Source organism: Oncorhynchus masou, chromosome 19 (assembly GCF_036934945.1).
Source record: "Oncorhynchus masou masou isolate Uvic2021 chromosome 19, UVic_Omas_1.1, whole genome shotgun sequence".
Lineage (NCBI taxonomy): Eukaryota > Metazoa > Chordata > Actinopteri > Salmoniformes > Salmonidae > Oncorhynchus > Oncorhynchus masou.
The window spans coordinates 28,319,721-28,382,869 of NC_088230.1; the positions used below are offsets into that span (position 1 = coordinate 28,319,721).

General features: G+C 42.0%; 3 protein-coding genes and 1 long non-coding RNA gene across 5 annotated transcripts in view; all 4 read right to left on the reverse strand.

Annotated features, from left to right (window-relative positions):
* Window positions 1–3,994, reverse strand: part of LOC135506108 (ribonucleoside-diphosphate reductase subunit M2) — an 8,635-nt gene extending 4,641 nt beyond the window's left edge. Inside the window, exons 1-2 of one of the 2 annotated variants that reach the window (XM_064925547.1) lie at window positions 3,735–3,994; window positions 3,451–3,522 (exon numbers count right to left, since the gene is read on the reverse strand). In XM_064925547.1, the coding sequence (XP_064781619.1) occupies window positions 3,451–3,522; window positions 3,735–3,827 (165 nt within the window). In that variant the 5' untranslated portion in view covers window positions 3,828–3,994. Of the gene's footprint in view, window positions 1–3,022; window positions 3,116–3,450; window positions 3,523–3,734 lie in introns of those variants that run through there. The other variant, XM_064925548.1, reaches the window with a different exon arrangement.
* A 1,872-nt stretch (window positions 3,995–5,866) lies between these two features.
* Window positions 5,867–10,665, reverse strand: LOC135506109 (Krueppel-like factor 11). Its single transcript, XM_064925549.1, has 4 exons — window positions 10,483–10,665; window positions 8,637–8,909; window positions 7,050–8,001; window positions 5,867–6,917 (listed from the first exon to the last, which is right to left on the reverse strand). The coding sequence occupies exons 1-4, from the start codon at window positions 10,525–10,527 to the stop codon at window positions 6,622–6,624; spliced, it is 1,566 nt and encodes a 521-aa protein (XP_064781621.1). The 5' UTR covers window positions 10,528–10,665; the 3' UTR covers window positions 5,867–6,621.
* A 10,489-nt stretch (window positions 10,666–21,154) lies between these two features.
* On the reverse strand, window positions 21,155–38,256 carry LOC135506110 (grainyhead-like protein 1 homolog). Its single transcript, XM_064925550.1, has 15 exons — window positions 38,059–38,256; window positions 36,997–37,183; window positions 35,314–35,387; window positions 34,805–35,165; window positions 33,740–33,822; window positions 32,599–32,755; window positions 32,097–32,208; window positions 31,899–31,993; window positions 30,849–31,086; window positions 29,665–29,789; window positions 27,228–27,256; window positions 26,933–27,018; window positions 22,614–22,699; window positions 22,197–22,261; window positions 21,155–22,007 (listed from the first exon to the last, which is right to left on the reverse strand). Exons 1-15 carry the CDS (start codon window positions 38,076–38,078, stop codon window positions 21,893–21,895), a joined length of 1,833 nt encoding a protein of 610 aa, XP_064781622.1. The 5' UTR covers window positions 38,079–38,256; the 3' UTR covers window positions 21,155–21,892.
* A 15,757-nt stretch (window positions 38,257–54,013) lies between these two features.
* LOC135505588 (uncharacterized) lies at window positions 54,014–60,056 on the reverse strand. The gene is made up of 4 exons (XR_010450293.1): window positions 59,806–60,056; window positions 56,661–56,935; window positions 54,231–54,307; window positions 54,014–54,092 (listed from the first exon to the last, which is right to left on the reverse strand). It is a non-coding gene; the product is annotated as an uncharacterized LOC135505588 (long non-coding RNA).
* Window positions 60,057–63,149: the final 3,093 nt, after the last annotated feature.

A 63,149-nucleotide genomic window follows, 5' to 3' on the forward strand; every position in this document is an offset into this window, starting at 1 on the left:
ATTTGGACATAAAGATGAACTTTATCAAACAAATCAAACATTTGTGGAACTGGGATTCCTGGGAATGCATTCTGATGAAGATCAAAGGTAAGTGAATATTTATAATGCCATTTCTGACTTCTGTTGACTCCAACATGGCGGATATCTATTGCTTGATTTGTCTGAGCGCTGTACTCAAATTGCATGGTTTGCTTTTTCTGTAACATTTTTTTTTTTTTTTTTTTATAAATATATAAATCTGACAGTGGTTGTATTAAGGATATGTATATTTTTAATCCCGGAATAACAGTTGAATCTTTAATGAGTATTTCTGTAAATTGATGTGGCTCTCTGCAAAAATCACCGGATGTTTTGGAAGCAAAACATTACTGAACGTAACGCACCAATGTTAACTGAGATTTTTGGATATAAATATGCACTTTATCGAACAAAACATTAGTATTGTGTAGCATGACGTCCTGTGAGTGTCATCTGATGAAGATCAAAGGTTAGTGATTAATTTAATCTATATTTCTGCTTTGTGACGCCTGCTGGAACGTGTGCTACGGGTGGGTGTTGTTATCGTGACCAAGGAACTGAGATAAGGCGGAGCTTTACCTAGCATAGACTTAGATGACCTGGAGCCATTTGATTTTACTAGCGTTTAAGGGCAGTTGGAGACCACGGAAGGAGCGTTGTATGGCATTGAAGTTTGTTTGGAGGTTATTTAGCACAGTGTCCAAGGAAGGGCCATGAGATACACTGCAGTACTTAATGCAGCTGGTGGGCACACCAGATACTTACTGACTTCTGATTTTGACCCTCTTTGTTCAGGGACACACTATTCCATTTGTTAGTCACATGTCTGGAACATGTTCAGTTTATGTCTGTTAAATCTTATGTTCACACAAATATTTACACATTACGTTTGCCGAAAATAAAACGCAGGTGACAGTGAGAGGACGTTTCTTTTTTGCTGAGTTTATATGGTTACTCCTTCCTTTAACGAAGGCCAATTGAGTTTCACTGATTACATCAAGGCCTTTTTTCAGCATAGACATGGGCTAGTAACTTAGTCAGTGCCCAACATGATTGGTCTTCAATTATCCATGTAAAGAGTCCTTTGGTTTGAGTATAGGAACTATTAGTCCGTCTCAAAGCAAGAGGCAAGATAGCATTGGCAATAACTTCTTTGTAGACCAAAAACAAGTAATATCAGGCCAAATGTCAATAGAATTCTGGAGTCAGGTCATCTGGTCCAGGAGATTTACTTATAGGCATTTGTTTAATGGCTTGGTCCAACTCCATTATATCTATATCAGAATCAGTTTCTTAAACCTCACTTCTATAGGCTTACCTGAAACAAAAGTAATCAGTCACCTTCTGAAAGATGAGATTGACAGTGAACTGTAGAAAGGGTGTATTTTCTTAATTTCAAGTTAACAGCATTTCAATGTAATAACACTATTCCTCAAATTAGGTGCTATTCCCACCCTGTTCAATCTAATGGGCTTTTGAACAGATGAAAGCACCCTGTTCCTTATCGTTGCATGTGTCGTCCAGTTCACATTGGCATTTAGCAAGCTCTGCTTTTCCACCATCATTTAAAATTAAGTTTATTGCTCAGCCTGTTAATATCAATAGTAATATTCTTCTGCTTGGAGAATCTCTTCCAAACCAGCATATTACCAGTAGTGATGGCAAGACATTGAATTCTGAATTTAATACATTTCCCATCAGAAGAGCAGAATTGAGACAAGTCTCTGTTAAGAGCTTTAGACTAAACAAAACTAATTCTTTAAAAAGGAGAGAGTTAAATTCCCAGTATGCTTTAGAAAATAGTTACTATCAAAAACAAAAAAAGTAACAATAGTCTGTCAGAGGAGCTGAGGAAATACTACATTCACTGACAAGATTATAAGATTGTAAGCATCCTTAGATGTGTTTATTGGGTAGCTGTGGAATTGTTAGATTGCTGCCCCAATCAATTCTAGATTTTAATTGTCTGTTACTAGTTTTAGAGTTACACCAAGGTTGTTTTGAAGTTAGATTCTGAGAACGCCAAATATCAGAACGTCAGAGCAGAAATGTCTTAAGTTAAAACCTTGTGTGGAATGCCTGGTGGGATACTAATTCAGTCAGTCATCAGGAGCAAGTCACCTCCAACCATAATGTTATCTGTAGAATATTTGTTTTTCAACTCAAGACTTTCACCCCATTGCGAAGGCCAACATTTTAAGTCAGCATCTGAGGAATGTGTCCCTTAAAAAAAACTAAGAAACTGGACTTTAAAATGTTGCATAATACAGTATCCGAGAAAGAGTTGTCTAGAATAAACAGGGACGACCATAAAGGGAAATAAATGGTTAAGTCGTGTAATAACATGAATAGTTTAGATCTTCAAATGGGCTCAAACTTAAAATAAATCTCTTAAAATAAAGGGTTTCGCATACATATCGATCTTGAAACAAAATGAAAGAACTGATCTTAGTATGCCATCAAATGAGAAACAAAAACACATTTAGTGCTTACCTTGATTAATGTTCACATCCAAAACTCGCCAATACAAACAGTATGGCCCAATGCAATATCACCTACATGCGGTGTTTAGATAAACGATTACGCGAATAAACTCACTAGTTGAAACGATATTAAGATGCATTAACCTACTGTATAAGCAGGCCAACTCAAAGAATTAACCAGTCAATCACGTAGCCCCACCCGGTGGCCGTTAACAGCAAACCACCCGCGTCTCTTGTCAGGACACCAACTTTCTCTTTCAACAGGTTCACATCCGTGATCCTTTAATGCATGCTGCATTCAACTCTGTAGTTTTGGAAACGTTTGCAATCGAGGATAATTTTTTTAGGAATCCTCTCAAAGGCATTCAGTCGAACAGCTTGTTCGTTAAATTTCCACCTCGGCTAATGTTACTAGCTAGTCTTGGCTGAACTTGCTTGAAGTATAACGTAAGTGGAAAAGTGATGCTCGGTAAACCACCAGACTAATTAAAAAAGTTTAAGACTACAAATAAGTACTTAACTGTTCGTCGTCACTCAAATTAGAGCTTGAATTCAATTTAAAATTTCAGGATCTCGGTTTAATGCGACCACTCACTCCGCCATCTTGTCACACCCCGCCAAGACAAAGGCTGTCGTAACATGGATTGGGGTGGAAGGCTACTAGCTAGCCTTGTGAACAGCGAGCAGCCAACTTGTGTAACTAGTCATGCAAAAGCGAGCTATTTAAAACATTGCTTGCATACTTACGTTTAGATAGCTAGGCGCATACTGTAATCATGACTTGATGGCTCACCAGCTTAACGTCAACTAGCTAGAATTAGAAACACTTGGCGCCAAATGAGCACCTCAAGATCAACTTCTAGCGAATTACCAGGCTAATTACAACTCGTGAAACTGTAAAATTGTCACTTTTCGTAAACTTTTTTGAACAAAAGTCTTGTTCACTCACCTCAGAATCATCAGCAAAGATTTTGCGCGCGGTTCTTGAAGCCAGAATCCGGGTAGTGTTCAGGCTAGGAGGCTGCATGAGGAAACATTTAAAAAAGGAGATTCCGTGACACATTAACTTAACTAGTTAACTAGAACCTTGCTTCCTTTAGATTCAATTAAATAATGTGCTAGAGACAGACGTGACCATTAGACTTCACAGAACGTTAACTAACCAGTTGAGGTCACACTGACTGACAAACTGCTTAAAATAAAGTTAACGTTATGTCCGTAGTTCAAACGTACCGTGTTTTCTTTGTCAACCATCGAAATGTTGTCCATTTGAGTGGTGATTGCATTGGTGTTCTTCTTAGAGAGTGGTGAGCGAGTTGTAAGCATTTTGAATGACAGATAGGTGATACAACAGGATAAATTAAATTTCTGTAAAATTGCAGGGGGAAAATAAAATGTAATGTTTCCCTATGTATTCACAAACATATGCAGTACAACAAGCATATAGAGTTCTCCTGACAAATCAATGCCGCAATTGAATTATAACGTTTGGAGTTCCCTATTTATTGAAATTCTGGCGGTGGAATCCGAGCAGCCAATAGAAACAAAGTTAATAGTCGGTATTTTCATTTCCGGTGTAGCGGAGCCAATCAGATTGCAATTCTCTCACGTGTCACTTCAACGATTGCGGGAAAAGTCTAAGTTTTTTTTGATGGTTATAAAACCGTGAAAGGAAGGAGTTACACAACGTCAAAAAAAAGGCGCGCGAATGTGAGACAAAAGAGCTAGCACACTTTGTAACTACGGGTTAAAACGTTGGAAATACCAAATATAATGTCATATATAAAGTTCGAAATTAGTAGAAAAATGCAACGGGGTTAAGCAAGTTTAACTACTATAACAAGCTGGATGAATAGCTAATGTCAACAAGATTCGACGGATTTATTTGACGAACAAGCAGTATAAAATGTAACTGCAGTCAAAGGGATTTTATAACTTGCTTGAAACTGGTTAAGTTTCCATTATAGAAAAGGTCTGCAAACAAATTGTGTTTATCTGCTATTACGGATGCAATCCATTCTGTTGATGTGGCCAGCTGGCTTGTTTAGCTAATCCTACTCAACAAATACAATGTAGTTTAACGTTTAAATGGCTCACGATATCTATATTTGTTTACATTATACACAGACAAAGGCCAACTTTCATACCCAAGTTACTATTTTCCTGATATTTAAGCAGAAAGACCAATTTAGCCAACCTGGTCTCAGAGCATTTCGTATGGTATGTATTAATTTGTGGATGTCTCACACATTTCGTATGGATTGGCTTGACCGTAATCTTACTTTCATTTTAGCTAAAGCTGTTCAATGTAGTTGCAGAGGGGCATGATACCATTTTGAAATAAATAATGCTACCTGGATGAAACAGTAGTTTTACATTATTCTGGTGTGATTCAAGTCATGTTGGTATTTTTTTATTTTGGCCAATCAAATTTGTGATGACAATCCACTGTTTTGTTTCGTGCTGCTGGGCATAAAGTCAAAAGGAGACAAAATACGGTCAAAACAATGAAGTTGGCCCATGAAGATCCTGTTGAAATGAAACTGAGCTCCATCGGAGGTAAGATTGCACTGAAAAGTAGGACAAAGAGTAGTTATGCTACCTTGTCCTCTCACAGACGCATCTGGTCAGCGTGGGTGATGTTGTATTTACAATGGTTATTTTGCAAGTTATCTAACCTGTCTAATTCATTCAAAATATCATTAATACGGTTACAAATTATTTGTTATTTTATTAATCAAACATACTCAACGTCGGCAAATATGATTAAGCTTTTTGGTCATTATGTCACTTTGCCAATAGGAAAAAATGATTAAGTACAGGATGAAATAGTAATATATTTAGAATTATATTGCAAAAGCTTGACAAAAAGTGCTAAGTTTAGGTGTGATATGATGGTGTGTGTGTATAATCTTACGAACTGGAAAGCTGAAAAAAAAAAATCTTTACTCACAGAAATTGTACTTTATTTTATTTTCACTGAGTGGCGTTGTTGTCCTATATTTTAGTGGAGCGCTTACGTGGACTGTCGGTCTGTAAAACAAATGGGCGGGTACCGTGTTAGCCAGTTAAAATCCTCTGATCATTTCAGCTGAACGGTCGTCTCCAATTGGTCGCGCCCCTCTTGGCGCTGTAAAATACTGCAATTTAATTAGTGGAACGTTGTTACTGGGTGGAGTGGAGAGACGGGTATTCGAAATCAAAGGAGATCGAGGGCGATTGTGAAACAACACGTAATATTGTTGTCAACACTGCTGAGATCTTAGAATTAGGAATTACAATAATTTAATAGGATCTCTATGGGTGAGATTGAGAAATAGCGTTTGGTCATATGTTATTGAGAAAATATAGACCATACAACCAAGTTTAGTCATGTATTTTATTATGGAAAAAAAACAATGGGACTCATAATGACCATTGCCTACATTGAAAGCTAGTAAAACTACACATAGGGACAGCACTTTTCTCAGCGTGACCATATCTATAGAATTCATTCAATCATTGATTACTCATATTATTAGTATGGTGAAGCTCTATAAAGTATTTAGTATTTACTAAGAAATAATGTGAGGTATTTATACTGGTTATACTGTATCTGTAATAAAACAAAAGCAAAACGATCAAGCTATCAAAAACATAACTTTTTAAAACAAATGTTTATTAAATAATATGCAAAGCAAGAAAGTAGGTAGTATCACAGTGAGGAATACTGTCCACTGACATGTTTAAAAATATCAATAACATATATTGACGTATTGTCAATACATGCAGATTGGAATACACATAACAATCATATATAGATATTCATATATACATATTTACAATCACAGAGACCAATAGTAACAGATACTGTAAGCACAACGCAAAGGCTTTGGCAAAAAGAGTGCATACATTTTGCTAAACATTACATACTGTATACATATTACATGAGTAAACATAATTACATATAGAGATCAAGGAAGTACAAAACAAGCATAATTAAAAAATCCAGTGCAAGGTCAGTTTGTTTCTGTCCATGAATGTGTAGCAGCCTATGGTTTTGTTTCATTTTCTCCTTGGTCTTGTGTGGTCGGTGGTGGGATATTGTCCTGAGATGACCGTACGGCCTGGGAGCCCCCAGCTAATTGGGGGAAGGGACCAGCACACCGAGAGGAAGTTTGGAGCCACTCGACAGGCCCTTAGATACCGTCATCTTGTGGAGGTCGCGGACTTCAGCCGGCCAAGTGGAGGTCCTCTTGGAGGTCATGTGTCGGCGAGCATGCTTGGTCAAGTGGTCGCTGCGCATGAAGCGCCGATCGCACACGTTACACACAAACTTCTTCTCACCGGTGTGTGTTCGCCTGTGGCGGGAGAGCTCGTCAGAGCGGGCAAACTTCTTGTCGCAGCCCTCCCAGTGGCAGCTGAATGGTTTCTCACCTGGTCAGGAGGGTAGAAATGGAAAGCATAAGTACATCAGTGGAAGATAACACAATACATATTCAACATGATCATTCATCTAATTGCCATTGGGTAGAATACCCATGAGTGTCGTATTGAGTGGGTATCTACCAGTGTGAGTTCTGAGATGAGCCTTGAGGTGGGAACTTTTGAAGTAGGTCTTCTTACAGCCGGGGAAGTTGCAGACGTAGTTCCGTCTGCGGGAGAAGTCTGCTTGTGTGGCATTGCTGCTCTGCCCTGAGGGCATGTAAACTGGAGCTGGGGCCAGGGGCAGAAGCTTTGTGTTACCCAGGGTCATTACAGTCTGTGCGCACGATGGAGCCTGGGACACGGGGGGCTGGGGAACCACAAACATCACCGTCCCCTGAGTCACCGAGGAGCCCACCAGCTGCAGCGACTGGGGGAAGGAGGGTGACTGGGGTAGTATGGGCTTGCCCCCACCCTGGGTCATCTGGACTGGGCCTGCCTGGACGAATGCAGAGATCATCCCTGTCCGCCCATTGACTGGAAATACCTGGCAGAGGACCTGGGAGCTGGGAATGGGTGGTGAGGACTGGGAGGTGGCGGTGGGCTGGGATGGGGACCTTTGGGTGGGAGTAGTAGAGGGGCCTGTGCTGCTGTCAGGTAAGGATGGACTGCCTTGATCCTTCTCTACCTTAACACACAGACCAGTGCTGCAGCTCTGTGGTTCAGTCTGCATAGGAAGGGCCTCAGCCAGAAGGGTTGCAGTAGGGTTTCTGTTGGAGTTGGTGTCTGTGTGCTGCCCTATGAGGGACTGAGGTGGAATGTTGTTGCTGTGCTGTGTGAGGGCCCTGTCAGCAGTGTGCCGGATGACGCTGGTCACCATGGCTCTGCTGGGCAGCTCTGGAGCTCCAGAGCTCTTGAAGATGGGGACCGTACCTGGTCGTTGGTCCAGGAGAAGGGCATTTTCGCAGGGAAGACCTGCACAGAGTCTAGGCCGGGTTAAGACTGGTCTGGGGCCTGAGCTGGCCAATGAGGTGGTGAGGACAGCTGTTGTGGTAGCAGTCTCGGTAAAGCTGGGGCTGTGAGGGGGGGTCATGCACTGGGAAAAAGAAAGAGAAACAGGAATTAAACATTTGAACAGTCAAATGAGAAACAAACCAATATAATTCTCAATAAAAAAAGCTTATTGTAGTTTTGATTGATTAAAATTAGTTTTGGGGGCCTCCCAAGTGGCGCAGCAGTCTATGGCTGCGTTACTACAGATCCTGGTTCGATACCGGGCTGTGTCGCAGCCGGCCGTGACCTGGAGACCCATGAGGCGATGAACAATTGGCCCAGCGTTGTCCGGGTTAGGGGAGGGTTTGACCAGCCGGGATGACCTTGTCCCATCTCGCTCTAGCGACTCCTGTGGCGGGTCAGGTGCATGCACGCTGACATGGTCGCCAGGTGTACAGTGTTTTCTCCGACACAATGGTGCGGCTGGCTTTAAGGTTAAGCGTGCATTGTGTCAAGAAGCACTGCGGCTTGGTGGGGTTGTGTTTCCTTCGCCTCTCCCGAGTCCGTATGGGAGTTGCAGCAATGGGACAAGACTGTAACTACCAATTGGATATGACAACAAAAAAAGGGGGTAAACGTTTTTTCCTGAATTCAGGCCACTAGGCTACGTTAGCATAAAACATGAACTTCCAGTATACATTTTAACCACAGTAGCCTACATAATGAGATTCCACATACCAGCGATGAGAGTGCAACCGGGTCCTTGGGGGACTCGATGATCTCAGGGTGGAGGAGGAGAGAGTCGCAGGAGTCCGAGGTAGGGGTCAGGGGACGTGGCTTGTCGTTTGCTGACCTTTGTCCCCAGGAACTCATGCTGACAAGTGCCTCAGCGGCCTCCAAGTCATGGTACTGGAAGGTGCTACAGCTGGACTGCTCACTGTCGTGCCTGTTCCTCGCCATCATCATCACCCTGATGTCCATTACATCAGCCTGAGGGAGGGAGGGAGGCCACTGGGAAGATGCAAAGTCGATCACTATTACATCACATTATATGTCCCAAATGGAACCCTATTCCCTATGTAGTGCACTACTTTTGACCAAAGCCCTATGGGCCAGTAGATCGGACCAGGGACAGATTGGAACCAGAAATCCGCCTGGGCATTTTTGACATGGACCATCCCTTTTTTTTCTTCTAGGGGCCCCCATTATTAGCCAAATAAATCATTTTTATTTAGACTGTCTCATTAGGCTAAAGATGGACCAGCCCATCTGGCATTTTTCCGAACTGCCCAATGGCCAGTCCGTTTCTTATCACCATAACAGCTCAATAACCTCTGATGGTTGCAGACTTTTCCAACACTGACATCTACAGTATCTCACTAAATATCTCTAGTCCTACTACTGCAATGGTTCCCTCAAAGATCATATAAGCATCTCATTACCAAGGTTCATTGAACAATAATGGATCAAGGGAGAAACATCAGACTGTTTTGAGTCCCAAGTCATGAACCATAGAAGCCTCAAAATGGTGGAAACGCCACATAGACAGTAGTCAATGAACAGGGGTTGACTATTCTCCTAGATGTGCGTGTAGCTATGTAGTGCAGTGGGCTGGCATCTGCTGAACGCTAAGTTGCACATCTAGAAGAATACTCAGTAGCTGAATGCACAGTGCGGCTGCTAGCTGCCTCAGAGGCTTGGAGAGACAGAAAAGGAGAGAGGGGCCCCACTGCAGCGCGGGCAGCCATTTGAGCAGGTGGGTGCACCCAACCCTACCAGCTCCCAGTAGCTCACATAACATTGGATTTGGGAGCCAGGAGGAACCTCCCATCACCAAAAATAGACATGTGAGTGACATACACCACTGTAGACTGTGGTGCACGAGGGGGTGGGGGGCTGCATCAGGAAGTCTTGGGTTAAGTTGAGGACCCCCCCCCCCATTTAACTGCTCTTGAGGACTGAGGACACTCCCCAGCATTAACAGCCAGTCACTTTGTTTTGTTGACACCAATGGAAGCACTTTATAATCTAAATCCAACCTTCATCCAACATAGATTATAAAATCAGATACAATCAATTAGTCAATCAATCAGTTGTCTACTTATGACCAATACGTTCAACCAAGCTCACAGGAACAAAAGCCCCATAGCAATACGCCAAAACAGTCACATTAGCCTAATAAAACACAATAAAATGCAGAAATAGGTGTACATTTGGCTACTAGGGGCAACGGTAACGTAATACCATCACATAACAACGAACATTCTAATTACAAAGTAATACAATGTAACAATGTAGTGATATAGAGCAGATACAATGTAGCAATATGTGATCACACCGTTGATACAGTAGCCGTTGGGCAGGGTTACATTAGTTTCAATCTGACCTCAAATAAACCAGGCTCCCTGTGAGAAAAAACTCCACGGTCAACTTGGGCTGCATGCTTCCATCATCAGTTATAATACTGTAATACGTATGGCAGTCATCGGTATTTTATCGGTGGGCTTTGTTATAAATACCTGAAGATAACAAGTTAATGCCGTTAGTTAATTAGCCAATTTAAAGTAAAAATCCATCAACTTACCCGACAAGGTTGCTCTGAAATCAGGGGTGGTGTAAAAGTCAGCATAGGAAAGTACGTGTAAAAATAACAATAGAGATACTAGCAATGCGAACACTCAATGAGACCTGAGCACACAAGTATTGCCGCTGCCAACAGCGGACTGGCCTCAGCTGAGTGAATCAAAAGCAGATACAAAAAAAAAACAGAAACAAAATTCAGAATAGATTGGCTGGTGGTAACATGTTACCAATCAAAAACAAAGGTGTAGCGGACGCCGTCCAATCAGAGCGCAGGCAGCGCGTGATCAGTACGTGATTGTGGGCCTATTGGCGGAAAGAGGGTGCGTGGCTGTTGGAGGGCGTGACGGTGGAGTCAGCGGTGTCAGAGTAAACCCAGTGAACTCCGTGCTCGAGAACTAGAGGAAAGGTTGAAACAGCGAACAGGCGAAATCGTGAGATACTTGCACGCGTCTGGCTTGCTTTGCCAGGGGAGCGCGCGCCAAGCGGGTTTGCGCAAAATGGGGTACACAAAGAAATGAATAGAGAAACTGTCGAATATAGGCTACGTGAGCTTCGAAAATAAAGAATTTAGCACTGTTTTTATGTGAAACAATTTATTGCGCCTTTGTTTTTATTATAGATGAGTGTAATTACTGTGTAATAACTGTTGGAATAAATAGTTGTTACTCAGTGAATAAGTGTACAAATCTTAATCAGTCAGGATTCTCAAATTTATTTGAGATTTATTTGAGAGAAACAGTAATAAGATAGTGTAATTATGGTATATGATAATATGTGTAATTTCCTGAACTATGAGAAAACGAGAGGGGGGTCAAAATATAGATGGAGCTTCATTGTTTGGAAATGCATCTATAGACTATGAGGAATTTTGAACAATTGCACCAGTATCCATAGTAATCAAAATCAATCCCACAATGTTTTAAATTCATAAAATTATGTGCCTGATCAAACAGGATCACAAAACAGTGTATGGAATATTTCAGGATCACAGAATAGTCGAAGAATAGGAAATAACAACAAAGGGCGTTTGATGGCCGAAACACTATGAGAGATGTGCAAATTACTCAAGTCATAATATACGTTATATGTATATTTCAGCTTTGTTTATACATTCAATGCTTCATTGTTTTGCTGTGCCGTTTTCCTTTACTCTGGTTGCTAAATTTGCACCCCACTCTACCTCCTCCTTTCCCCTCCCCCAACGGGCGAACCCAAGGAACCCAATGACTCCAATGCGTTAAGGTTGTAAACAGGCTCCCGATAAAGAATTTCAGGGCGGGGCCTCTGAAGTAGGGAGCTTCACCCCCTTTGTTGTTGATGTATATTAACTCTAAAAAGGGCCTTTGTATTTCACTCCGTGCTGTCCAGGCTTGAGCACATGCCACATCCAGGTCCAAAGGGCTTTGTTCCATCTGATAGTGAAGTGAACAACAGAAAATGAGCACCACTTCTATAACTAAGAAAACTCAGAAATAATTATTCACAGAAACGATGTTGTAGGGATCTTGGAGGGTTGAGAGAGAGTATGTCAGTCAGTCAGTCTGAGATGGAGGCAACAGACAAAGCTTCTTCTCACTCCCTGCTGGCTCCCTGGAGATTGTATTAAGCGAACAGAAAGAAACATTGTCTCAATCTATGTGGCAACCGAAGAGAATGAAGTTGTTGTTTATTGGACATGCATTCAGGTGTCCGACAGCTTTCTTTGTCTACACATTTTAAGACAAATCACTGCAGAAAATATTAGACCACCCATTTCTATAAGATTCTAAGGTTCCTTCCTGATTTGTGATTTCCTTACAATGATAATGACAATCAAAGTATTAAAGCAATGAACGTGTTTCCCTGCCTTGTATGAAATTGTATTGGTGTGAATTATATGCTTTCACATTAATTTGACAATTCACAAAGAAGACTTTGTTCACACAGACACACGTATTCACAGGAAAACATCAAAGATATCCATTCCAAAATAACTAGACAAGTCTTGTCGTGGGGAAAACAATGATGTAATCTGAAAGGGTGTAGCTTGGGTTGAGATTAGTTCAATTTGGGATAGAACATAAAACAATCTCCAAGCAGTCGCTTTCAGTTTTATACACCGTTGTCAACATCTGTTTCTGCAGAGGTTGGACTATGTAATGTTAACTCTCTCTCACACACACACACCTCTTCAACTCACTGTGCACCTTTCTTTTCACTGTTACAGATGAGGCCAGAACAATCCAGTTGCATCTTGTACACACAGCGAGTTCTCTTCATTCTGTAGAATGTGTTGTTCTAAGGCAACGCATAGCAGTAGAGGCTGCTGAGGGGAGGACAGCTCAGACTAATGGGTGTAACGGTGTTAATGGAATGGCAATAAACACATGGAAACCATGTGTTTGGTGTATTGGATACCATTGCACTAATTCCGTTATGCTATTACCACGGGCTAGTCCTCCCCAATTAAGGTGCCACAAACTTCCTGTGACGCATAGCACCTGTTGAGGCGGTGGGTGTAGAAGGCATTATAATGTGTGTGTGTGTGTGTGTGTGTGTGTGTGTGTGTGTGTAGTAGTAGAAGACTGTTTGGCTGGGAGTTTTAGGGTGACACCACACTGCGAGCCAAGGGTGGCGCTGGCCTGCTATGGAGACAGCTGAGAGAGAGCCAAGAGACTGGTGGAAGGGGAGAGAGAGGGAGGTGCTGGGAGGAGAGTGAGGCTGAGGTAAACTGAATGAACTTCGATACACACACACACTCACACACACACACCACGCCTCCAGACTCCAGTAGAGGGGTGGTAGTGCACATATATAACCTCTTCAGCTGACAGCCACTCCCTGCTAATATACACTGAGGGAAAACAGTTCTGGCTCCAAACTACCCTGCTGACCCGACATATACACTTCTGACATTTTCTAGCCATAGAATGTTTAAAGCATTGCCTTGCTTTAAAACAAACTCATTTGGATCTTTTATTTTCCTGGATCTTTTGTTGGATCTAGACATCAATATAGCAACTGTATAACCAACTGGTTGAATGATGCTAAAATGTCACACTTACATAAACCTGACCTCAATAGGATCACACATCAAATCTAGCGTTTTCCAAAACATCCTTTGGGGTGCCCGGGGATGAAAGTCATGTAATTTCTTACGAACAAGGAAGTCATTGTTCAACATAGCTAAATGTCAACCCCAGTTTCTGAGTGATCTACATTCAGGGTTGGATTGGCCATCTGGCGTTTAGTGCAAATGCCAGACTGGCTGGTCCATTTTTAGCCCAGTGGGCCTGTCTGACTTGTTTGTTTTTTTTGTGTTAAATGATCATTATCTGGCTAATAATAGGGGCATCACGGAAAGAAATTGTCCAGTGTGTTAGAAATGCCAGGGCCGATTTCTGGTTCCAGTCTGCCCCTGCTTGCCAACGCTTGCTAGACTCTGCCTGGCATGTGATAGGATGGTTATTATGGTGAGAGAAAAAAACAGAACGGAAGGAGGCAAGGATGGGATTGTAAATTGCTGCCAAAAAGAAAGCAAAAGTTCATTTGACCCAGGCTGAAAAGACTTGGCTTATTCACAAAACTTCTAGGCAAGGGTGTATATAATATATACTGAACAAAAATATAAATGCAACATGTAAAGTGTTGATCCCAGAAATGTTCCATATGCACAAAAAGCTTATTTCTCTAAAATATTGTGCATAAATGTTTTAATATCCCTGTGAGCATTTCTCCTTTGCCAATATAATCCATCCACCTGACAGATGTGGCATAAAATGAAGCAGATTAAACGGCTTGATCATTACACAGGTGCACCTTGTGCTGGGGACAATAAAAGGTCACTCTAAAATGTGCAGTTGTCACACAATGCAATGCAACAAATGTCTCAAGTTTTGAGAGAGCGTGCAATTGGCATACTGACTGAAGGAATGTCCATCAGAGCTGTTGCCAGAGAATGAAATGTTAATTTCTCTACCATAAGCCACCTCCAACCTTGTTTTAGAGAATTTGGCAGTACATCAAACCGGCTTCATAACCGTAGACCACGTGTATGGCGGCGTGTTCATGAGCAGTTTGCTGATGTCAACCTTGTGAACAGAGTGCCGCATGGTGGTGGTGAGGTTATGGTATAGGCAGGCTTAAGCTATAAACAATGAACACAATTGCATTTTATCAATGGAAATTTGAATGCACAGAGATACCATGACGAGATCCTGAGGCTCAACCATCTCTGCAGCACTACACCAATTAGGACTTTATGGTAGAGTGGCCAGACAGAAGCCCCTCCTCAGTAAAAGGCACATGACAGCTCGCTTGGAGTTTGCCAAAACGCACCTAAAGACTCTCAGACCATGAAAAACAAGATTCAAGATTCTCTGGTCTGATGAAACCAAGATTGAACTCTTTGGCCTGAATGACAAGCATCACGTCTGGAGAAAACCTGACACCATCCCAACGGTGAAGCATGGTGGTGGCAGCATCATGCTGTGGGGATGTTTTTCAGTGGCAGGGACTGGGAAACTAGTCAGGATCGAGGCAAAGATGAACGGAGCAAAGTACAGAGAGATCCTTGATGAAAACCTGCTCCATAGCACTCAGGTCCTCAGACTGGGGCGAAGATTCACCTTCCAACAGGACAACAATCCTAAGCACACAGCCAAGACAAAGCATGAGTGGCTTCATGACAAGTCTCTGAATGTCCTTGAGTGGCCCAGCCTGGACTTGAACCCGATCGAACATCTCCGGAGAGACCTGAAAATAGCTGTTCAGCAACACTCCCCATCCAACCTGACAGAGCTTGAGAGGATCTGCAGAGACGAATGGGAGAAACTCCCCAAATACAGGTGTGCCAAGTTTGTAGTGTCATGCCCAAGAAGACTCAATGCTGTAATCGCTGCCAAAGGTGCTTCAACAAAGTACTGAGTAAAGGGTCTGAATACTTATGTAAATATAATATTTCAGATTTTTAATAAATTAGCAAACATTTCTAAATAACAGTTTTTGCCTTGTCATTATGGGGTATTGTGTGTAGATTGAGGGGAAAAACAATTTAATCAATTTTAGAATAAGGCTGTAACGTAACAAAATGTGGAAAAAGTCAAGGGGTCTGAATACTTTCCGAAGTCATTGTGTGTGTGTGTGTGTGTGTTCGTGTGTGTGTGTGTGTATACAGAATATCTCCCTATATAGTCCCTATGGGCCTTGGTCAAAAGTAGTACACAATATAGGGAATAGGGTTCCATTCAGGACAGAACATATCTTTTTTTACATGTGTGATGCAGCCTACTGATACCCAAATGATTATGAGACTCCAGAAAATAAATGTTTTAGGTTGTCAATAAATTGGATAGCAGTAAGCACAGGGGCCATGCAGCGTGGGTGGGTGTGAGACGAGAGAGGATGCTGGGAGCTCTGGGCAACAGATGTGATGTCCCCCATGGACACTGAACAAACAGTGGTGGGCTCACCGACCCAGGCAGAACTCTCTCTCTCACACACACACACACACACACACACACACACACACACACACACACACACACACACACACACACACACACACACACACACACACACACACACACACACACACACACAGGGAAATGAGCGCCACTTCAGTGCACCTCACAAACAGAGCGGAGTGTGTTGAGGTGGGTGGGATTCTGGAATGTTGGGAGGGCTTGACTCAAGCACTGAGATGTAACATGCTTGCTGTATTGCGTACTGTCCACACTCCCTCTCAACCTACACTCCCTTAGTAGAAGTGTATGTGAGAGAGGAAGATGCTTCCAGTATCATCTTTGTTGAGTCCTGAGGTGAAATATCTCTGGTTAAAAATATAACCACGGTAAACAATTACTCAGCACTCTGAGAATGTATCTGACACCCTCACATTTTTTCTTTGTCTGAACCCTGTAGGCAGGCAGCATTCTGACTGCCAGATAGACCATTCAGCTAACAATCGACACCGTCAGGAGAGTTGGGCCCGAGCTAAGACCTACAAGGACTTGCTAAATCTCACCAGGGTGAATGTGGCCCACGCCCCTGGGGTGAAGAGAGGGTAAAGATAGGCTCAGACTGCAAAGGACAATTGATGCACCCAAAATGGCACCTTATTCTCTATGGGACCTGGTATAAAGTAGTGCAATAAATAGGGATTAGGATACCATTTGAGACTGCACATGGACAAGTATTTAGTATTTTATTAGGATCCAGTAAAGGCTGCCTCAATCTGCTGTACCACACCACTCTCAGCACATAGGCTAGGCCTACAGTACATCCTGTTTGTCAGACTTGTTTAACACAGAACAACTACAGTTGAAGTCGGAAGTTTACATACACCTTAGCCAAATACATTTAAACTCAGTTTTTCACAATTCCTGACATTTAATCCTAGTAACAATTCCCTGTCTTAGGTCAGTTAGGATCACCACTTTATTTTAAGAATGTGAAATGTCAGAATAATAGTAGAGATTTATTTCAGATTTTATTTTATTTCTTTCATCACATTCCCAGTGGGTCAGAAGTTTACATACACTCAATTAGTATTTGGTAGCATTGCCTTTAAATTGTTTAACTTGGGTCAAATGTTTCGGGTAGCCTTCCACAAGTTTCCCACAATAAGTTGGCTGAATTTTGTCCCATTCCTCCTGACAAAGCTGGTGTAACTGAGTCAGGTTTGTAGGCCTCCTTGCTCGCACACACTTTCTCAGTTCTGCCCACTCATTTTCTAGGGGATTGAGGTCAGGGCTTTGAGATGGCCACTCCAATATCTTGACTTTGTTGTCCTTAAACAGTTCAGCAAAACATTTTACTTACAGAGTGCATCAAACATGATTTAGACCTTGTTTATGGAAAAGAGTTTATTTCTGTATTTCAATGTTGGAACTTGCTGAAAATTGTCCACAGTGTTCCTATCATCTAGTTTAAGCCATTTTGCCACAAATTTGGAAGTATGCTTGGGGTCATTGTCCATTTGGAAGACCCATTTGCGACCAAGCTTTAACTTCCTGATTGATGTCTTGAGATGTTGCTTCAATATATCCACATAATTTTCCTTGCTCATGATAAAAAAATTCCCTGTCTTAGTTCAATTAGGATCACAGCTTTATTTTAAGAATGTGAAATGCCAGAATAATAGTAGAGAGAGATTTATTTCACATAATTTTTCTCCCTCATGATGCCATCTATTTTGTGAAGTGCACCAGTTCCTCCTGCAGCAAAGCACCCCCACAACATGATGCTGCCACCCCCGTGCTTCACGGTTGGGATGGTGTTCTTTGGGTTGCAAGCATCCCCCTTTCCTCCAAACATAACAATGGTCATTAGGGCTAAACGGTTCTATTTTTGTTTCATCAGATGAGAGGACATTTCTCCAAAAAGTATGATCTTTGTCCCCATGTGCAGTTGCAAACCATAATCTGGCTTTTTTTTATGGCGGTTTTGAAGCAGCGGCTTCTTCCTTGCTGAGTGGCCTTTTAGGTTATGTCGATATAGGACTAATTTTACTGTGGATATAGATACTTGATCTGATTTCCTCGGGCATCTTCACAAGGTCCTTTGCTGTTGTTCTGGGATTGATTTGCACTTTTCGCACCAAAGTACGTTCATCTCTAGGAGACAGAATGCGTCTCCTTCCTGAGTGGTATGACGGCTGCGTGGTCCCATGGTGTTTATACTTGCCTACCATTGTTTGTACAGATGAACGTGGTACTTTCAGGCGTTTGGAAATTTCTCCCAAGGATGACTCAGACTTGGGAAGGTCTACAATTTTTTTCTGAGGTCTTAGCTGATTTCTTTTGATTTTCCAATGACATCAAGCAAAGAGGCACTGAGTTTGAAGGTAGGCCTTGAAATACATCCACCGGTACACCTCCAATTGTCTCAAAGGATGTCAATTAGCCTATCAGAAGCTTCTAAAGCCATGACATTATTTTCTGGAGTTTTCCAAGCTGTTTAAAGGCACAATCAACTTAGTGTATGTAAACTTCTGGCCCACTGGAATTGTAATACAGTGAATAAGTGAAAAAATCTGTCTGTAAACAACAGTTGTAAAAATGACCTGTGTCATGCACAAAGTAGATGTCCTAACCAACTTGCCAAAACTATAGTTTGTTAACAAGAAATTTGTGGAGTGGTTGAAAACGTGTTTTAATGACTCCAACCTAAGTGTATGTAAACTTCCTACGTCAACTGTAGCTGTACAACATATTTCACAATGGTTGTGAATGTGATATAATTTAACGGATATTTTTGTGACACAATAGTTTGTAATCACAAAAATTATCACACAACCACTTTACCGTCTCCAAAGCACTTATCATATTTTTTTTAAATCTCTGTTGTATCACAAACGTTGTGCCAAAAATTGTACATCAGTTGTACAACTTGTGTGTACGTGCCTAAGTGTCTTTAAAAACCGGACTGTATGATGAGAAAGATAGAGAAGGTCAAATAAAATCTGCCTGAGAACTATCTAGAGGGCTATAAAACACTCTCTGATGTGGTTCTGTTCCTTTTATAGTGTACTACTTTTGACCAGAGCCCTATTCACCAAATCTGCACAATCTGTGCTTCATGCCTCGTTGATGCAACTCGGTTCTCCTACAAAACACACAATGTCCAAATAAATGCTTAGTTTGAAGAATGACTTTTAACAAATTTAATAACCACTGTGGGTAAGCATCTGCTGACAGGACTGACTCCAAATCAAGTCAGTCCAAATTGAAACATTAACACACACTTTGACCCCAACCCTCATTTCCTGTTGCAAAGAAATATTCACATTCGGTCATCTCAAAACATTGTGTTGCCACCTATAAATTTACGTTCAGACACACACAAAATAGCACAAAATGTTCAAGATGGAAATATAAATACATAGCTATAATTTAAATTCATATCCCTTTTTTCATGATTTAAACTTACAAAAAATAAAATCATCACAGAGTTAATAAATATAAAAAGTACTGACAGAAATAGCCAGTCACCGCATCATGTTTTACATATATTTGAAATATACAGTATCAGTCAAACGTTTGGACACACTGTCAGTCTATCTAAAAGATAGTGAAGGAGTCAGGCACAGGACACAGATAAGAGTAACAATCACTGATTTACTCAATCCAAAACACACAAATCACACACAAAACAGAAAGGGAAACCAGAGGGTTAAATAAGGAACATAATTATGAGATGGGAACCAGGTGTGTAAAACAGACAAAACAAAAGGAAAAATGAAACATGGATCGGTGGCGGCTAGAATGCCGGTGACGTCGACCGCCGAAACACCCCCCAAACAAGGAGAGGGAACAACTTCGGTGGAAGTCGTGACACACACCTACTCATTCAAGGGTTTTTTCTTTATTTTTACTATTTTCTACATTGTAGAATAATAGTGAAGACATAAAAACTATGAAATAACACATATGGAATCATGTAGTAACCAAAAAAGTGTTAAACAAGCCAAAATATGTTTTATATTTTAGATTCTCCAAAGTAGCTTTTCCAACATTCTTGAAGGAGTTCCCACATATGCTGAGCACTTGTCCGCTGCTTTTCCTTCACTCTGCGGTCCAACTCATCCCAAACCATTTCAATTGGGTTGAGGTTGGGTGATTGTGCAGGCCAGGTCATCTGATGCATCACCCCATAACTCTCCTTGGTCAAATAGGCCTTAAAGCCTGGAGGTGTGTTTTGGGTGATCGTCCTGTTGAAAAACAAATGATAGTCCCACTAAGCGCAAAACAGATGGGGTGGCGAATCGCTGCAGAATGCTGTGGTAGCCATGCTGGTTAAGTGTGCCTTGAATTCGAAATAAATCACAGACAGTGTCACCAGCAAAGCACCCCCACACCATCACACCTCCTTCACCATGGGAACCACACATGCGGAGATCATCCGTTCACCTACTCTGCGTCTCACAAAGACACGGCAGATGGAACCAAAAATCTAAAATTTTAACTCATCAAACCAAAGGACAGATTTCCACCAGTCTAATGTCCATTGCTCGTGTTTCTTGGCCCAAGCAAGTCTCTTCTTATTATTGGTGTCCTTTAGTAGTGGTTTCTTTGTAGCAATTCGGCCATGAAGGCCTGATTCACACAGTCTCCTCTAAACAGATGATGTTGAGATGTCTGTTATTTTAACTCTGTGAAAGATTTGGGCTGAAATTTCTGAGGCTGGTAACTAATGAGCTTATCCTCTGCAGCAGAGGTAACTGTGTCTTCCTTTCCTGTGGCGGTCCTCATGAGAGCAAGTTTTATCATAGCGCTTGATGGTTTTTGCGACAGCACTTGAAGAAACTTCTTGACATTTTACTTCATGTCTTAAAGTAATGATGGACTTTCGTTTCTCTTTGCTTATTTAAACTGTTCTTGCCATAATATGGAGTTGGTCTTTTACCAAATAGGGCTATCTTCTGTATAGCAGCCCTACCTTGCCACAACACAACTGATTGGCTCAAACACATTAAGGAAAGAAATTCCACAAATTAACTTTTAACAAGGCACACCTGTTAAATGAAATGCATTCCAGGTGACTACCTCATGAAGCTTGTTGAGAGAATGCCAAGAGTGGCAAAGCTGCCATCAAGGCAAAGAGTGTTTACTTTGAAGAATCTAAAATATATTTTGATTTGTTTAATACTTTTTTTGGTTACTTACATGATTCCATTTGTGTTATTTCATTGTTTCGATGTCTTCGCTATTATTTTACAATGTAGAAAATAGTAAAAATAAAGAAAAACCCTGGAATAAGTAGGTGTGTCCAAACTTGACTGGTACTGTACTTCAAAATAATACGTAATACTTTCATACGTTAACTGGCATTCTGAAGACATCGCTGCTGTCTTGTCTGTGTATATATAGCAAAAGTAGTTGATCAAAAACTACACATGAAAAAAAACGTCTAAAAAGTAGGAAAATATCATTGGCCGTTACACAATATTGTTTCCAAATGGTCCTCATCATTGTTTCATCTTGTACCGTAGCTACTGCCAAAAAGCCCCAGTAGTACAGTGTGACTCCCGTCATCTGCTTGTGAAGCAATCACTCAGTCACATTTTATGTGAAAATACTTAAATGTATTTTTCTTGCCAGCGAGCAAGGTAGCCATTTTGTGCAACCAACCACACCAGAAATGGCCTCGTAGACACTGGCGCAGCAGAAAGGCAGAACTCATGAAAATAAGTCTGTTACAGTTGTGTAAACAGGTGACTAATCCTACGGTTGTGTCCCTCAGCTGCCGGGGTCAACATGTGTTCCACCTCCAAGGTTCTCCCCCTGGAGGCCCAAGACAACAGACTCCACTCCCCCTGACCAGGGTTGTGTTCATATTCACTAGGTAGAAAAAGGACCAAATAAGAAATGCTCATTTTCATTTTCCATTGCAAAAAGTTGTGCCCTGATGAATACTTCCCTTGTCCGGACTCAGATCTCAGTCAGTGTCAGCAGCATTTCCCCCCCCACCTCTTCCATGTTGATCTGGAAGGCATCCTCGTTGGAGTAATGCTTGATGATGTTATCGTCCATATGGACTAAGATCCTACAGGACAGGAGAAGTGATTTACTTATCTTCAGACTGTTGTTTATTCTATAAACAAGTTAGATTATTTACATTGGAATGCGTCCCAAATGGCACCCTTTTCCAAAGTGCACTACTTTTGACCAGGGCCCATAGGAAATAGGGTGCAATTTGAGATGAACACTTTAATTCCAGTGACACCAGTCTTACCCTTTTTTGCACCTCTTGTAGACTTTCCCCATTTTTTCAAGCGGCAGCTCGTATTTATCGGTTACCTAGAGATGTGATGGGAAAAACATGGGAAACCCCCTATGTGAACTGGGTGCAAACAGGCCTTAGACAATACAATCCATTCCATTGAATGTCACTGTGGATGCTTGTGTGCATTCTCTGACATGAGACTACTTCCTGACGGACACAAACAGGAAACAAATCCCTCTTCCTGTGACACTGGGTCTGTGTCCCAAATTACACCCTATTCCCCATAGTGTACTCTACACACACAGCTATATCTGCTTAGCTATTATTGAACTTTGCCTGTTGAAAATGTTCTCCCGAGTTATGTACACACACTTAGGCATCATAAAATACATTTTGAGCAAAATAGAGCACAACAAATGTACTCACAGCCTTCAGTAGTCCTGCCAGAGTGGGCGTCTTCAGCATCAGAGCATCAAACACCTCCTCTGTCTCCTTACGGACATAAAGCAGCACTAGAGGAATGTAGTGCGAGGAAACAAACTATCAGATACCGCACCAAAAGATACCACTCCAACCCCCACAGTGTAGAGGAGAGGTAGTCAGATACCACACCAACCCCCACAGTGTAGAGGAGAGGTAGTCAGATACCACACCAACCCCCACAGTGTAGAGGTAGTCAGACCCCACACCAACCCCCACAGTGTAGAGGAGAGGTAGTCAGATACCACACCAACCCCCACAGTGTAGAGGAGAGGTAGTCAGATACCACACCAACCCCCACAGTTTAGAGGAGAGGTAGTCAGATACCACACCAACCCCCACAGTGTAGAGGAGAGGTAGTCAGATACCACACCAACCCCCACAGTGTAGAGGTAGTCAGACCCCACACCAACCCCCACAGTGTAGAGGAGAGGTAGTCAGATACCACACCAACCCCCACAGTTTAGAGGAGAGGTAGTCAGATACCACACCAACCCCCACAGTGTAGAGGAGAGGTAGTCAGATACCACACCAACCCCCACAGTGTAGAGGAGAGGTAGTCAGATACCACACCAACCCCCACAGTGTAGAGGAGAGGTAGTCAGATACCACACCAACCCCCACAGTTTAGAGGAGAGGTAGTCAGATACCACACCAACCCCCACAGTTTAGAGGAGAGGTAGTCAGATACCACACCAACCCCCACAGTTTAGAGGAGAGGTAGTCAGATACCACATCAACCCCCACAGTTTAGAGGAGAGGTAGTCAGATACCACACCAACCCCCACAGTTTAGGGGAGAGTTAAGATGTCCGCATGCATATCAAGAAGCTGATTAAATGGCATGATCATTACATAGGTGCACCTTGTGCTGGGGACAATAAAAGGTCACTAAAATGTGCAGTTGTGTCACACAACACAATGCCACAGATGTCTCAAGTTTTGAGAGAGCGTGCAACTGGCATACTGACTGACGGAATGTCCACCAGAGCTATTGCCAGAGAATTAAATGTTAATTTCTCTACCATAAGCCGCCTACAGCCTTGTTTTAAAGAATTTGGAGGTACGTCAAACCGGCCTCATAACCGAAGACCACGTGTATGGCGTCGTGTTCACGAACAGTTTGCTGATGTCAACCTTGTGAACAGAGTGCCCCATGGTGGCGGCGGGGTTATGGTATGGGCAGACATAAGCTACGAACAGACAAAACAATTGCCTTTTATCAATGGAAATTTGAATGCACAGAGATACCGCGACCAACCCCCACAGTTTAGGGGAGAGTTAAGATGTCCGCATGCATATCAAGAAGCTGATTCAACGGCATGATCATTACATACAGTTGAAGTCAGAAGTTTACATACACTTAGGTTAAAATTTGTTTTTCAACCACTCCACAAATTTCTTGTTAACAAATTATAGTTTTGGCAAGACAGTTAGGACATATACTTTGTGCATGACACAAGTCATTTTTCCAACAATTGTTTACAGACAGATTATTTAATTGTATCATAATTCCAGTGGGTCAGAAGTTTACATACACTAAGTTGACTGTGCCTTTAAACAGCTTGGAAAATTCCAAAAAATGTCATGGCTTTAGAAGCTTCTGTTAGGCTATGTGACATCATTTGAGTCAATTGGAGGTGTACCTGTGGATGTATTTCAAGGCCAACCTTCAAACTCAGTGCCTCTTTGCTTGACATCATTGGAAAATCAAAAGAAATCAGCCAGGATCTCCACAAGTCTGGTTCATCCTTGGGAGCAATGTCCAAATGCCTGAAGGTACCACTTTCATCTGTACAAACAATAGTACGCAAGTATAAACACCATGGGACCACGCAGCTGTCATGCCGCTCAGGAAGAAGACGCATTCTGTCTCCTAGAGATGAACGTACTTTGGTTGGAAAAGTTTTTTTTTTTTTTGCTGGGGACAATAAAAGGCCACTCTAAAATGTGCAGTTGTGTCACACAACACAATGCCACAAATGTCTCAAGTTAAGGGAGCATGCAAATGGCATGCTGAGTTTAGTAATGTCCACCAGAACTGTTGCCAGATAATTTAATGATAACTTCTCTACCATAAACTCTACCAATGTCGTTTTAGAGAATTCGGCAGTACGTCCATCCGGCCTCACAACCACAGACCACGTGTAACCACGCCAGCCCAGGACCTCCACATCTGGCTTCTTCACCTGCGGGATGGTCTGAGACCAGCCACCCGGACAGATGATGAAACTGTGGGTTTGCACAACCAAACAATTTCTGCACCATCTGTCAGAAACCGTCTCAGGGAAGCTCATCTGCATACTTGTCGTCCTCATCAAGGTCTTGACCTGACTGCAGTTGGGTGTCGTAACCGACTTCAGTGGGCAAATGTTCACCTTCGATGGCCACTGGCACGCTGGAGAAGTGTGGATGTAAGACCTGTGGGTGTTGTGTGGGCGAGCGGTTTGCTGATGTCAACGTTGTGAACAGAGTGCCCCATGGTGGCAGTGGGGTTATGGTATGGGCAGGCATAAGCTACAGAGAAGAAACACAATTACAGTTTTTCGATTGGCAATTTGAATGCACAAAGATACTGAGATCCTGAGGCCCATTGTCGTGCCATTCATCCACCGCCATCACCTCATGTTTCAGCATGATAATCCTTAACCCCATATTAAAAGGATATGTAAGCAATTCCTGGAAGCTGAAAATGTCCCAGTTCCTCCATGACCTGCAGTCTCACCAGACATGTCACCCATTGAGCATGTTTGGGATGCTCTGGATCACGTGTACGACAGCATGTTCCAGCTCCTGCCAATATCCAGCAACTTCACACAGTCATTGAAGAAGACTGGGACAACATTCCACAGGCTCAAATAAACAGCCTGACATTGTTGAGGTATCTGTATTCCCAGTCGTGTGAAACCCTTATATTGATATGAATGTAAATCAGTGAAATCTTAGAAATTGTTGCATGTTGCATTTTTGTTCATTGTAGTTCATGTAGAATTGGGCGATTAAGATCTCCTCGGCAAAAACGTACGACAGATTTTTTTATTTATCTTAGATTAATTCAGACTATTTTGAGGAAGTGTATACTGAATATGGCGTCTCAAAATTGTTCAAGCGAAAGTCTTTTAAGGGTATATGTGAGGACAATCGTTCGGTTCGCCTAGCCGAACTCAACTAGGTGCCTACCAAAGCATGCAGAAGCCTTTAGTCAGATACTACCACACCATCCCAGTCAAATATTACCACACCAACCCAGTCAAATACGACCACACCAACCCCCACAGTGTGAGGGAGAGGTGCCATAGACAGTGGTACCTGAGAAACAAAAAGAGGGAGGAATCCACACAAAGGTGTTTTTTTAGACATGGGGTGTGAGACCGTTTCACACATTGACCTACTGTGTGAGTTTCTCGCTCAGTCAAGTCACTGAGTTATGATGTACTACAGTACTGCCCTAATGTCCTGCTAGGTGATGTTTCCATGGTTTTAGTGTGTATTCATGCTGAAACAACTGCCACCCTCATCAGATATCATAAACATAGTAAAACTCAGTTAAGATGGACTATGTCTGAAATAGTGCCCTATTCCCTATACCGTGTACTACTTTTGACCAGAATTCAGGACAGGAGGCCATTTCGGACACACCCCTGGACCCCTGTTAAAGGGTAATTCCACCACTTTACAACCTCATAAACTGAGAAAAGGCTGGGCCAGTGACTGACTGTAGTTGCTCTTTACTCTTTTCACACTGGCATCTTGGGAATTGGCAGTGAGCCGAGTCAGAAATAGACTAGTCTGAGACAGACCACGCCAAACGGCGAACAACCCCTAATCATTCTGAGAACAGCCACCACAAACACGTGAGTGGGAAAACCAATCCCGTTTGGACTACATGTCATGATCATATTCCACTTGGAAAACAAACCGTGTGTGTTGTGCTTTCTCCATCTAAAGGGAGGGGGAGGGCAGGGCTTTGGAAGCCATGTGGCCTGTGTTTACATGCAGTCAGCTGAACTGCGTGGGATCAGCCTGAGCAACGGCAGCCTGAGCAACGGCAGCCTGAGCAACGGCAGCCTGAGCAACGGCAGCCTGAGCAACGACAGCCTGAGCAACGGTAGCCTGAGCAACAACCACAACTACAGTGCAGCCAGACAGAGATCATTTCTCTCTCTTGCTCTATAATTCTCTTTATCTCTGTATTATGCCTTCTCTTCACTGTATTTATTTCCCTTGAATACACACTGTCGGCAAACGTATCTCAATATAATGTACCTTTCTCTGGTCCGTCCCGCCTTGCTTTCTTGTGAGGAGCCAACTCAAAGTCCTCATCACAGTGGAGTAGTCTCTTCTGCCCCAAGCTGCAACCAGACAAACACAACACATATGACTATTTACATTTTAGTCATTAAGATCACTAGTTACTATAATGAGTATAGAAGACCATGAAAAAGGCACATTGAGTGAATGAATCACTTATTATGGGTATCAAATTGTTTACGTTTATAGGTACTTTTAGCATCTTTCACTAAATAGTACAGTAAGTATACAATATAACAATTTTACTCACCTATCCTCACTGTCATCTGATAGGCTTGCCTGATAAAGGATGAAGAGAAAAAGAAATCAGTTGAGTGGGCTATTTGTTCAGTTGCTATTGTCCCAAGCAAACTACAGTACACTGAATCTCTGCAGTCTGTGTAGCACTAGCATCCCTATAGCCCCTCACTTAGAGGTGATGTTTCTTTGTGTTCATGTCTCAACGTTTGTCTGAAATGTTTAAAAAAATATATATGACATTCTCTTATGTATTTCAAATGTACCTCACACACATTTAAAATCAAATTCAATTTATTTGTCAAATGCTGCATAAACAACTAACAGATTTATAGGGAAATGCTTACTTATGGGTCCTTTTCCAACAATGCAGAGTTTAAGGGAAAAAATCAAACAGAATAACAGCATGAAAAAATAACATAACATTTCAACTAACTACTGTATGGAAATGAATCAGAGTATTATGATGGGTTCCCATGCATGCAACCCAGTGGCGGTCAGTGCCGTTTCAGATGAGGGAGGGCGATTTTGTTTTCACGAGCATGGCCTTATATCTATTACAGCATATTGGATGATTGTCGTTCATATTCCATTCGCCCAGTTAAATGTAACAGTGATAGGCTTAGGCTACTACATGATACTCAAATGTTCCTTATACCCATCATGAGGTTGCTACAACCTAGCCTATGAATGAAAGTTTACAACGTAGGTGCACACAGGTCGAGAGACAAATTTGATGTGACAGACAGTGATACATGGACAGACAGTAAAATTCAATACCGCCTTGCACACTCTTGCCTGCATCTAGCTGATATAGTCCAACAGCTGCAAACAAGAGTTTCAATTGGACAAATTCAGGTATGTTTATCCCCGTTTTGTTCCGTTTGCTTCGATTTAAAAAAGCGTTTTTCAACAGAATCGGAGGAATGAATACACTCCTGATCACATTTAAACACAGTTCAGGTTCGTAGCAGCCACATTGTATTCCTTCTCACATCTATGTGCTCTTTCACCTCTTCCCTTCGCTTGTGGACTTCAATACACAACACATCAGCTGTATGTGACCAGGTGAAAAAACCTTTCCAAGCCAAACCACTACACACAGCCTACATGGTTGTCATCATCATTAACGTCATCATTAACGTTACATTGTACAGTCAGTAAGCTGTTACACCAGCGGACCCGATGGCAATAAATTAGTAAAACCAAAAGCTTACCTTGACTTGGAAGAGTTCCAGTGATGTGTTGGATAGACATAGCCAGCTAGCTAACATAGCATCCCTCTGTTCTCTGACAACATGTCCACCCATTCAAAGGATCAGAGAATTAATCTAGTACTGAAATCATAACCTACAGTTCATGCTGCAAGAGCTGATAGGTTGGAGGACCGTCACGCCCTGACCATAGAGAGCCCTTGTTTCTCTATGGTGTAGTAGGTCAGGGCACGACTGGGTGTATTCTAGTTTATTATTTCTATGTTGTGTTCTAGTTTATTTTTCTTTGTTGGTGATTTGTATGATTCCCAATTAGAGGCAGCTGGTAATCGTTGTCTCGAATTGGGGATCATATTTAGGTGGGGGTTTTCCCCACCTATGTTTGTGGGATATTATTTTGTGTATGTGCACCACATAGTCACGTTTCGTTGTTAGTTTATTGATTTATTGTTTTTGCTAAGTTTCACTTTATAATAAATATGTGGAGCTCAACATCCACTGCGCCTTGGTCTGTCTCTCCACACTTCCTCCGGAAGTTGACATAATTACTGTGTAAGTCTATGGAAGGGGGTGAGAACCATGAGTCTCTTAGGTTTTGTATTGAAGTCAATGTACCCAGAGGAGGACGGAAGCTAGCTGTCCTTTGGCTACACCATGGTGCTACCCCACAGAGTGCTGTTGAGTCTACTGTAGACCTTCATTGGAAAAACAGTGTGTTTTAATCAAATATTTGGTGACGTGAATATATTTAGTATAGTTATAGCTAGGATAACTTTTTAAATTATTTACTATTTATGAAATTCACTGAGGAGGATGGTCCTCCCCTTCCTCCTCTGAGGAGCCTCCACTGATCAAATCAAATGTATTTATATAGCCCTTCGTACATCAGCTGATATCTCAAAGTGCTGTACAGAAACCCAAAACCCCAAACCTTCAAACAATGCAGGTGCACCTGATGCAACCAGGTGTCTATTTGTAGTTCGGTCCTAGCAATGGACAAAAACAAGTGGTACCTAGAGACTGTCAGTTTGGCGATATGCTGCAGTGAAACATGGTTGCAATCCAGTTTCTTTCCCAAAGTTCAAGTTTTTCCAGAAATCCCAGTCGGAGGATTCCCTCCCTGCTTATTCCCTCTTGATTCCAGGAACCGTCCAACTGGTATTTCTAAAAAACCTGGGAACTTTGGGAAAGTTACTAGAGTTCTGCAACCCTAAACATAGGCATCGCTGGACTTACATGGTGGTGCTGGGTGCTGGGGAAGTGGACCTCTGGGATGAAGAGAACTGGCTGGGAGTCCATGTCACTCATGGCTTTGAACGATGCTATGGCCACATGCTTCAGCTGCAGAGGGTCTTCCACATCTGTGGCAGGACAGCAGGGGGAGATAGAGGGTCGTCACTAGCTTCCATAGCCAAGTCATAGACCCCGCCCATTTCTCAAATGTATCTTCTTAAAATTATATTTTAAACCTAACCCTAACCACGCTGCCAACCTTATGCCTAACCTTAAATTAAGCTAATTTCTGTAGCCAATTTTGACTTTGTGGCTGTGGAGGCATTATCAAGTGCTTGTCAAATAGTGAATGAGTGACTGACGTAGCAGGACTCAAATCATCATTAGAGTCCCATCATGCGGGGTTACAATGTACTAAAATCTAAACATACAGCTCAACATTTGTAGAACAAGTAAAGTTACATGAATAACTCTAAATTAAGCATATAGGAGTTCCTATTTCATTGTTAAACGCCTCAATATAGAATAGCCGCATGTGCGCACTCCCTCAAATCGTTTGGAGAAAATATTTATATTTTATTTAGCTTTGTTCAATTATATTCTTCATACTATAAAATAATACCACGGAATTCTAAGCAAATCTTGTTTGCTAAATGAACTAGTGTAGCCTACAGCCATTTGGCATAGCCAGATCAGGACCTAAATAAAATAAGGAATACTCAGTATGCTATTCTGTTCTTCTGAAATAGACTACATTTTCTTCATATATCATCCTTCTTTAGACCGGTCTAAAATAAATACTGGATATATTGTGAAGGAGGACGGCTCTATTACATGGATTTATTAGACTTTTTCAAATGTAGATCTTCCAAAGGTCTGCATCAGTGACTTGTTGGCTTTGTGTGGAAGCCAGGATATGCTAAATGTGTTTATGTTAATTAACGGTCAATTACTGTGAGACCGACAGTTATTCGCTTGACCATCACCAGCTGATGAAATGTAGTTCGTTTCAAGTTTATTTTTTTCTACCTATGGAGTTTTGCCTTGATACTGTTGCCCTGGCTTAATTTTTAGGGGTTAGTTGTGAAGAGGCTTTTGTGAAGCACACTGGCATACTGATATTATTTTGGGAGGTGATTGATGAACTGATTGATTAATCGATTGGTTGTTTCAGGTGATGTACTCACAGGCTGCGGTTGTCTCCTGTCTCTTTCCCTTCCTGTAAGGCTGCTTCCTTTCCTCATCTCGGATCTTCCTCTCGGCACCTTTGTCACAGAACACCTTAATCATGCAGTAGGCTCTGTGTACTAGCTTGTGACCATGGCTCCCAAAGCTGTAGGTGTCAATCTGGAGGTTGAGAGGAAGGCCCCTCACTCCCTTCTGAGGGGAGAAGTCTGTACTTAGACAGTTCACAGACACAAACACCTGAGGGGGCAGCGATAAAGGCACATGAGAATTTAAATTCAAAAAGCTTTATTGTCCATCCAAAAGCATTGCATAAAAGCACCAATAATGCCATAAAAATACACAACAAATTGAGTCATAAGACAGAAAATGTTTAATTAATTAAATAAACATTTGAATAAACAGTTCTGATGCACATTTCTGGGTTTATGGTGCGTTCAAGACAACTCCGGAAATCTCCAAACTGACTTCAGTGCGTTCAAGTCAAATTAACTCGGGGTCATCCAAATCGGAATCCAAATCGGAATTACAAGTTGGAAACTTGGACATCATGCTAGAGCTCCGACCTGAAGATCACTGACATCACCGATTTTTGCCAGACTGAGGTCATTTTTTTACTAGTTCCCATTTGTCTTGAATACACTATATTTGCATATGACATTTATGTCATGCAGGCAGAAAGATATCAAGGTACAAAATTGTAGTCTCTACATACAAAGTGTGGTCCTGGCTAGTTTCAAAGTATTGTGTATGATTGATTTAGTTGTATATGTTTCCCCCAGCTGGTAACTGTTTGTAACTACATTTGTTTTGTATTACAAAACATTGTCAGAAATTTGTCTGAAATCTGGTATGGTAAAGCTGTCCCTAGACGCTGATCTTGGGGCAGTTCAGCATTTCCCGCACTATTGGTTAAGGTCAAGATTGGGGGAGGGGAGAGGAAGCTGATCCTAGATGATCTGTACCTAGGGGAAACTTTACCCCCAGAGCCCAAAATCTTCACTCAAAGATTTCTGCTGCCACTATAAAGACATGATATTGGCATTTCTTACCCGTGGCTCATCCTTTGTGTCCCATGTGAAAGAGATGGCATTGTAGGCGATCTCCTCAATATTGGCGATCGTATTGAATCGCTCTTTATAGTCAGCTGGGATGAACAAACAGGGAAGACAACAGTACTGTTTACACACTAACAATTAATGTTTACATACTGATTTTGAGGACATGTGTGGGTGTGTGTGACCCCTCACCAATATCAATGCAACGCTGCTTGGCTGTGTGTTGTCTGCTGTGCCAGTACTTCCAGTATTTGAGCTGGTCCTCTGTGAGCTTCTCCTCTCCAAACACAAGCATCACCACACTCTGAAATATACAGTCAGCTCTACATTACAAACACACACCACCAAGACCTAAAACACAAAAACAACATTTAGAGAAAAATACGTATACTCTATTCCCAAAACTGTACCGAGGACAAGAAAGAGGGGTCGACCCAGAAACACTTGCTAGTCAAGTCAGAGACGACTGAGAGCAGCCTCAATTGGTGAAACATGGACAAACTTGACCCGAACCGAGTAAGGACATTTGTCAATGGCCTTAAGTCAAGTAAGGCCTTCCCAAAACACATTTGGCAAACCTAGAGACACATTAGATAGAATTGGGGACACAGAGAGACAGGGACAGAGAGAGGGACATAGAGAGACTAGAAGATAAAACAAACAAATAAAAGAGTTAGATTAGAGGTGCTCATACCCGGACTTCTCCACTGAGATGAGATTGGAGCGGGGTGCCCCCTAGTGCTCTCAAGGTGATGGGGTAGAACTGGGCCTTGTTCAGGTAGCTCATCTGGCCACTGTTGCTCTTGGTCCAGAGGGACTGGGGAGCCTCCAGCATGTACTCAAAGTGTTGACTGAAAGAGAGAGGGAGAGAATATTCGTTGAGCCAGTAACAAAAGGTCACTGGTTCGAATCCCCGAGCCGGCAAGGTGGAAATATCTGCCATTCTGCCCTTGACATGGACGTCGATTAAGGCAGCCCCCCCTGATTCAGAAGGGCTGGGTTAAATGCAGAAGAAACACTTTGGTTTAATGCATTCAGTTGCACAACTGACTAAGTATCTCCTTTACCCCATATCCTAATATCTCAGCTAGTGACTATAAAAGCATTTTTGAAAGTGAATATTTGATAGGCAGAATGAAAACTTAAAAGGTGCAATATGCAGAAATCGCACTACCATTTGCTGGTTGCTAAAATTCAAATAGTTTGCCTTATTTCAGTTTGTGACAAAACAAGCAATGCATAATGTAGAGCAGGGCTCTTAACCCTGTTCCTGGTGTGCTACCATCCTGTAGGTTTTCGCTCCAACCCTAATCTAGCACAACTGATTCTAATAATTAGCTGGTTGATAAACTGAATCAGGTTAGTTACAACTGGGGCTCGATCGAAAACCAACAGGAGGGTAGTTCTCCAGTAACAGGGTTGGAGAGCCCTGGTGAAGAGAATCGTTGTACCATCTAAACCGCTGTGAAATGTCTTTTCAAAAACACCAAATATTGCATTTTCAGCTGTTTGAAGCTGGTGTACAAAACTGAACACAAAAGCCAAATTTAAGGGGAAGCATAGAAATAGCGCGTATAGAACAGATCTACCGCTTCTTAGACTTGCTTTCAATTAGTGACAGGTCTATTACTCACATGTCTATGTGAATTTGGTCAGATCACCCAAAAAGTGACATATTGCATCTTTGTATTAAGGTAAGACTTAAGATAAGGTTTGATTAGAGATAGTTTCAGTGAGGTTAAGGTATTTTCTGCTGATTCAATATACCCTGACTGTTTAAAAAACAAAAAAACACTGATTGACTGTCCCTATCACATTTTGACTGAGAACGTTACCTTGCTGTGGAGCTGTAGTAAGGGTATCCACCAGGAGGGATGGAGGTCATACGTAGCTGGACCTCCTCAGAGGGAGGGAAAACCTGTGGGTCACAACACAATCCAGGGGAACATCAGTACCAGGAAAATAGATGACGTCCCAAATGGCACCCTATTCCCTTTATAGTGCACTATTTATTTCGCCTTATATGGCTCTGGTCAAAAGTAGTGCACATTAAAGGGAATAGAGTGCCATTTGGGACGCACACATAATAATTTGTGTAGGTGACCATTACATATTACCAGTTGTGGAAAGAGTACCCAATTGTCATACTTGAGTAAAAGTTAAGATACCTTAATAGAAAATGACTCATGTAAAAGTCACCCAGTAAAATACCACTTGAGTAAAGGTGTAAAAGTATTTGGTTTTAAATATATTTAAGTATCAAAAGTATATGTAATTACTAAAATATACTTAAGTATCAAAAGTAAAAGTAAAAATCATTTCAAATTCCTTATATTAAGCAAAGCAGCCTGCCACATTTTCTAGCCAGGGGCACACTACAACACTCAGACATCATTTACAAACAAAGCATGTGTTTAGTGAGTCCGCCAGATTAGAGGCAGTAGGGACGACCAAGCATGTTCTCCTGATAAGTATGTCAATTAGACAATTTTCCTATACTGCTAAGCATTCAAAATGTAACAAGTACGTTTGGGTGTCAGGGAAAATATATGGAGTAAAAAGTACATAACTTTCTTTAGGAATGTAGTGAAGTAAAATTAAAAGTAGTAAAAAATATAAATAGTAAAGTACAGATATCCCAAAAAAACAACTTAAGTAGTACTTCAAAGTATTTTTTACACCACTGCATATTACACTACAACGCGTAGATCGATGAAAATATGGATGATGCCTCATTGGCTCCATGTAGCTAAGTGAATAGGCTGTCTCACAAGCTTGTTACTTTTACTTTCAATGAAGCCTGGGTGTAAGTTACACAGCTCCATGAGGGGTTCGTGCTGCTTAGTGCAAAATTGTGCTCTCGTTCTATCTGGTTCTGTAGTAAACATATGAGACCCTACCTCATTGGTGCTGTCCTTGTAGGACTTTGTGTAGGTGGAGTCAGGGGTGAGGCTCCGGGCTCTGGGGCTGTACTGGCTGAGGTGGCGACTGAAGGCCATGCCATCCGATTGGGAACCGTGGGGACCAGTGGGGGTGCAAACGGGGAAGGAGTGCAGGGCCTGGGTCCCCCCTGGGCTGAGGGAGTAGGGGGGAGGGCTGGAGGTGGTGGAGATGCAGACTATGGAGTTTGAGGCTGGGTAGAGAGCCTGGGTTTTGTCCCCCCGGCTGGGTTGGCTGCTGCCCTGGGCCGCGGTGTTGCGATGGACGGTCCTCAGAGTTGTCATGGCCAGGGGGGAATCTTGGAGTGGCACCACAAAGTTCCTGAGAAGGAGATGATCAGAGTAAACGTCATCTCAGAACACAGCTTTCTTTACTTCAAAACACTTTCTCAATTTACAGTAAATAAAAAGTAAACTATGCCAAGTCATAACTGAATAAAAACATTATAATAACTAAGGAGATTCATTACATAATGTTTGGATCAGCATCGCCCACAATAACTTCTGTTTTGGGCTGTCCAGTCGTTCTCTTGTCTTGTGGCACCTAGAAAAGTAGTATAATACATTGTCACACCTATATACATCTATGGCGGTACTTAAAATACCTTTATAGTATAATAGTTATGTAGTAGTAGATATGAGGTAGGTAAGTAGTAGTAGTGTAGTAGATATGTAGTAGTAAAGTAGCTATGTAGTAGTACAGTATGTACAGTTGAAGTCGGAAGTTTACATACACCTTAGCCAACTACATTTAAACTCAGTTTTTCACAATTTAAACTCAGTTTTTCACAACTGACATTTAATAAAAATTCCCTGTTTTAGGTCAGTAAGGATCACCACTTTATTTTAAGAATGTGAAATGTCAGTATAATAGTAGAGAGTGATTTATTTCAGCTTTTATTTCTTTCATCTCATTCCCAGTGGGTCAGAAGTTTACATACACTCAATTAGTATTTGGTAGCATTGCCTTTACATTGTTTAACTTGGGACAAACATTTTGGGTGGCCTTCCACCAGGTTTCCACAATAAGTTAGGAAGAATGGGCCAAAATTCACCCAACTGAGTCAGGTTTGTATGCCTCCTTGCTCGCACACACTTTTTCAGTTCTGCCAACAAATTGTCTATATGGTTGAAGTCAGGGCTTTGTGATGGCCACTCCAATACCTTGACTTTGTTGTCCTTAAGCCATTTTGCCCCAACTTTGAAAGTATGCTTGGGGTCATTGTCCATTTGGAAGACCCATTTGCGACCAAGCTTTAACTTCCTGACTGATGTCTTGAGATGTTGCTTCAATATATCCAGATCATTTTCCTTCCACATAATGCCATCTATTTTGTGAAGTGCACCAGTCCCTCCTGCAGCAAAACAACCCCACAACATGATGCTTCCACCCCGTGCTTCACAGTTGGGATGGTGACCTTCATCTTGCAAGCCTCCCCCTTTTTCTTCCAAACATAACGATGGTCATTATGGCCAAACAGTTCTATTTTTGTTTCATCAGACCAGAGGACATTTCTCCAAAAAGTATTTGATTTGCACTTTTCGCACCAAAGTACATTCATCTCTAGGAGACAGAACACGTGTATGACGGCTGCGTGGTCCCATGGTGTTTATACTTGCATACTATTGTTTGTACAGATGAAGGTGGTACCTTCAGGCATTTGGAAATTGCTCCCATGGATGAACCAGACTTGTGGAGGTCTACAATTTTTTTTCTGAGATCTTGGCTAATTTCTTTTGATTTTCCCATGATGTCAAGCAAAGAGGCACTGAGTTTGAAGGTAGGCCTTGAAATATATCCACAGGTACACCTCCAATTGACTCAAATGGTGTCAATTAGCCTATCAGAAGCTTCTAAAGCCATGACATCATTTTCTGGAATTTTCCAAGCTGTTTAAAGGCACAGTCAACTTAGTGTATGTAAACTTCTGACCCACTGGAATTGTGATACAGTGAATTATAAGGGAAATAATCTGTCTGTAAACAATTGTTAGAAAAGGGACTTGTGTTATGCACAAAGTAGATGACCAAAACTATAGTTTGTTAACAAGAAATTTGTGGTGTGATTGAAAAACGAGTTTTAATGACTCCAACCTAAGTGTATGTAATCTTACGACTTCAACTGTATGTAGTAGTAAGCATATATGAGGTACCTTATAGTAGTTGTAGAGGAGAGCATTGGCACTGTCCTCATCTCCGTTGATGTGCATCATGGCCTTGGAGGCGGCGGTCAGGGGGTTCCCTAGGAAGGCCCTCCAGTCATCGTCATCCTCTGTGAGCGCCTGCCGCCGACCACCACTGTATGACGCCTCATTCTGGAACACCAGAACACCTCTCTTTCTGCACAGTGAGACAGTCCGACATTAAGTTCAGATGCAGAACTCCCCACTTTCTGCACAGTGGGGCATCCAACATTAAGTTTGAACCCTGCTATTGGTAATAATGTAAACTGGTAGCTAAGGAGATAAGTGAACAAATATTTACTCCCAGTCTATTCAAACGAAATATATGTGTAAGGGGTGTGGGTTATTGTAGTTGTTGTGAGTAAAAAAATGTTTGACAGATCTTGAAGATCATTCTATATATACCATAGGGTATAACACTCTGCATTGCTGTTATTATGCCCAATAATAGTCCTAACCTCTTCAATGTACACACATAGAAGAAGTCCCATAGAGTGAACAGGAGGAAATGTAAGCGTTAATGACAACCGCAGCATGAAAAATGCCGACCGCGCCGCAATGATCTCTGTTGGGACCCGCATGTCCCGCGGGCATCCCGTGGGAATGCAGCCATCTAAGTAGCCAGATCGCTGATCCTGCTCTACCAGCAAAACCGGTCTTCATCGCGCTGACTGTCATTACAAATTACTTCCATTGTTTTGTTTATATACAAGACATTACCTTTGTACAAACATTGCACACTTTAATTGTGTGTCTGTGTGTAGCACACATAGTCTGCCTGAGAAGTTCAATGCACAATCATATAGTGACACTAATCATTTGAACAGTTTGCCAACTAAATCTACCATTCTACCATTCTTAAAACTAGGCGACATGGAAAGTCAAAGAAGCTCAGCAATCCCCTAATAACTGATATTTAAATATAAAATGTATCCTTTGTCATCTAAAAGCTGCTGCGCGTTATTGCGGACCTGTGTATGCCTACAAGTGTACATATAGCCTACACCAAAGACAACTGGACCGTGTACTTACTTTGCAAGCTCCTGTGTCATTTCCCGCTGTCGGACGGGACTTTCAAGTTGTAACCGTAAATTCCGATCCGTCCAATATAAAAAAAAACACGAGATGCTGGTAGGTAAACTTATGTCAACCTTGTCCTTCAGAACTAGTTTAGTCGGCTTTTCTCGATCTATGAGCTGGAGCCGGAGTTTTGACTGCTATAGGCCACGAGATTGTCTTGCTGTGACACATAATGGGCGGGGTTCAGATACATTATCATAGGCCTAGGGAAAATAGTGCCTTCAGAAAGGATTCATATTTAATTCACATTTAGTTGTTACAGCCTAAATTCAAAATGGATGATTTTTTTTTTAAATCTCACTTGTCTTCACACAATTCTCCACAATGACAACGTGAAAACATGTTTTAGAAAATATTTGCAAATTAAAATGAAATACCGAAATATCTTATTTACATAAGTATTCCAAACCTTTACGATATCACACCACAATGAGCTCAGGTCCATCCAATTTCCTTTGGTCATCCTTGAGATGTCACTACAAAAATTATTAGAGTCCACCTGTGGCCAATTCAATAGCTTGGACATAATTTAGAAAGAAACACCTGCCTATATAAGGTCCTACAGTAAAAAGTGGATGTCAGAGCTGAAACTACTGTATACCATGAAGTCCAAGGAACTGTCTGTAGATTTCCGTAATCGAATTGTGATTAGACATAATTGGGGAGGGGTATAAAACAATTTCTAGAGTGCTGAAAGTTTCCAAGAGCAGTGGTCTCCATCATTGGGAAATTGAAAAAAAATATGGAACCACTTAGACTCTGCCTTGAGCTGGTCGTCCGACTAAACTGAGCAACCGGATCAGAAGCACCTTGGTCATGGAGGTGACCAAGAACCCAATGACCACTTGGACAAAACTACAGAGTTCCTTGGCTGAGATAGAAGAACATGCCAGAAGGACAAGTCTCTGCAGCACTTCCCCAATCTGGGCTTTATGGGAGAATGGCCATTTGGAACCCACTCCTTTGAAAAAGGTACATGACAGCACGTATGGAGTTTGCAAAAAGGCACATAAAAGACTCAGAGCATAAGGCAAAACATTCTGTGTCTGATGAGACAAAAATGTAACTCTTTGGCCTGAATTCAAAGTGTTATGTCTGGAGAAAACTAGGCACAGCTCATCACCCGTCTAACACCATCCCTGCCAAATTCTACATGAATCTTCAACACAGGAACAATACCAAAAATTATTTGCAGAAAATCGTTACTAAAGACGAAGTCACCTACGACTCTCCAAATTATATTTTAAAAAGCAAGCTAAATACTTTAAGCAGATGTTTTATTTTCAGTCTCTAAGGAATTCTTTCCAAATAATACAAAATTGAAAATGAACAAATTCACGAAAATATCAATGCGAAGGCCAATGAAAGGAATAATTTCAATAATTTCAATCTGGAAAAACCCCAGGGCTTGATTGCATACCTGCAGCAGGGTAGCCTAGTGTTTAGAGCGTTGGACTAGTAACTGAAAGGTTGCAAGTTCAAATCCTCAAGTTGACAAGGTACAAATCTGCCGTTCTGCCCCTGAACAGTTCTGTTCCTAGGCTGTCATTGTTCCTAGGCCGTCATTGAAAATAAGAATTTGTTCTGAACTGACTTGCCTAGTTAAATAAAGGTCAAATAGCAAGCCTTTAATGTACTCAAAGCTCCATTAGTAGCTGGTTTTAACTACTAAGATAAAAAATGGTCTGTCAGGTACGCAGCAGGAAGGTCTGTTTTCACTATAACTAAAACAATACCCAGATGACAAACAAAGATCCAGCCCATCTAAATAGTTGAAGGCCTCTTGCATTTCAATGTTGTGAATACAAAAATACGGCCAAAATGCATTGCACACAGAATTAAAAATGTTTTACCAGGTATTGTTCATCCTGATCAGACAGGTTTTATTGAGTGTATGAACAATACTCCATCACCTATTCTGCCTTCCTCGTGATGATTTATTTGATCAATTGAATGGCAAATTAAGGGCAACCATTGATGCCATAGCTCCAGTAAAGTTGAAAAGGGCCACATCCAAACGGAGAGGCCCTTGGATGAGTGAGGAAACTAGTAAATTCAATAAAAATTGCAGAAAGGCGGAGCAGAAGTGGAGAAAGTCAAAGTTGCAGGTCCATTATGATATTCTGAGAGAGCAACTTGGCATATTTAACAAGGCAATTAGAAATGCCAGACGGGCTCATTTCTCTAACTCGATCACTAATAATCAGAATAATTTCAGAGTGCTCTTCTCGACCATTGATGGCCTAATAAATCCTACCCACGCAAACCTATGTGAAATTTCCTTCACATCTAAATGTGATGAGTTTGCAGTATATTTCAGAGATAAGATAACTAACATTAGGCTGGGTATCAGTCAAGCAAAACCTGATGAGAGGTTTGATATGTGCCTTAGCCTGCCACGCAAAGGCACTATGGATTTTCCCCGGTTGACACAAATCAAATCCAAATCAAATCAAATGTATTTATATAGCCCTTCGTACATCAGCTGATATCTCAAAGTGCTGTACAGAAACCCAGCCTAAAACCCCAAACAGTAAGCAATGCAGGTGTAGAAGCACGGTGGCTAGGAAAAACTCCCTAGAAAGGCCAAAACCTAGGAAGAAACCTAGAGAGGAACCAGGCTATGAGGGGTGGCCAGTACTCTTTTGGCTGTGCCGGGTGGAGATTATAACAGAACATGGCCAAGATGTTCAAACGTTCATAAATGACCAGCCTGGTCAAATAATAATAATAATAATCACAGTAGTTGTCGAGGGTGCAGCAAGTCAGCACCTTAGGTGCTGAACAGTTGAAACTGGAGCAGCAGCACGGCCAGGTGGACTGGGGACAGCAAGGAGTCCTCATGCCAAGTAGTCCTGAGGCATGGTCCTAGGGCTCAGGCCCTCCGAGAGAGAGAATTAGAGAGAGCATACTTAAATTCACACAGGACACCGGATAAGACAGGAGAAGTACTCCAGATATAACAAACTGACCTTAGACCCCCGACACATAAACTACTGCAACATAAATCCTGGAGGCTGAGACAGGAGGGGTCAGGAGACACTGTGGCCCCATCCGATGATACCCCCGGACAGGGCCAAACAGGAAGGATATAACCCCACCCACTTTGCCAAAGCACAGCCCACACACCACTAGAGGAATATCTTCAACCACCAACTTACCATCCTGAGACAAGGCCGAGTATAGCCCACAAAGATCTCCGCCACGGCACAACCCCTGATGACAGATTTGCAGACTCTTGGCATTCTCTCAACCAGCTTCATGAGGAATGCTTTTCTAACAGTCTTGAAGGAGTTCCCACATACAGATCTGGAAAAAATGAAGAGACCACTGCAAAATTATCAGTTTCTCTGGTTTTACTATTTATAGGTATGTGTTTGGGTAAAATGAACATTTTTGTTTTATTCTATAAACTACTGACAACATTTTTCCCAAAATCCAAATAAAAACATTTAGAGCATTTTATTTGCAGAAAATGACAGATGCAGTGTTGTCAGACCTCGAGTAATGCAAATAAATTAAAGTTCATATTCATTTTTAACAACACAATACTAATGTTTTAACTTAGGAAGAGTTCAGAAATCAATATTTGGTAGAATAACCCTGATTTCATGTGTCTTGGCATGCTCTCCATCAGTTTTTCACATTGATGTTTGGTGACTTTATTTTAGTAATCTTTATTAAAACAGGAGAAACAAGCTGAGACAGTCTCTTTTACAGTTGTGCCCTGTGATACAACAATACAAACACAGCAATTAATATGAATTTAAAACCAAACAAAATTAAAACATAAAAAGTACAAGTGTCACGCCCTGGCCATAGAGAGGCTTTTATTCTCTATTTTGGTTAGGCCAGGGTGTGACTTGGGTGGGCATTCTAGTTTCTTTATTTCTATGTTTCTATTTCTTTGTGTTTGGCCGGGTGTGGTTCTCAATCAGAGGCAGCTGTCCATCGTTGTCTCTGATTGAGAACCATACTTAGATAGCCCGTTTCCCACCTGTCTTTGTGGGAAGTTGACTTTGTTTAGGGCGCATAGCCTTTAGCTGTTTTGTAGTATTTATTGTTTTGTTCGGCGTCATTTTTATTCAATAAAGGAAAATGTACACCAACCACGCTCTGCTTTGGTCCTCTTCCTTTAACAGCCGTAACAACAAGACGGAGATGAAAAATATTTAAATAAATACACTTCTATAAGAAAAACACATTACAAAAAGAAATCACAGTTTATACTAAAAAGTTAATGTAATGTGCATTTAAACTGTCTTACAGGTACCAAAACATCTAACTGGAGTTCTCTCTGCAATTCATTCCATGAGTGTGAAGCATGATATTCAAATGCCGTTTTGACTAACTCAGAGTGAATCGGGGCATCTCTTGCACTAGCATGTCCTGTGACCGAGTCTGATAAACTCTGTTTGACCACTGGATTGTTGAGTTAAGATAATTAGGAAGTTTCTGTAAGACAGCTTTATAGACAAATATCAACCAGCGTCTGGTCCTTCTAAAAGTCAGGGAGTCCCAGCCAGCCAAAGTGTATAAAAGGCAATGATGTGTGCAAAAGTAACAAAGCGCAACGCTGCATCCAATGTCTTCAGTACTGATGCTGATCCATGCATATATAAAACATCACCATAATCAAGCACTGACATAAGTGGCCTGTACAATTTACGTTCTGTGCTCTGATGACACAGCTTCTTTGCCATCTCGGTTACGAGTTTTAAAAGAGATGATCATCTAACCAAACTCCAAGGTATTTATAGGTGGGAACACATTCCGAAAGACAGCCATCATGGGGAGCGATGTTCAGATTTTCCAATTGTATGCCACTCCTGGAGCAAAAATGTAAGTAGCTTGGCTTTGTTTGATGGCTGGTGACCATCCATCTTCCTCTTGATCACATTCTAGAGGTTTTCAATGGGGTTCAGGTCTGGAGATTGGGCTGGCCATGACAGGGTCTTGATATGGTGGTCCTCCATCCACACCTTGATTGACCTGGCACTGTGGCTTGTAGGCCTCTCCAGGTCTCACACCCACTGTGAAATTTGGTGATGATCTGCAGTGACTTGAAGATTGCTGTTCACTGCCGCTCCCCATCTAACTTAACAGAGCATGAGAAAATCTGCAAGGAAGAATGAGAGAAAATCCCCAAATCCAGATGTGCAATGCTGACACAGACATACCCAAGACGACTCAAAGCTGTAATCGCTGCCATAGGTGCTTCTACAAAGTTTCATAGAAGTGTCTGAGAATTGGGACAAAGCAGTCCAAAACCACTAATGGCAGGTAACACCCATTACCTGTCCATCACACTCAAAACTAAAGTAACACGGAAATTGACAGCCTGTAGTCTTAGCCTAAAATGTCTGGTATTCCTTAATTAACAGAGTTGCAAAGCCGTATGTGCATAATGTCAGATTTTTATGAACCTCGATTCATAGCTGGGACAAAGGTTGACGTATAACATTGTAATAACAGAAAATATAGTTTCATATAACTGAAAGTACAGCATGTTCATAACCATCATATCGCATCGTAATCGCATTGTAATCCACAGGCAATTTGTACAAAAAGGCAAACACTCAATCATATTACATCGAGACAAAAACTAAAGTAATCCGTCAGCATGGCATTATGGCACAGTAACAATCCATAGTAGTTGGTCCCGATGAAGTCACTCTCTTTAGCTGCCTAGAGAACAAAGTTGTTTTTCTGGTTTGTTTGCCGTTGGGCTGTTTTCTGGGCTGTGTCTTTGTGGGCGCAGTTAAAGCTCTAGCCCAGGGCTTGCTGCTCCTGAGGAAATGCCTCTCCACCTTCAGTACTTCTTCATACACACAGTCAGGTTTCACCCCCAGGAAGAAGGAGAACCGGTCCAGTAGCCATTCGTACATCCTGAGGAGAGTGGCCTCCATCTCTGCATAGTGGTTCTTACAGAACCTGGAGGGGGAAACAAAACATCGCAGAAAAACTCAATGCAGTTGGCTAGATTTCCATCCAATTGGCGACCAGATTTTCAAGCAATTATAAGAAAATATGCACATTTTTCGCACCAGTGGTGTGTTTCCACCAAACAGACTTGCTGTGGATAATAATCCGTGTTTGACGATGTACTAAACAACATAAGTTTTCAAGCATCGATCATTGTGTCACCAGAATAAGACCCTGGGTATTTATTGGAAAGGAGCATCAAGCTCCGTCACTGTGCACTTTCACCGCCGTGTGAAGTTCATCAATTTATTTAATCTGTAGCCTACAGTTCCTCCAGAAAGTATTCATACCCCATGATTTATTCCACAGAGGTTGAATTTAAAATGGATTAAAAAAATAATAATTCTCACCAATCTACGCACAATACTACATAAGGACAAAGTGAAAACGTTTTTAGAAATATTAGCACATTTTTTAAAAGTGAAATACAGATCTCATTTACATTAGTATTCACACCAGAGTCAATACTTTGTAGAAGCACCTTTGGCAGCGATTAAAGCTGAGTCATTCTGGGTAAGTCTCTCAGAGTTTAACACATCTGGATTGTGCAACATTTGACATTATTCTTTTAGAAAATCTTCAAGCTCTGTCAAATTGGTTGTTGATCATTGCTGGACAGCAATTTTAAGGTCTTGACCTAGATTTTCAAGTAGATTTAAGTCAAAACTAACTCGACCACATTCACTGTCTTCTTGGTTAGCAACTTCAGTCTAAATTTGGCCTTGTTTGAGGTTTTTGTCCTGCTGAAGGTAAATTCATCTCCCAGTGTCTGGTGGAAAGCAGACTGAACCAGGTTTTCCTCTGGGATTTTGCCAGTGCTTAGCTCCATTCTGTTTATTTTTTATTCTGAAAAACTCCCTAGTCCTTAAGCATTATAAGCATACCCATAACATGATGCAGGAACCACTATGCTTGAAAATATGAAGAGTGGTACTTAGTAATATGTTGTATTGGATTTGGCCCAAATATAACATTTTGTATACAGGAAAAAAGCGAATTGATTTGCCACTTTTTTTGCAGTATTACTTTAGTGCCTTGTTGCAAACAGGATGCATGTTTTGGAATATTTGTATTCTGTACAGGCCTCCTTCTTTTCACTCCGTCAATTAGGTTATTATTGTGGAGTTAACTGAGGATGGATCAACAACATTGTAGTTTTCTCCTATCACAGCCATGAACTCTTTTGAAGTCACCATTGGCGTCATGGTGAAATCCTTGAGCGTTTTGCAGATAATTTTACAGTATCAGTCAAAAGCTTTGATACACCAACTCATTCAAGGGTTTTTCTTTATTTGTACTATTTTCTACATTGTACAAAAAGTGTGAAGATATCAAAACTATGAAATAACATATGGAATCATGTAGAAACCCCAAAAAGTGTTAAATAAATCAAAATATTTATTTTATTTTAGATTCTTCAAAGTAGCCACCCTTTGCCTTGTTGACAGCTTTGCACACTCTTGGCATTCTCTCAACCAGCGTCACCTGGAATGCTTTAACAGTTTTGAAGGAGGTCCCACATATGCTGAGCACTTGTTGGCTACTTTTCCTTCACTCTGCGGTCAAACTCATCCCAAACTATCTCAATTGGGTTAAGGTCAGGTGATTGTGGAGGCCAGGTCATCTGATGCAATACTCAATCACTCTCCTTCTTGGTCAAATAGCCCTTACACCACCTGGAGGTGTGTTGGGTCATTGTCCTGTTGAAAAACAAATGATAGTCCCACTAAGCGCAAACCAGATTGGGTGGTGTATCACAACAGAATGCTGTGGTTACCATGCTGGTTAAGTGTGCCTTGAATTCTAAATAAATAAATCACAGACAGTGCTACCAGCAAAGCACCATCACACCTCCTCCTCCATGCTTCACGGTGGGAACCACACATGCAGAGATCATCTGTTCACTTACTCTGCGTCTCACAAAGACACAGAGTTTGGAACCAAAAATCTCTAATTTCGACTCCGACCAAAGGACAGATAATGTCCATTGCTCGTGTTTCTTGGCCCTAGCAAGTCTATTCTTATTGGTGTCCTTTAGTAGTGATTTCTTTGCAGCAATTCGACCATGAAAGCCTGACTCACACAGTCTCCTCTGAACAGTTGATGTTGAGATGTCTGTTAATTGAACTCTGTGAAGCATTTTTTGGGGTTGCAGTTTCTGAGGCTGGTAACTCTAATGAACTTATCCTCTGCAGCAGAGGTAACTCTGGGTCTTCCTTTCCCGTGGCGGTCCTCATGAGAGCCAGTTTCATCATAGCGCTTGATGGTTTTCGCGACTGCACTTGAAGAAACTTCCAAAGTTCTTGAATTTTTCCCGATTGACTGACTTTCATGTCTTAAAGTAATGATGAACTGAATGGGAGAATGTTGTTTCTCTTTGCTTATTTGAGTGGTTCTTGCCATCATATGGACTTGGTCTTTTACCAAATAGGGCTATCTTCTGTTTACCCCACCTTGTCACAACACAACTGATTTGCTCAAATGTATTAAGAAGGAAAGAAATTCCACAAATTAACTTTTAACAAGGCACATCTATTAATTGAAATGCATTCCATTCTCATGAAACTGGTTGAGAGAATGCCAAGAGTGTGCAAAGCTGTCATCAAGGCAAAGGGTGGCTACTTCTCAAATTTAAAATATATTTTGATTTCACACCTTGGTTACTACATGATTTCATATTTATTGTGTCATAGTTTTGATGTGTTCACTATTATTCTACAATTGAGAAAATAGCAAAAATAAAAACCCTGGAATGAGTAGGTATGTCCAAACTTTTGACTGGTACTGTATGTGTGGGGTACAGAGTTGAGGTAGTCATTCAAAAATCATGTTATACACTACTATTGCACACAGTGAATCACAGAGTGAGTTGTTAAGCAATTTTTTACTCATGAACTTATCTAGGCTTGCCATAGCAAAGGGGTTGAATACTAATTGACTCAAGACATTTCAGCTTTCATTTTTAATTAATTTGTAAACATTTCAAAAATAGTAATTCTACTTTGACATTATGGGGTATTGTGTGTAGGCCAGTGACACAATCTCAATTTAATCAATTTTAATGTGGAAAAAGTCAAGGGGTGTGAATACTTTCTGAAAGCTCTGTAATAAACTGCATGGTTTCCGGAGTCGTAGTGGGAGGACCACACACACACCATATCATTGTGACTTCAAGTTTACTTTCCACTGTCATCTCACATAATTAATTTTACAGACGCAAAAAGTTCCCACCATGTTGAACAAACAAATTAACTGTATGTTTCAGCATTCATAAAATTGTACCGAAACTTCCTGTTTCCCTCACAGCTGTCGTGATTTAGTTTTTTAATACGGTATGACTTTACTCAATGTAACCTTCCTGTGTTGCTCAGTTAGTAACAGCATAGCGGGTTGTGGGTTCGATTCCCACGGGAGACAAGTACAAAATGTATGCACTCACTACTGTAAGTCACTCTGGATAAGAGAGTCTGGTAAATGAGTAAAATGTAAAAAGTACACTACTCTAGCCCTGTGCTATAAGTGGAGCACAATACCGGTGAGTTGTGCCTACAGACCAATCTGAAAGAGTTGAATATAACTTTCATGAAGCAAAGGAGATTGAACAGTGGACTCTAAAAGCAGAGTGCCTCTTTGCCAATGGTTCGTCTCACTTCCCTGTTTGCTCCTTTCCTTGTGCATATGACAAATAACCAGTGTGTAAACAGCATACGACAGACATCCTGGTCCTCTCATCCAGACCATATTTAAACAGAGCACGTGTCTTGGCCGTTTTGTTTATACAAGTATATTTATAAATTTCTGCATGGCCGCAACAAGTAACTTTTTTCTAAAGTGTCATCATTCCTACTACCTATATGTGGGGGGGGGGACTAGATTTAATCAAGATGGTGAAGATGGGCCCTATACAGTGAAACTGAAAGAGTCCCTGTGAGACGACAGGTTAGAAGGGAGTCACTCTCCACAACTCCAAGAAGTAGAATGAGTAAGGTGGCAAAGAAAGCGGAGGGTAGCTTGGTAGATTTGATCAGTGCTGACAGTGAAAACATCCCCCATCAGAGAAGAGAGAACACACAGGCCTGCATGACCCCTCTCCTTCACCCAGCACATACAACCACCATAAGCTCTCAGCAGTCTGGGAACTGGGCACCGTGTCTGTCTGAAGGCTATCGCTGTTGTATACAACATCAGTTAGGATGACACCATCACCTCTGTTTTGGTTTATGCGAAATGATTCAGGGTAAGGGAGGTCTACTTTGTTCATCACTGAGTCTACTTATGGCGTCTCATGCAACCGGGCACTGGGCCTTACCTGGGCTTGCAGGCCCTCAGGGCTGGGTGCCAGTATTTTAGGTTGGAGGGCTGGAGGGTTGCTCTCCACGGTTTGGTGGTGCAGGCTGGGCCCGGAGGATGTAGGGGCCGCAGGGGAACCAAACAGCTACTGGAAACTCATCTGTAGCTGCTCCGCAACACCTAGAGAAGGTGAGGATGGGGGTGGTTAGTGTGAGAGGGATGATGGTGAGAAGGAGGGTGAGGGAAGAGAGTGTGGTTAGTGGGAGAAGGTGAGGGAAGATGGGGAGAGGGAGGGTGAGGGAAAAGAGTGTGGTTAGCATGAGGGTGAGGGTTGATGGTGAAAAGGGAGAAGGAGGGTGAGGGAAAAGAGTGTGGTTAGTGGGAGAAGGTGAGGGAAGATGAGGAGAGGGAGGGTGAGGGAAAGCAGTGTGGTTAGTGGGAAAGGGAAATGGGGGTGAGGGAAAATAGGGTGGAGAAGAGCGAGATTAGCAAAAGCAGAAGGACACTGATAACAGTGCCTGAACCAGGTTACGCCTGTGTATAGCTCCATTTTGTTTATTTTTATTCTGAAATACTCCCCAGTCCTTAGCGATTACAAGCACATCCATAACATGATGCAGCCACCACTGTCGTTGAAAATCTGGAGAGTGGTACTGTAATGTGGGGAAATGGGGCGGCAGGGTAGCCTAGTGGTTAGCGCGTTGGACTAGTAACCGGAAGGTTGCAAGTTCAAATCCCTGAGCTGACAAGGTACAAATCTGTCGTTCTGCCCCTGAACAGGCAGTTAACCCACTGTTCCTAGGCCGTCATTGAAAATAAGAATTTGTTCTTAACTGACTTGCCTAGTTAAATAAAAAAATGTATTGGATTTGCCCCACATTTTTGTTGTAGTATTTGTATTCTGTACATGCTTCCTTCTTTTCACTCTGTCAATTAGGTTAGTATTGTGGAGTAACTACAATGTTATTGATACATCCTCAGTTCTTCTATCACAGCCATTAAATGAAATCCCTGAGCGGTTTCCAGATAATTGTATGTCATACACAACTAGTGAGTCCATGCAACTTGTGAGTTGTTAAGCACATTTTTCCTCCTGAACTTATTGAGGCTTGCCATAGCAAGGTGTTTGAATTCATATTGACTCAAGACATTTCAGCTTTTCATTTTTTATTCATTTGTAACATTTTCAAAAACATAATTCCACGTTGACATTATGGGGTAACACTTTACTTGACACACATCATAACACATAATATGGTTATAACACTCATGACACATTTAGACCTGTTGTCAGTGTCATCACCAGCCATAAAATAAATGCAATATACACTACATGACTAAAAGTATGTGGACACCTGCTCATCAAACATTTAATTCCAAAATCATGGCCATTAATATGGCGTTGGTCCCCTGTTTGCTGCTATAACAGCCTCCACTCTTCTGGGGAAGGCTTTCCACTAGATGTTGGAACATTGCTGTGGGGACTTGCTTCTATTCAGCCACAACTGCATTAGTGAGGTCGGGCACTGATGTTGGGCGATTAGTGCCCGACCTGGCTTGCAGTCGGCGTTCCAAATCATCCCAAAGGTGTCCGATGGGGTTGTGGGCAGGGCTCTGTGCAGGGCAGTCAAGTTCTTCCATACCAATCTCGACAAACCATTTCTGTATGAACCTCGCTTTGTGCACCCCCGTGCGCATTGTCATTCTGAAACAGGAAAGGGCCTTCCCCAAACTGTTGCCACAAAGTTGGAACCACAGAATTGTCTAGAATGTCATTGTATGTTGTAGCATTAAGAGTAGCCTTCACTGGAACTAAGGGGCCGAGCCCAAGCCATGAAAAACAGCCCCAGACCATTATTCCTCCTCCACGAAACTTTACAGTTGTCACTATGCATTTGGGCAGGTAGTGTTCTCCTGGCATCCGCCAAACCCAGATTTGTCTGTCGGACTGCTAGATGGTGAAGCATGATTCATCACTCGAGAGAACGCATTTCCACTGCTCCAGAGTCCAATGGCAGCGAGTTTTACACCACTCTAGCCGACGCTTGGCATTGCACATGGTGATCTTAGGCTTGTGTGTGGCTGCTCAGCCATGGAAACCCATTTTATGAAGCTGCCAACGAACAGCTATTGTGCCAGAGACAGTTTGGAACTCTGTAGTGAGTGTTGCAACCGAGGACAGATGCGCTTCAGCACTCATCGGTCCTGTTCTGTGAGCTTGTGGCCTACTACTTCGAGGCTAAGCCGTTGTTGCTCCTAGATGTTTCCTCTTCACAATAACAGCTCTTACAGTTGACCGGGACAGCTCTAGCAGGACGGAAATTTGTCGAACTGACGGTGCCACATTGAAAGTCACTGAGCTCTTCAGTAAGGCCATTCTACTGCCAATGTTTGTCTATGGAGATTGCATGGCGGTGTGCTCAATTTGATACACCCTTCAGCAACGGGTGTGGCTGAAATAGCCAAATCCACAGTTCTTTTTATTTTGGGTCTGAACAGACTGATGTGAGTGGCACATACATCTCCTTTTGAGGACAATCAACATGTCTTTCTTCAAAGGCTAGTGAGGTTTCTGGGGGCTAATTTGTTTTTTAAAGGCGAATTATTTGAACATGTACTTTATTCCACTTTATACAGAAAGTTGTGAAAGAGAGAAGATGGATGAAGGGGAAGACACAGTAGAAAGGGTAGACAGGAATTGAACCCTAGTTTCCTGTGGGGAGAAGTATATGTGATTATATGTTATGCGTTACCACTAGACCACAGGCTCTGCACAGCCAACTTTTGAGAGAGAACATTGAAAGAACCAGTTAAAAATTAGAGGTGACTCATCTGGCTATGTTGTCCTGCTGTCTGTGGTCAGGGAAGACTGCATGATCCTGTACCACCTCCTCAGGTTAAAATTGTTCCCATCTGGCACACAGACAGGGAGGAGGACCAGACAGAATTTAGGACACTTGATCCTTGCAATGTCCCACAGAGAAGACTTCCCCAAATAAGAGGCCATTTACTAACTATTCACATAACGGGCTACTGCTAGGAACTCATAGACTTCGTTTAAGTCTGTCATTATGGGCCCTTCTCAGGAGGTTGGAATTCTAGTAGATGATTTTATTACCACAGAAAATAGCAAGTGGAAACTCTAGCACTTCTGTAACCACACGTATTTCAGCCCAGCCATATAACCTAATCTCACAAATATAAAATGGAACATTGCAAGTGATGTCCCGGTAGTCAGAGACCAAAGGATTGTAGACCAACAGCAACATTCCTCCGTTCCACAGATAAGACTGCACCACAATGTTCACTCTTAATTACGTTAATTACACAATGTACAATGAGTACAAATTACAATAATCTAGGCTAACAATGATAAGACAACCTGTCGCTAATGTGTGAAATACATACAGTTGAAGTCGGAAGGTTACATACACCTTAGCCAAATACATTTCAACTCAGTTTTTCACAATTCCTGACATTTAATCCTAGTGAAAATACACTCAATTAGTATTTAGTTGCATTGCCTTTAAATTGTTTAACTTAGGTCAAATGTTTCTGGTAGCCTTCCACAAGCTTCCCATAATAAGTTAGGTGAATTTTGGCCCATTCCTCCTGACAGAGCTGGTGTAACTGAGTCAGGTTTGTAGCCTCCTTGCTCGCACACGCTTTTTCAGTTCCGCCCTAAAATGTTCTATGGGATTGAGGTCAGGGCTTTGTGATGGCCACTCCAATACCTTGACTTTGTTGTCCTTAAGCCATTTTGCCACAACTTTGGAAGTATGCTTGGGGTCATTGTCCATTTAGAAGACCCATTTGCGACCAAGCTTTAACTGATATCTTGAGATGTTACATTAATATATCCACATAATTTCCCTTTCTCATGATGCCATCTATTTTGTGATGTGCCCCAGTCCCTCCTGCAGCAAAGCACCCCCACAACATGATGCTGCCACCCCCGTGCTTCACGGGTGGGATGGTGTTCTTTGGCTTGCAAGCCTCTCCCTTTTTCATCCAAACATAACGATGGTCATCATGGCCAAACAGTTCTATTTTTGTTTCATCAGACCAGAGGACATTTCTCCAAAAAGTACGATCTTTGTCCCCATGTACAGTTGCAAAATCGAGGTTTTGGAGCAGTGGCTTCTTCCTTGCTGAGCGGCCTTTCAGGTTTTGTCAATGTAGGACTCGTTTTACTGTGGATATAGATACTTTTGTACCGATTTCCTCCAGCATCTTCACAAGGTCCTTTGCTGTTGTTCTGGGATTGATTTGCACTTTTTGCACACCAAAGTTCGTTCATCTCTAGGAGACAGAACACATCTCCTTCCTGAGCGGTATGACGGCTGCGAGGTCCCATGGTGTTTATACTTGCGTACTATTGTTTGTACAGATGAACGTGGTACCTTCAGGCGTTTGGAAATTGCTCCCAAAGATGACCCAGACTTGTGAAGGTCTACAATTTTTTTTCTGAGGTCTTAGCTGATTTCTTTTGATATTCCCATGATGTCAAGCAAAGAGGCACTGAGTTTGAAGGTAGGCCTTGAAATACATCCACAGGTACACCTCCAATTGTCAGAAGATTCTAAAGCCATGACATAATTTCTGAAATTTTCCAAGCTGTTTAAAAGCACAGTCAGTATGTAAACGTCTGACACACTGGAATTGTGATACAGTGAATTTTAAGTTAAATAATATATATATGGAAACAATAGTTGTAAAAATGACTTGTGTCATGCATAAAGTAGATGTCCTAACCGACCTGACAAAACTATAGTTTGAAATGTGTGGAGTGATTGAAAAACGAGTTTTAATGACTCCAACCTAAGTGTATGTAAACTTCCGACTTCAACTGTATTTAACAAACTGATGAAAGCAACGAAGCAACGACATTATATAAACAGTTAAGCATGCACCTTCAGAGGCCTTCCATTGCATTAGCGTAAGCCCTTCCAGACATATATGGAAATACATGTTTTTTCATCCTCATTCATCCAATTCGTGATAGCAAAATAAATAATCCCACCTAGCAATTCCAAAATCAAATATACTGTAACTCAATTATTTTGAGAATTTTCTGAACAAATATTATAGGAGAAAAGCCAGCTTGCTCTTTTTTAGCAGAATGTAAAATACAGCATAGAACAAGAACGTTTAAAAGGAGAAAAAGCGCAGTGCGATCCCATTGGCTGCTGATTAATCGATACATTGTTGAACTGGTGTATTGCGAACGCACGTGACAGGCAGAGAGATTAGCACTATACCATCCTAACATATTTAGCAGTCTTTTCCCCGGCCCTGCCCCACTTTTGCGTGCCATTGGGACTGCCATTCGGGACTGGTCTAAATTGCTAGTTGGGCCATTGGGTGGGGGCTTTCCCATGAGTTGGTTTAGGGGGGTGTTGGAACAGAATCTGATGGTTGCTGTCTGTATATAATTTGTAATTTTGTAAGCCACACTGTCCAGTACGCTGTGCTATTAATTGAATCCCGACCTTAGTCTTTTTTTAAACATTATATAACATGCTACAACAGGTGCCCCATACTCAGCTACCTATGTTCCTACCCTGACCAGGTCTGCCAGGGCCAGGTGGCACATTACCATGGTCTTGGGCATGCTCATCAGCCCCTGCTCCTCCTCTGGTGCGGGGTCAGGTAGGAAACAGCATCCACAGAGCCAGAACACACTGAGACACTGTTATCACTGATGTGTCCTGTGGAACACGCACACACTCACGTGAGCACATGAAAAACATCCACAAATGCACCACACAGACGCAATGCACACTCAGAGATAATGACTAGTGTGCTGGGATTGGCTGTTCAGTGTGTGTGCATTTGGTTTACTGTACCTGAGACAGAGCCTGCTCCACTGGCCCAGTTCCATCCCTGTCTGTTGGCAGTCATAGTCACTCATCACTGACGATTACTGGATGTTTATAAATGTTAAAACACAGCGTCAGAATTGTAGTTCACAAGAAGACTGACATTTCAAATTCCGCTTCTTGTATATATTTGCCACGTATGAAAATTACCTGGCAAAGAGTTGCCTCAGAATACAACTGCGTGTCCTGAACGAGTACATACGGACATGGATTACGATGGGACCGTTGTATCGGGAACTGCAGGCCTATAGACAAGACTGCTGCTCAACCGAGCCATGCAGGGACGCTAAAGTGACATTTTCCAAGCAAACGATAGAATTGCCGATTTCAAGAAAAAACTGGGTGTCTGGAGAGACCTAGTGGATAGAGGCATTTTTCAATATGTTCCCTCTATTCTAAACTCTGACTGACGTGGGTTATGTAGACATGGATCACATACATAAATTGTTGGGGTCACATCTGAGCAAAACTCTGCTCAAATTCGAAGATTACTTCCCCTCGCAATCTGATCCACGCCTTGGAAAGCAGTGGATACGTAATCCGTTCACCAGCACTGAAGAGACTCACAGCTTGTCACCAGTTATTGATGATAAACTATAGGAGCTGTCCTGTGACCAAGGCCTGCGCTATCGTTTTAATAAGATGCGCCTGTTCACATTCTGACTGTTCAGCAGCAGACGCGATATGGCAGAGTTGAAGTGAATCCCCTTTCATTCTACCTACTTATATGAGACCAGCTTCTCTCTTGCTGCAACAAAATACAAATATAAAAAACCCTCTGGGGTCTCCCTGGCACAAAGTAGTTTGAGAAAGGCTGGTCTATTCTATAGGCCTAGGCTACACGAAGAGCACCGGGGAAAGCTATGTTCCTAAAATAATGAACTTCCATCCCAAATGTTTGCGCTGCTGAGATGGTGAATATAAAACTAGGCTTCACTGCATTACACACTGCAATGGATAAGGCGTTCCCTATCAAGAGGCCCGTCCTGCAATGCTCTTGCTGAAGTAAACCCCTTTGTGCTGCGGCTGCCTAACCAATGACTGTGCTGTGTACGGTGGCACTTCAGGCCAGTCAATATATATATTTTAAAAAATGCAATATCTGTTCACGCGGACTAGACCTACTGATGTCCTGTTCCGTTTGAAAGGGAGAGCGTGAAGAGGATGACATCGTTATAATTAATTTCAATATAAACATTTGTTTAGTTGCCCATAATGAAGCTATTTATCAGAGTTATTGACCTCAAAAAGCCCTGAGTAATTTACATACATTACTTTGCAGCCGCGGAGATGGACAGCGCATGGGTAGTAGGTAAATATAAGAAGACCTAATTCATCTAAAGTCTTCATTTTAATTTGATTTTAGAATACTAACAAGAGTGCTTTGTTTAAGAACCTATTCATATTCAAGAAATAACAGGTAAGCCTACCTGTTTGACAGATGAATTTATATTCTACCATCCATAGATTGTCAGCCAATCACTTCAGTGACCATGCACTCCTTAAATATCTGTGTCAGTGAAGAGCTTGGTGTGTTAAGGTCAAAACAGGTCTTGAATTGAGGAGTTATGTGAGGGTGCTGTGGCTTTTGTTGAAGAAAATGACTAAAAGCATAGGCCTACATCTTGATAATTTAAAATGTCAAAATAAATTAAAATGGACCTGATTATATAAAGCGATCTATAATGACATACGCAATGTTTTATGCTACACTGAACAAACATAAAACACTGGTCCCATGTTTCTTGAGCTGAAATAAAAGATCCCAGAAATGTTCCATACCTACAAAAAAATGTAGCCCAGGACCACCAAATCCGGTGAGGGGGGAGGGTATTTCTGTCTGTAAGAAAGCCCTTGCGTGGGGAACAACTCATTCTGATCAGAATGAACCGAAAGACACCTTATCAAATTCACTTTTAGAAGCACGAGTTTGGCCAGTCTTTGGTTTGAGGATCATGTGGTGCGCTGTGCATGCCTAGTTTAATTTAGCCTAGCAGATGCTCTTATATTCCCATACCCTAATCAGTCAACACATCTATTTTGTAACAATATCATGGACTAAAATATAACACATTTGAAAATGATAGTTCCCCCAAATGAAAAGAGTTTCAATCAATCAAATTCATTTATAAAGCCCTTCTTACATCAGCTGATGTCACAAAGTGCTGTACAGAAACCCAGCCGAAAACCCCAAACAGCAAGCAGTGCAGGTGTAGAAGCACGGTGGCTAAGAAAAACTCCCTAAAAAGTTCATAACCTAGGAAGAAACCTAGAGAAGAACCAGGCTGAGGGGTGGCCAGTCCTCTTCTGGCTGTGCTGAGTGGAGATTATAACAGAATATGGCCAAGATGTTCAAATGTTCATAAATGACCAGTAGGGTCAAATAATAATAATCACAGTGGTTGTAGAGGGTGCCGGTCAGCACCTCAGGAGTAAATGTCAGTTGGCTTTTCATAGCCAATCATTCAGAGTATCTCTACCGCTCCTGCTGTCTCTAGAGAGTTGAAAACAGCAGGTCTGGGACAGGTAGCACGTCCGGTGAACAGGTCAAGGTTCCATAGCCACAGGCAGAACAATTCAAACTGGAGCAGAAGCACGACCAGGTGGACTGGGGACAGCAAGGAGTCATCAGGTCAGGTAGTCCTAAGGCATGGTCCTAGTGCTCAGGTCCTCTGAGAGAAAGAAAGAAGAATAACATACTTAAAATTCACACAGGACACTGGATAAGACAGGAGAAGTACTCCAGATATAACAGACTGACCCTAGCCCCCCGACACAAACTACTGCAGCATAAATACTGGAGGCTGAGACAGGAGGGATCAGTAGACACTGTGGCCACGTCCAATGATACCCCCGGACAGGGCCAAACAGTGCATTAGGAAAATATTCAGACCCCTTGACTTTTCCCCCCAAAAATGTATGTTACAGCCTTATTCTAAAATGTATTAAATCACCCCCCCTTCAATCTACACACAATACCCCATAATGCCAAAGCAAAAACAGGTTTAGATATTTTTGCAAAGTAAAAAAAAACAAAAAAAACAGATGACATTTACATAAGTATTCAGACCCCTGTACTCAGTACTTTGTTGAAGCACCTTTGGCAGTGATTAGAGCCATGAGTATTCTTGGGTAGGACACAACAAGCTTGGCACGCCTGTATTTGGGGAGTTTCTCCCCTGCAGATCCGCACTCAAGCTCATTCAGGTGGGATGGGTAGCGTCGCTGCACAGCTATTTTCAGGTCTCTCCAGAGATGTTAGATTGGGTTCAAGTCCAGGCTCTGGCTGGCCCACTCAAGGACATTCAGAGAATTGTCCCGAAGCCACTCCTGCATTGTCTTGGCTGTGTGCCTTGGGTCGTTGTCAAGTTGGAAGGGGAACCGTCGCCCAATCGGAGGTCCTGAGCGCTCTGGAGCATGGTCTAATCAAGGATCTCGCTGTACTCTGCTCAGCTCTCCCCCAATCCTCACAGTCCCTGCGTCTGAAAAACATCCCCACAACATGATGCTGCCACCACCTTGCTTCACCGTGGGGATCGTGCCAAGTTTCCTCCAGACGTGATGCTTGGCATTCAGGCCAAAGAGTTCAATCTTGGTTTCATCTGACCAGAGAATCTTGTTTTTCATGGTCTGAGAGTCCTTTAGGTGCCTTTTGGCAAACATCAAGCGGGCTGTCATGTGCATTTTACTGAGGAGTGGCTTCTGTCTGGTCACTCTACCATAAAGGCTTGATTTGGCGGTGTGCTGCAGAGATGGTTGTCCTTCTGGAAGGTTCTCCCATCTCCACAGAGAAACTCCAGAGCTCTGTCAGAGTGACCATCGGGTTCTTGGTCATCTCCCTGACCATGGTCCTTCTACCCCAATTGCTCAGTTTGGCCGGGCGGCCAGCTCTAGGAAGAGTGTTGTTGGTTCCGAACTTCTTCCATTTCAGAATGATGGAGGCTACTGTGTTCTTGAGGACTTTCAATGCCGCAGACATTTTTGGTACCCTTTCCCAGATCTGTGCCTCGACACAATCCTGAGCTCTATGGACAATTCCTTCGACCTCGTGGCTCGGTTTTTGCTCTGACATGCACTGTCAAGTGTGGGGCCTTATATAGACAGGTGTGTGCCTTTACAAATCATGTCCAATCAATTGAATTTACTACAGATTGACTCCAATCAAGTTGTAGAAACAGCTCAAGGATGATCAATGGAAACAGGATGCACCTGAGCTCAATTTGGAGTCTTAAAGCAAAGGGTCTGAATACTTATGTAAATAATAAGGTATCCAAAGTTTTCTCTGACATTATGTGGTGTTGTGTAGATTGAGAATTATTATTATTTTTAAATACATTTTAGAATAAGGCTGTAATGTAACAAAATGTGGAAAAAGTCAAGGGGTCTGAATTTCAGAATGCACTGTACCTGATGATATGTGGCTGCTGTGTGAAACAATGAATGGCTATTTCTCTAATTCATTGATGATACTTAAGTTGTAACTGGTTCTGTTGTGCTCAACTTTTACATTTGATATTCTACGTTTGGAACAGTGCTAAAGTTGTCTCTTCTTTTTTAACAATAGCCTGAAAAATAAATCAAAACCTCTCTGGTGCTGCAGCATGTTGTCATTCGATGTCATGCTTTGTGGTATTGTAAAAGATTCTGCTTGTCTCCAGTCATGTAAAAGGACCTAGAATTGCATGACATGCATTTATAAAAAGGCAATTATTTCAAGGACCGGCAAAAATAAGATGATTGATTCAGGCAGTGCTAACCTTCTGGCTAATTCATTTTGTAAGCATTACATGGCAAAGAACAGTTTCTAAAACGTTTCTTGGTCCTAGGAGTGAGTGTAAACGGTAGATATGTTTTGTGCAATCCACGTTGTTTTAATTATTATTTTGGGTATGGGAGAGGGTCGGGTACAAATATGTTACATTTGGGAGGGACATTCATTTCAGAGATCCGATTATCTGCAGGTATCCCTCATTATAAATAATATTCAGTCCCTATGCGACATATGGTCAAATCTGCCATTGAATTCTTAAATTTCGTTTTAGCCCAAAGACCGGCAGATGGAGAGCGTCGTCTCATTTTACCGTCCAAAGGGAATCCATGAAGTTGGCTATACACACATATTCCCCGTGGTCCGGTTCGTACAAAAAAACATTCATGGTGGTGGAAAATGTTGTTTCATAAAGAATGTATGCATATTGTTTTTTCGCCTTTGCAGTCTGAATTGAATGTTTTATGTACAAACCGGTCCATATATTTGGATGGTAAAACGAAATGACTCAAAATCGCCATCTGTCGGTTTATGGGTTAGTTTAATATTCGCTGCTAATAAATGGGCAAGAGCCCAGTGAAAAATCTGCGTTTGAAAAGCGTTGTTTTGCATGCAATTATTAAAACGTTCAATCACACCTGTGGCAGAGAGACTTAAAAAACTTGCGGCCAGTTAGGCTGTAATGGCTAGGTTAGACACAACAAGATAATGTATATTTTCTGGCGAATCTAAAAGTGGTGAAAATTCTATAAGAAGTTATACTGTATAACCTACCGTTTATTCCTCGTCCAGTTTCACACACTTCCGTTTGTTTCACATCAGAAAATAACACATCGGTTTGTTGTTGTAGAATAGGAACTTCCTGTGTGTGTTACCAATAAATAAATCCGTCAGGTTTTTAACATAAATGTTTTTATGACGAAATTGTTCAATACTATATCTGAACTACAGAGGAATAAAGCTACAGATATTCAATATAAGAAATGTGTTTAAGCCAGTACTCATTGAGGTGGATTGCACTTGTAGTCCAATGTCTGATGTTTCCCTATAGAGGGCAACATTGACTGACGCAGAATGAGAGCCCAGTGTACTGTTGTAGCTTGTATGAATTTACTTTTTAGTCATTTAGCAGACTGTTTTATACAATTAGGGTTAAGTGCCTTGCTGAATGGCACATAAACAGATTTTTCACCTATCACCTGAGTCATCCATTACAGTAATTGCTATCCTTGTCCATACCCCACGCCTCAGCTCTGTAATCTACCCTGCTTTACTTGATTTTTTGTCATAAACTATTTCTGGTGGTGGTGTGTGTGACAGGATTGGAGTTAGCACCATGTAAACCACAATAAAGATGAAGAGAGGGTGTGGAGGTGGATTCATTGTTTGGTAAATCCATTTGTAAGCATGAGTTTAGCTTGAGTCAAACATTCATTCAGTGAAGCGTTATCTTTTCAGGATAATTAGAATTCTTCTTACTCCATTTAATCATGCCAAGGTCTATACATAGGACCCATATGCCCCTGAATACTTAATACTGTATCTATGACATTCTATAAAGTTGAAAAAACAACATTTGGAGGGTGTTTTTTTGTGCTTTGTTCTGTTTCTACAGACACAGAGCCTGCGTCCCAAATGGCACCCTATTCCCTATATAGCCAGCAGCCTACTACCCTGCATCCCACTGCTGGCTTGCCTTTGAAGCTAAACAGAGTTGGTCCCTGGATGGGAGACCAGATTCTGCTGGAAGTGATGTTGGAGGGCCAATACACACACTTTTAATTTTTTAAATTTCTTTATTTAACCAGGTAGGCCAGTTGAGAACAAGTTCTCATTTACAACTGCAACCTGGCCAAGATAAAGCAAAGCAGTGCGGCAAAAACAACAACACAGAGTTACACAAAAACAAACGTATAGTCAACAACAACACAGAGTTACACATAAACAAGCGTACTGTCAATAGTACAATAGAAAAAATCTATGTACAGTGTGTGCAAATGTAGAAGAGTAGGGAGGTAAGGCAATAAATAGACCATATAGGCGAAATAATTACAGTTTAGCATTAACACTGGAGTGATAGATGTGCAGATGATGATGTGCAAGTAGAGATACTGGGGTGCAAAAGAGCAATAAGATAAATAACAATATGGAGATGAGGTAGTTGAGTGTGCTATTTACAGATTAGCTGTGTACAGGTACAGTGATTGGTAAGCTTCTCTGACAGCTGATGCTTAAAGTTAGAGAGGGAGATATGTCTCCAGCTTCAGTGATTTTTGCAATTTGTTCCAGTCATTGGCAGCAGAGAACTGGAAGGAAAGGCGGTCAAAGGAAGTGTTGGCTTTGGGGATGACCAGTGAACTATACCTGCTGGAGCGTGTGCTACGGGTGGGTGTTGCTATGGTGACCAGTGAGCTAAGGCGGGGCTTTACCCAGCAAAGACTTGTAGATGCTGGTTTTGGCAACGAATATGTAGCGAGGTCCAACCAACGAGAGCATACAGGTCACAGTGGTGGGTAGTATATGGGGCTTTGGTGATAAAACGGATGGCACTGTGATAGACTTCATCCAGTTGCTGAGTAGAGTGTCAAGTATCGGTAGGTTTGTCAGTTTTACAAGGGTATGTTTGTCAGCATGAGTGAAGGAGGCTTTGTTGCGAAATAAGAAGCAGATTCTAGATTTAATTTTGGATTGGAGATGCTTAATGTGAGTCTGGAAGGAGAATTTACAGTCTAACCAGACACCTAGGTATTTGTAGTTGTCCACATATTCTACGTCAGAACCGTCCAGGGTAGTGATGCTAGTCGGGCGGGCGGGTGGGGGCAGCAATCGGTTGAAGAGCATGTGTTTAGTTTTACTAGCATTTAAAAGCAGTTGGAGGCCACGGAAGGAGTGTTGTATGGCATTGAAGCTCACACGCACTCTTCCCTCTGGTCTTAAGATCAAATCCCAATACCCCAGGGAAGTGATGGGGACATTGCTCTGCATAGGGTGCCGTCTTTCGAATGGGACGTTAAACAGGTGTGCTGACTCTCTATGGTCACTTAAGATCCCACAGCCCTTATCGTAAAAGAAAAATTCCCAACCTGGTCTCCTAATTGGCGTATCTCACCTCTCTAGCTGATGTGGGGTGAGTGTTCTGTTGCATTTTGGTTGCTGTGAGCTTCCGCCTTACTATGTAAAGCACTTTGGGTGTCTAGAAAAGTTCTTTGTAAATCCAATCAATATTATTGTTATTATTATATTATCCCTATGGGTCCTGGTCAAAAGAAGCGCACTAAATAAGGAATAGGGTGCCATTTGAGAATGCAGACCGAGTGGGCTGTGTGTAACGGCTTTCTTCCGCTGAAGGAGAGGAGGACCAAAATGCAGCGTGGTTAGTGTTCAACATCTTTAATATTGACGATAAACGAGAACACTACAAAATACAAAACAACAAAAGTGAAAACCGAAACAGTTCTATCTGGTGCAATGACACCAGATAGTACCCCCCCCCAAAGGTGCGGACTCCCGGCCGCACACCTAAATCCATAGAGGAGGGTCTGGGTGGGCGTCTGTCCACGGTGGCGGCTCTGGTGCGGGACGTGGACCCCACTCCACCATAGTCTTTGTCCACTTTGGTCCCTTCCTAGGAACGGCGACCCTCGTCGCCGACCTAGGATTGGCAACCCTACTAAAGGGCCCCACTCCACTAAACAAACTCCTCCGGACTGAGGGGCAGCTCCGGACTGAGGGGCAGCTCAGGACTGAGAGGTAGCACAGGACTGAGAGGTAGCCCAGGACTGAGAGGTAGCCCAGGACTGAGAGGTAGCTCAGGACTGAGAGGTAGCACAGGACTGAGAGGTAGCCCAGGACTGAGAGGTAGCACAGGACTGAGGGGTAGCCCAGGACTGAGAGGTAGCACAGGACTGAGAGGTAGCCCAGGACTGAGAGGTAGCCCAGGACTGAGAGGTAGCACAGGACTGAGAGGTAGCCCAGGACTGAGAGGTAGCTCAGGACTGAGAGGTAGCCCAGGACTGAGGGGCAGCTCTGGACTGAGGGGCAGCTCAGGACTGAGAGGTAGCCCAGGACTGAGAGGTAGCCCAGGACTGAGAGGTAGCCCAGGACTGAGAGGTAGCTCA

Coding starts and splice junctions, on each gene's coding strand:
- LOC135506109 (XM_064925549.1), bottom strand. CDS start 10,527: ATGCTGACTTTTACACCACCCCTGATTTCAGAGCAACCTTGTCGG. Junction 8,002..8,636: donor CGGTTGCACTCTCATCGCTG/GTATGTGGAATC, acceptor TCTTTTTCCCAG/TGCATGACCCCCCCTCACAG. Junction 6,918..7,049: donor TCATCTCAGAACTCACACTG/GTAGATACCCAC, acceptor CCTCCTGACCAG/GTGAGAAACCATTCAGCTGC.
- LOC135506110 (XM_064925550.1), bottom strand. CDS start 38,078: ATGACACAGGAGCTTGCAAA. Junction 32,756..33,739: donor TACTACAGCTCCACAGCAAG/GTAACGTTCTCA, acceptor TCTCTCTTTCAG/TCAACACTTTGAGTACATGC. Junction 31,087..31,898: donor ACACAAAGGATGAGCCACGG/GTAAGAAATGCC, acceptor CTGCCCCCTCAG/GTGTTTGTGTCTGTGAACTG.